We start from the raw sequence: 72,089 nt of genomic DNA, 5'->3' as shown, positions 1-72,089 counted from the left end.
AACTGTAAGAACAATATGACTGGAAGCTTGTTTGTAATGTGTAGGAAAAAAGAATAAAAATAAATGTAAAAAAAGTGACCAGTGGCAGCCTCCAATAATCAGTAAACACATCCACAGGATAGAAAGTCCCCAAGATGCTACTTGGCTAAATCCTTCTCCTGCTGTATCTCATGAGAAGCCAGCATGTCTGGATTGAGACACTTCTGAATTTTTTTCTACTGGGTCTTTTCCTTTCCTTGCCTGCCCCCTTTGGAGACATGGTAGGGTCCCGGGTATCATCTACAACACAAAGAAACTTGGGGAGGCTCCGTTTGATGTGGGCATGGTCAGGGACGGAATCGCTTTAGGAAGACAGCCTGATGGATCTTGGGCCCCATTTCTATGGCAACAAAGCTGCAAGGCCTGAAAGTCTGATTTTGTTTTGGGATGTGGTGGCTGCTAATTATAGGCAGCTCCAAGTCCCTTTGCTCTTCCCTAGAATGGTCTCTATTTGTTGTCAAGGTTTATTTACTTTCTTTTTTGGACTTCAGTCATCCTACCCTTCTTGCACTTTACCCTTAAATATGTGAGTGAATATATATATGTGTGTGTGTGTGTGTGCATTCATTCATGTGTGTGCTGTATATATGTGTGTGACTATAGATGTGTGCACTCTCTATCTATATTTATATATATATTTATATATATATAGAGAGAGAGAGAGAGAGAAATCTTTGTTGTATTTAGTGCTGTGTGCTTTACCGGTTGTTATGGAAACCAAAAGCCAGATTTGAGCAGAAGGGCCCAAGGTGTCCCTTAGCCCAGCTGAAAAGCACAGGAAACAATTTTGGGCCCCAGGGATGATGAGCAGAGATGAAAGGAAGAGCATAAAGGAGTGGAAGGGGGTGAGGATGTGCGAAGAAGAAGAGTTAGACGGGGCCCACTAAGGCTCATTCATCAGAAGACGTACACGTACGTGAATTGGCCAGGGGCCTCTCTTAGCAACTGGCACATCTTCAATGAAGATTCTCTATGCTGCACTGTCTGCTTTCTTCTTTCCTAGAGCTTGATCTGCAAACTCGTCTGCTTGGAAGGCTGACTCCGCCTTTGGGGCCCTGGTGAGTCCTTAGGAGGAAAACGTGGCAGGCCTTCCACAGGCTCCCTCCTGGGACTGATGCACACACAGGCAGTGAGGGAGGCAGGAGCCTTCCTTCCTAGTCTCAGTCTAAGTCACTTCTGTCCAATATGGTAGCCACTAGCCACATATGGCTATTTAAGTAAACTAAAACACAATAAAATAAAAAATACTGTCTTTTCTCTGTACTTTCTGCTCAGTGTTTCTGTAAACCTAAAACTGCTCTAAAAAGTGAAGTCTATGAATTTTTAAAAAATTTAATTCCTCAGTTGTCCTACACACATTTCAAGTGCTCCTAACCACATAGCGACTGGTAGCTATTGTACTGGATGAATAACGCAGATGTAGAATATTTCCGTCATTCTAGAAAATTCTATGGAACAACTTTGATCTCAGTAATAGTGTGCCCTTCTGGACTAATCCTTACATATTCCAGAGCAAAGAGAAGCTATTCATTCATTCAGCAAATATTTACGCCTTGCCAGAATTGTTCTGGGTGCCTAGGATTTCGTTGGGACAGACATACTTCTGCCCTTGTGAAGTTTATGTGCTGGTACATCATAGGTGTTAAATAGATACAAATGGAACATGACTATGGGGAAAAAGAAAGCAGGTGAAGGAAGATAGAGAAGGCTGGGTGCTGGGGTAGTGGAGAGTGCTCTATTTGATAAACGGTATTCAGAGAAGGCTCACTGAGAAGGTGACAGATGGCAGAGCAGTGGCCTGAAGGAAGGGAATGAGGGAGTATGCCTTGCAGATTTCTGTAGCAGAGAATTCCAAGCAGACGGGGCTGTAGTGCAAATGTCATGAGGTTGGAGCATGCTGCTCATTTTGAATAGAGGAGTGACATGGTCTGATTTAGGATGTAACAGGATCCCTCTGGCTGTGAAATGGAGAGTACGGGATGCCACAGAGTGACCAGTAAGAAGGTTGGTGCCACATCCTGAGTGAGAGGTGACGGTGGCTTGGACCAGGGAGGTAGCCGTGGGAGAGGTGAGATGTGGTCAGATTTCGGGTGATACTCTGAAAGTAGAGCAGGCAGGACTTGCTGCTGGATTCATGTGGGGTGAGAGAAAGAGGAGTTGAGGATGATGAGAAGGATAGAGTTTACAATTATGGAAATGGGGTAGATGGCGGAAGGAGTGGTTATGCAGGGATGATAATCAGTATAGTTGTGGAAATAGCAAGTTTGAGATGCCTACTAAATATCTGAGTGTTGATCTCTTTATATGAGTGTATTCATTCAACAGGTATTTGCTGGGCTCCAATACATATCCAGGACTCAGTCATTTGCATATAAGAGATGAGCATAACTCCTTATTTTCAACTTTCTCTAATTGATCCATTAAAAAATAAACATCTTTTTTTTCCCTTTGTTTTTGCAGCAGCTTGTACTTTAAACTCTATATTTAGCAGAGCACTGGGATGACTGACTTGGTCCCTTGATTCTACTTTTTTTTTTTTTTTTTGCAGTTCACCTAGTTCACAGCCAGACACTTTGCTGGGTTGCAGAGACACTAAGAACATAAAATGCCAGCTCAGCCCTTGATAAACTGACAGCCAGTGGGAGTTGCGAAGGCACAGGACAAAGCACATGGGCTTTGGGCCCATCAAACCTGATTCATAAAACAGGCTCTACCGCTCACCAGCTCCTTAGCCTGGGGCCACACACTTAACCTCTCCGAACTTGTTTGCTCGTCTGTATAATGGAGCACCTGACACCCAACTCACAGGACTGTCGGCAGGATCAGAGAAAATGCGTATACATTCACCTGCACAGTACCTGATATATGTAAGTGCTTATTTAATACATGGTGGTTAGCATTAACTTTACTGTTACCAAATGAAACAGACACATAATAGGAAAAATTATCATATATATTGTGTTAGGCACTTTTAAAAACAGATCTGAATAAAGTGTTAGGAGACAGGATAGCAGAGGGTAGGAATATGGGCTTTGGAGATAGATGTTGATTCCAAACCTAGCACCTCCATTCATGCAGTGAGTTGACACTGGGCAAGTGCCTTGGCATTTTGATTTGTAAAATGGGCACAATTACCTATTAGTACCAACTCACAGGTATGGTGCACATTTTTTTTTAAAGAGATAGGATCTGACTCTTCTCACCCAAGCTGGAGTGCAGTGATGTGAGCATAGCTCACTACAGACTTGACTTTCTGTACTCAAGTGATCTTCCTGCTTCAGCTTCCTGAGTAGCTGGGACTATGGGCCCATGACACCATGCCTGGCTGATTTTTGTACTTTTTGTAGAGATAACATCTTGATTTGTTGCCTAGAGTGGCCTCAAAACTCCTGGCCTCAAGTGATCCTCCCGCCTCGGCCTCCCAAAGGGCTGGAATTACAGGTGTGAGATACCTCACCTGGCCTGGAAGGTTGTGAATTTAAAGGGGATGACACATACAAAGGGATTCACACTTTTTTTTAGCTATAGGGCTTGCTCAATAAATGTGCATTGCTGCTATTTCCACAGGAACACAGGTGGCCAAAGAAACCTCTTAAGAGGGAAAAAACGAATCACAGGGAACATGCTCATATAAGAAATTAGGGAAAGAAAAGAAAGAAAACAAAACAAAGCCTTTTTTTTTTTTCTGGGCATAGGAAGGCATCCCAGGCTGCTTCATCATTGCCCTGTCCAGTTCTGACAAATATCTTTGACATCCCCAGAGAGAACACCGAGGCCCTTCAAGATTTTAAATTCTCCGAGAAGTCTTCAAAGGTCTACTTTGACTGTAGTAGAAGAGTGACTGGTATCTTTGGAATGGTTTTGAAGCTCAGTGGTAAACATGTCTTTTGGGTTGTATTCTTATCAAGGAACATGTAAATATACCAGCGTGCCCTCTCCCTGAGTCCCCAGGAGCCTTGATGTTTTCCTAGATGTCAACTCCAGCACTTCCATGAGTGGTAGAGGCAGTGGATGCTCATTCTAACCAAGGTGGTGCAACCAGTTTGTTGTAGGTGTAGTTTTCCTGAACTGGTAAATTGTCCAAAACTTTCACTGACTGTGCAATCAGTCACTCCTTGTGCTACTTGCAGACTTGGTTTGCGGCCTGACCTACTTCACGTTTACACAGGCCCGAAGCTTGCCTGCAAACATCATCAGGGAGCTAGAGATGACGGGCAAGGAGTGATTCATTTCTTTGGCTGTGAGGTGCTTAAAGTAACTCATTTGTGTGCTTGGGGTAACCCCCTCCAAAGTTAAGCAGGCAAGGTGAGCCTTGCTCCATCTGCCCTCAGTAAAGAGATGGCATCCTGCTGGTTATCTTGTTGACATAGCTGGTCCTGCTTAACCGGGTGAGGCAGAGTGTGAAGAGCTTCTTCTGATGATCAGGCAAACCTGGTTATGATCTCCGATTCTGCTACTTAGTACCTGTAACCAAATTACTCAAGTCTCTCTGTTTCTCTAGTTCCTCTCTTGCAAAATGATTTATGAGTGGATTAGATCTATAGATGGCAACATTGTCATGAAAGACTGTTGTATGGATTGAACACACAATAATGTATGCCCAATACCTGTTCAATAGATATTAATAAACTCATATTTGCTGACTGTGTGCCAGGCACTGCTCTAAGCACTTTACATTTATCAACTCATTTAATCTTCCTAACAAGCCCATGAGTTTGTGTTACTATTGTCCCCATTTTACAGATGTGGAAACTGAGGCAGAACAGTGAGGTCACTTTTCCAAGGTTACACAGTTAGTAAGTGGTCAAGCTGGTATTTACAGGATGGCAGACTCCAAATTTCATGTCCTTAATTACAGTTAATACTCCCTTTCAATAAATGATCCCTGCTAGAATTTTATCAAGCCAGTCTTTACTGGGTGTCCTTGTGAGTTTGAACACCACTAGGAATCCGGAAATAACCCCAAGCTTGTCTTTTTCCTACCGTGGAAATAAGTGACTGATCCCTGGCCATCAAGATCTGTATAATTCTATACACTTATTTATAGCAAGACATAACTAAATTCCTCCCACTCAGTCTCTCTCTCTCTCTCTCTTACCCCCAGAGGGCCTTTCAGTAGCTTATTTGGTGTGAACCCCATCCAGGGAAAAAAAATTTAGTTAAGAAAAACAGGAATTAAGACATCAAGACAGGTTGCCGACAGGACCTTTGATCTGACCAGAAATAAATAGAAGCTGCTGAGAAGTCTCTTGCCTGATTTCCATCTAAACCACTAGAAGTCAGACCCAATTCCTGAGGCTTCAGGCTGGCCCCAGGACTTGTGAGGACTGGGGTATGATCTCCACTTCACAAGGGGAAGCCAGTGGCTCTCTGAATCTTCCTAGAGTGCCCTGTGTCCTAAGGATGGGGTTGGGCGGGGGAAACATCCATTGAAATCAGGATGGAAGAAAAGTTCCTGAGGTGAGTCTGACTTGGTGGGGCAGCAGAAGATAAAGCTCATTGACAACGGGCTTTACCATTTGGGAAATGGTAGCAAGTGTAGCAGGCATTTGCTCATCCCTTACCATGTACCAGACACTGTGCTAAGTACTTAGATGCATCATCATACTTCACCATCACAGCTATGCTAGGAAGTATGGAGTATAATTATTTCCCTTTTATAGATCAGAAAACTGGGATTCAGAGTGTCTTATCAGGTTGCCCAGGGCCATAATAGCTAAGGCACAGCAGGGCAGAGATTTGAATCCAGGTTGTATGATTCCCATACCTGCTCATTTAACCAGTAATCTGTTCTGAAATAATGACTGGAGCCTAGAAAGTTGAGTTTCTCAAAGGAAATTTTCTAGTTTGCTAATTTGGTTCTAGAGCTGCAGGATTGTAGGGGCAGCAAAATGAATATTGCCATTTATTGAGTACCTGCTGTGTGTCCAGTATCATAGGAAAGATTTTTGAGGGTCAAAGAGGGGTATACAGGCCAGGACTTGGGGAAGGAGTGAGTGAAGGACAGGGAGGATCCAGAGATGGCTTGATTAATAGGTGATGTGGATGCTGCTTGCTGAAACATTCACCAGATTAGGACACTGAAAGAAAATACCTGGGGGTGAGCTGGTGAGGAGATACTGTGATTATCCTCCCAGCAGCCATTCCCTTTATTTCTTACAAACAGATTTTGCCCCTGCTTTGGACTGTTCTCTAAAAGTGAGCCTGTGACCCAATTCTAATCAATGAGACTTGGATGGAGGCTATGATGACTCTAGAAATGTTGCTTATTTATTGATCGAAGGAGAAGTGATTCTAGAAAAAGGCCTCACCTCTCTCCTAGACTTTCTACCTCTGACTGAGCTCATGATGCTTGGAGCTGTGGCTACCATTTTGAAGGCATGAGTTGATGAACAGGAAGGGAAGTGAATGCATTGAGCTTGGGGGAGTAGATGAATGGGCAGGGCTTACCTTGATGTCCAGTGGAGTGGCTGCCCCAAACCTGGAAAGCAACTGCCTGTCTATAGATGTCTGAAGATGTCCAAATTAAACATCTCCAAGGTTTAATGCAAGGTGAGCTGGCTTTTCTGTTAATTGCATCTGAAGGCATCCTAACTGATGCTGATGTAAGTTTAGTCTCTGGTCTCTTAAGCATTGGAAGTCCCTGTGAAAACTTCCTGATCATGATTAAAAAAAAAAAAAGAAAAGAAAAGAAAAAAGAGAGAAGTGGCAAAAGGGGAAGGTGGAGGCAAACTATTCACTGTGCTGGGAGAACAGAGTGAGGAGGTTTGAATGTGGTTGCTGGAACTGAATGATAAAAGGCTTTCGAACAATCCAAATCTAGAGCCTCCCAAATAATAGCAATGTAGAAATTGGCCATCTGGGTCAATGTCTGGTTCTCACTCAGGCCAGAGCAGGACGAAACACTTTTCCTACTGCCTTGAGAAAGCATGGGCATCTCTCCCTTGGTATCTTTTCTCAGCATGCAAGTTTCAGATGCCAGGACTGTCACAATGAGGGGAGAGGGTTCATGAAATCATGCCCAGCCAGGGGCAGTGAAGCTAAGACTAGGAACCTGGGTAGAGGGAGCTTCTCTGATTTTAGGGCCCCTCCCTACCAGCCAGCTGGAGTTGGAGATACTCTCAGCAAGGGGACTTTGCCAGCATGAGTAAAACCAGTTTCCTCTGTGCCATGCTCCCAGGCAGCCAGATGCAATTTACTCTCCACCTCTACCCTTCCTTGCATCCCATCTGCAAGCATTTGAGTGTCCTCTAGTTATGGGGATTGGAGACCTGACCTCTTCCTCCCTCTCTCTTCCTCTTCCCTCCCTCTTTCACTTCCTCCTGCGACATCTGAGAGGGGCTAGCATCCTGGTTTGTCACAGTTACAACCTTTGAAATTCTTCCCCGCCCGATCTCCTTCTCCACTTCACTCCCCCATCCCTGGTTCGAATACTTTCCTGTGTACCCTCCTATTTGGCACCAGATGTTAGAGGTTACAAACCGGCCGCCCTAGCTTTTACATCCTCCTTTATTTCACTTGCTGCCCGTCTTTCTGCGACTCTGCCCACAATCCCCCACCCCCACCCTGGAGTGTGTGTGCTGACCTCCACGTGCTCCCAAATCAACTGATTGCACCGGAATCCACTTAAAGGTGAAAGGATAAAGCAATTTTCTTCAAGATGTGGCCTAAACTGTTTAGTCTTGGAGGTCTCCAAAGGGCAGAAATGAAAGGTCCCCCCACCCCCACCTCTGTCCCAGAGAGCCCAATCTGGGCTTGCCTCCGTCTGGGTAATTTGGAATAGCTTAATCTTCTGTCTCTGGGCAGGTTTGTCAGACCTCTGCAGAATTAGGCCCACAATGCACGGGCAGTGTCGGTGACTGCCTGGTTCACTGACTTGAAAATTAAAAGAAAAAAAAAAAACCTAAAAACTAATAATCAGTCGTTTCCACATCGGAAAGTCTGGAGGCATCAATCCGAAAGGAGAAAGATGTAATGCATTCATCTGACATGAGGACAGTGGGCTGTGACTTTATATATTTAATTGTTAAGTGAGGTGATTGTAAACTGGGGTTGGAACCAAAAGACAGACGTCTGCTCTCAGTGTACTCCACTGCCAAAGCACACACAGATGGATGGATTTGGCCCTCGAATATTTTTGATTGAGGAATGTTGGACTGTGACTGTCTAAAGGGCAGGAAGTTGGGAGCTGCATGCTCAGAGGTTCCAGGCTCCAGAATTATTACACAGACCCAGACCCAAATCCTGGCTCTTCTCCCTATTAACTGTGGCCCTTGGACAAGTCACTTCTCCTCTCTGAGCCTCAGTTTCCTAAAAAACCTGCTGCGAGAATTGATGGGGTGAAGCAGTTAGCATGCACTTGGTACCTGCTACGTGATGTTAATGTTAATTAGCTTTAAGATTTGCCTTCCTGGCCAGGGTGTTGAGGTGTGATACACATGGAAGGACAAGAGAGCCAGAGAGGTTTTATCTTCCTCATAGGAGTGGTGTTAGGTTCCCTTTGTCTCCAGTCATGTTTCTAAGCAGTCCGCAGGGCACACTGGTCTGGCTGAGCACAGCGCCAAGCAGAGCTCCATTGTGATCACCTGGTGGTGGCTTATCTGTTTCCACCAGGAGACAGTGAGCTTCCTGGGGGAAAAAGCCATGTTGAGCTTGCTCAATAGTGTAATCTCCAAGCAATTAATTCACGTAGTGAATAAGTGTGACTTTCAGCAGGTGACTTTATTTGAGCCTCAGTTTTTCCAGCTGGAAAATGGGACTCAATGTAGTACTTTCCCATAGGAGTACGGTAAGAATTGAATTAGACAATCCCTGAGCAGTGCTTGACACATAGTGAGTACTCAATGCATGTTGGCTGTGTTACTATCATGATTATTCTAGTTGTCCTCAAAGAGCTGTCCCTTGTGTCTCAGACATCCCACTTCCAACTCTCCTTACCATCTGCTGGTAGTACTTTCTTCCCTTATGGAATCTCTGTTTAGCATCAGCATCCCGTGGGGTCGAGGTGCTGGCAAACTGTACTAAGTGAAAGCTAAGAGAGCTTCCTCTTCTGTTCTCCCCAATTCTAGGCAACCGTCGAGTCTTTGAAAACCCAAGTGAATTTCAATCTTTTTGCCAAATGCCTTCACATAAGTTTCAAGCTATACCCAGAATTCACAGTGGTACGGGCAATCTATTTGACCTCATAAAAGCCACTTAAAGGCAAATGTGTACACCCAGCAATTCCACCTTTCCATTTCTCCCCAAGAGAAATAGTTGCAATGCTCATAAAGAAGCACATAAAAGGATGTTCACTGCCACCCTGCTTGCAGCAGCAGAAAACTGGAGACAGCCTGAATACCCACCAGTAGGAGACTAGTTAAATAAATCATGGCACGTCCTTGCAATGGAAGCATGCTCAGCAGTCTTAAGCAATGAGGATGATCTACAGAAGGGTCTGCAGGACATATTGATAAGTGAAAAAAATTGCAGAACAATTGCATTTATGTAAAAACAAAATTAAGCGTCACATTGAACGTTATATGTATCAGTGCACAGATGCACAGAGAAATGTCTGGAAGGATGCCCAGAAAACTAGTAACAGTGAAACTGAATTAATTGGGTTGGGAGGGAGACGAAAAGAAATCAGAGAGAGATTCACTGCCTGTTTTTTTCCCTGAATGTTAGATTTTCTTTTTTTTTGCAATAAGAATTTACTATGCATTCTTACCATAAATGGGAAAATGAAACACACTCACACATAGGAAAGGTTAAAATTACAACTCTAAAGAACATAAGCTCAACACAATTCCGTAAAAATGAACACATCCCCAATGACTTGCAACACTAGAATGAAGATAAGTTGTGACATATTCTCACAATAGAAAACTATATGCTAATAAGAATAAACACACAATTAGACACGACGACACAGATAAGTCTCTCCAATGTAACAGTAAGTTAAAGGAGTTACATACAAAGAACCGTGCTATATAATTCCATTTATAGAAAGAAGAAAACCAGGCAAAACTGGAAGGGGCTGTAAGGAAGCTTCCAGATGCACAGGAATGCTCTTTCAAGATCTGGGCACAGGTTACACCAGTTTGTTCAGTTTGTGAAAATTCATTACGCCGAACATTTATGATTTGTGCACTTTTCTGTATGCATGTTAAACATCAGTAAACATTTCCCCAAAAGTCAATACATTAAAAAAATGCTTTTTTTATATGACAGGGGATAAAAGCCCTTTATCTTCCTAGAAATACCGCCATAAACCAGTCTTAACCATTTTCGAAGCCTTTAACACAGTAAACAATCATTTATTTAATGAAGGGAGGAGTCCATAGCTTTCATCAGATTTTCAAAGGGAACCTTCACCCCCGAAAGATTAAGAACAAATGCTCATGCTGTTTTGCAGAGGTTGGAAAGGTGGGGTGGGTGATTACCCCCCCTAAAAAAAAAACCTTGAGTTAAATTTATTTCTCGCACTAAAGGTAACAGCCACACAGTATCCAGCGAAAGGATGTTGGAAGTGGGGAAGGTCAGGGTGAATTCCTCCAACAGCCGCCCCCTCCAAGGTCTTGGTCAACCTTGCTTGCTTTCTTGCTGGCGGATGTTCACCTTGCCATTCCCCACACATCTGCAGTTTATGGCGGTGTGTGATGCTTACAGGGTGATTTATAGCAAGGCTCAGGCTTGGGGAAAAGGTTTCTAGAGGAAGGTCCCCCCACACTCGTTTGTAATTTAGGGGCATTTCTTGAATTCCCCAGCCCATTGGTTCCTGGCAGAAAATGAATGTGGGTCGTTTCTGGGATAGATGCTCCCCAACATATGTGTCCCTGTGAAGAGAGATGGATGGTCACGGGAAGTGGTCGTTCCCCATAAATCACAGCATTTAGAATACATTGTCTCTTCTTATGAGATATGAGAGAGGGAAGAGAGAGGGTGGACTCACGTGCAGGACACTGCACAGGAAGCGGTGGGTTAGGGGGCAGAGAACAGGGGCTGCCTGGGATATGGCAGCTTAAAGAGGCTTCATCCCGGCAATGGTGTAACATCATCAGGCCACATGGTGGATCTCTCCCTGCATTTTTGGAGTCTTTTCTGACTACCTGGCATTGGGATGCTTTGTCTCTTTCCTGGGCTCACTCCCTTCCCATCTTTTGTTTCCCTCTCTGATCTGTATAGGGGAAAGGCATGTATAGACCTGGGTTTAAATCCCAGCTCTGTCTCTTACTAGCTGTGTGAACTTGGGCATATTATGTAAGGTCCCGGATCTAGAAAATGGAAGTACTAAGCCGACCTCATAGGGTTCTTGTAGGAGATTCAATGAGATGTTAAATGAAATTAAGTGCTTTTTACAGGACACTTAGTTGACTCTCAATTCATAGTAGTTACTACTTTTATTTTATTTTTAATTAATTATTATGTTTTTCAAATGGGGTCTTACTCTGTTGCCCAGGCTGGAGTGCAGTGGTGCCATCACGGCTCACAGCAGCTTTGAACTCCTGGGCTCCAGTGATCCTCCTACCTCAGCCTCTGGAGTAGCTGGGACTACAGGCACAAGCCACCATGCTTGGCTAATTTTTTAAAAATTATTTTTGTAGAGACAGGGTTTTGCTGTGTTGCCAGGCTGGTCTCAAACTCCTGGGCTCAAGCAATCTGCCCACCTCGGCCTCCCAAAGTGCTGGGATTACAGGGGTGAGCCATTGCACCTGTGCATATTAATGACTATTTTTTATACCTTCCTGTATACCCATGGTTGTCAACAGGGGTTGACTTTGTCCCCAGGAGATTGTTGAAAATGTCTGGAGACATTTCTGTTTGTCATGCCACATTTGGGGGAGGGTCTGCTACTGGCATCTAGTGCGGGGAGTGCAGGGATGCTGCCAAACATCCTACCACGTGCAGGACAGGCCCCTACGGCTGAAAACTGCCCAGCCAAAATGTCAGTAGTGCAGAAATTTAGAAATCCTGCTTTAGGCCGGACATTTGGTATTTTCTGTCTTTGGTATTCCCATACTGTTTCATCCATCCTTCCCTTTTGGCTTTATATCATCCTGGATGATGAAGTTATTAATAGTTGTCACATTTCCAACATTATTGTTAGACATCACACATTGGGCCTACATTCTGGCTTTGCCACTTACTGGCTGTGTATCCTTGGATGAGTTACTTAGGCTCACTGAGCCCCAGTGTCCTCACCTCTAATGTTGGAAGTCGACTATGAAGATGAAATATGATCATGCACAGGAATGACGGCCCAGAGCACTGCTCAAGAAAACATTGTGCATCATCAGTGTCCTCAACAACCTTGAGAAGCATGTGACCTGCTGGAATATCGAAGTGCATGGCTGGCTCATTCCTGTGTCCTAAAGTTCTTCCTCTCTTACCTCTTCCATGACTTTCTCCTAGTCCCCTCTTTTTCCTTTAGTTTCTTTTCTTCCTCCCTTTCATTTCTTCTCTTTTTTCTGGCTTACCCTCAGGCAGGAACAGAGGGGTCCCAAACCCTCTCTACTGTGGTTACACATGCACAATTTCAAAGCCTGCTTCTGAAGACAATGTGGCCTGTTTAAAGGCGAATGATTCACTTGTCTGGTTTCTCTTTCACTCCCCGCCTCTGGCTATTAAAGTTTGGTTCCTGTAGGAGGAAGGGGCGAACTTTGAACGTTCCTCAGGGCCTTCTTATCGTGTCACCCACACCCCCGGCTTTCCTCCCTTGGTGGTGAGAGTTGGGATCAGAAACTCTTGGGCAGGCTGCCTTCCTCTCTCCTCATCTGAGCCCCATTCGCCCTGTTCTCCCTGCTGACAAGCAGCTGACAGCCACGTGCAGCTGGGATTCCCTGTACATCTGAGCACCACCTGCCCGGCAACCCCCTGGACCCAAACAGAGAGGAAGGCCTCTGTCCTTGGCTACACCCCTGCCTCTTCTACCCAGGAAGAACCTCACCTCTCAGGGGCTTTGCTTAACCAAGATCCACTTAAAGTAAGAAGAGAGCCCCATTCAACACCGATGAAGTGTATTCAATACGCCAGGCACATTGCTAAGTGTTTTACATGCATTATCTCATTCAAGCCTCACACCAACCCAGGGGGGTGGCCATTTTGTCATCCATATGTTAAAGAGGATGAAACTGAAGCTCACAGAGATGTAGTCACTTGCCCAAAGGCACACATTTACCAAGCGGAGAGCTGGAATTTGGACCCGTGTTCCTCGGATGTCAGAGCTAAGTTGACTAACTTGTCCAAGTTTGCCTGGGACTTTCCCAGGTTTACCACTAAAAGTCTCAGGTCTTGGGAAACCCCTTAGGCTCCTAAAAACCAGGTTGTCCTATAATCAGAAGGAGAGAACGCAATGAGACCAACCCTGGTACTACGAATTCCGAGCATTTTTAAATAATAATATTCCCTCCATTCCTCTCCCTCCTTCCTTCCTCCCTCCCTTCCTCCCTCTTTTCCTTCCTTCTTCCCTCTCACTTCTCCCTTCCTCCCTCCCTTTTTTCCTTTTATTCTCCCTCCCTCCCTCCCTTCCTTCCTTCCTTCATTCCTTCCTTCCTTCCTTCTTTCCTTCCTTTCCTCCTTCCCTCCCTCCCTTCATCCTCTCCTTCCTTCCTTCCTTCATTCCTTCCTTCCTTCCTTCTCCCTCTCTCCTTCCTTCCTTCCTTCCTCCCTCCCTCCCTCCCTTCCTTCCTTCCTTCCCTCCTTCCTTCCCTCCCTCCTTCCTTCCTTCCCCATGTGCTCTACTGCCGGAGAAGAGATTGGGCCAGCAGTGACTTTTGTGTGAGAATCAAGAACTACTTAAAATTGACAATGCCTGGGTTTGGAGAAAGCCCCTTTCTGGTGCCAAGGTTATGCACAAAAGAAGTGTTGCTCCTCTGCGGGCTTAGGATCTTCCCAGGACGTTCCTCAGCCCTTCCCTGACATCCTTTCTACTTGTGGTCATGTTTTCCTGGGTCAGCTTCTGTTTTCTGAAACACCACTTGGCAGTGGGAGCTGTGTGCTTAGTTGATGGGATCCAGTCACACAATATGTAGAACAAAGCCTGGTACTCAAGGCTCTTTGGGATCTCTTCCAACCTTACCAATATGTGGGAGAGTCTGACTAGTGTGTCTCCAAAGCCATATTCTCTTCCTCCTGGCCATTCACCTAGACTGCACTTCCCAGTCTCCCTGCAGGGAGGTGAGGTCATGCGACTGAGTTCTGACTCTAGAATGAATATAGGGGGAAGTGGCATTTATCATATGGTTCGTGCATAAACATTGTCCATATGGAGTCCACCATGCTTTCATGCTTTTTTTTTTTCTTCTTCTGTGTGACCTTAGGCAATGTGAAATCCACAGGACAGAAGAAACCTGGTTCTGGAATCCCCTCTTGGAAGTGAGCTGCCTGCTGATTAATAATACTTGTTGCTTTGGATTTTATGTAAGCTCAAAATATACTTTATTGGTGTGACCCAATGAGATTTGAGGATTTGTTTATTACAGAAACTAGCATTGCCCTAACTAATATATATCCAGTCACATTTCTCTCCACTCTAATACACAAAAATCTCTATGCTGCTCAGAAGAGTTTCCATCTCCCCCACTACTGCTTATATGTCTTGTGCCTAGAATATGTTCAATTGCTTTCTTCCTATTTTAAACTATTCATCTTTAAGGCCCAAGCTAAGTGCCATCTCTTTGTTTGTATTTTTCTTTTATTATTATTATTATTATTTTTTGAGACAGAGTCTCGCTCTGTCGCCCAGGCTGGGGTGCAGTGATGCAATCTCAGCTCACTGCAACTTCTGCCTCCCAGGTTCAATGATTCTCTTGCCTCAGCCTCCCGAGTAGCTGGGACTACAGGCACATGCCACCACACCTGGCTAATTTGTTGTACTTTTAGTAGAGATGGGGTTTCACCATGTTAGCCAGGAAGGCCTTGATCTCCTGACCTCATGATCTGCCCACCTTGGCCTCCCAAAGTGCTGAGATTACAGGCCTGAGCCACTGCGCCCAGCCTATTTTTAATTTTTGAGTCTTGCTCTGTTGTCCAGGCTGGAGTGCAGTGGCACAATCACAATTCACTGCAGCCTTGACCTCCTGGGCCCAAGTGATCCCACCATGCCTGTGCTCCCAGCTACTTGGAGTGCTGAGATAGGCGATTTTTTTTTCTTTCATGTAGAGCTGATGTCTTGCTATGTTGCCCAGGCTGGTCTCAAACTACTGAGTTCAAGTGATCCTCCTGCCTTGACCTCCCAAAGTGCTGGGATTACAGGTGTAGGCCACTGTGTCTGGCCTACATCTCTTTGGTGAAGCCTTCCCATACCACCTATCTTTCAAGTCAACCACAGTATCTCTCTCTATCATCTGTTTTTTCATTTATTCATTCTCTTAACAGGGTTTATGAGCACCTTCATGAATGTCCACTGCTCTATGCTAAGCACTGAGTATTTAGAAGAAGACAAATCCCAGGCCACACTGTCTTAAAGTTTAGTGAAGACAGTAGATGAAACAAAAAATAGACATCACAATCCACTGTAATAACTGCTAAGTTTGGCAATGCACAGGGAGCTGTGGTTACATTGAGAAGGAATGATAGGCTCAGTTTGGGAAGAGCTATATTCAATAAATAATCACTATTATTATTTTACCAGGTCTCATATTTAGTCTGTTAGCAAAAGTCAGTGGGCAATCAATGGCCCTCTGGATGACCCATCATGCACTGTCTCTCTTTTTTGCCTCATTTTTCACCATATGCTACTCAATGGTTCCAGCTTGTCATCATCATATCAGTTACTAGAGAAAAAACTTGTTCAGAGAAGGGAAGACTTAAATGAATGGGCAACAGGCCTAATGAGAAAGGGGTGTTGGGTATGGAAAGCTGTGGAGGGAATCTGACATTTATTGAATGACTACTGTGTGCCATACGCTACCTACCACCTTTTATTTCACTTAACCAGCACAACAATCCTGTAAACTTAGTATTATTTTTGTGCATGTTTTATAGAAGAGGTAACTGAGGTTCAGGAATGTGACATTACTTGCCAAGTTCTTGTATCAAGGAAGGGATGGACCCCCTAGGTTTAAAGCCTTCCTGAAACCAAGCTGCCAACCACAATGCTGCTGTTGGTCAGGGTTCTGGTAGGAGAGAGGAGGCTCACTCCACAAGAGAAATGGAAGAAAATTTAATTAAGGGAACACTTGCAAAAATGTGGGCAGGGTGAAAGGAAGTCCATATGCCTAGTGAAACAACCTGGGATTGGCGATAGTCTGAAGTGTTACCTACTCTAGGCCAGAAGAGATTGGTATAGGGAGGCAGACATTACCAGAACCAGAGCAGTAGCCACAGGAAAGGGCCTCTAGGCAAGATATGTTGCCTTAGTCATTGCCCATCCCAGACCCAGCAGAGACAACCGAGGGAATAAACACTCTGATATCTCCCTTCTTCCTCCTTCCTATTCCCTGTGAATGGCTTCCATTGGTCAAACACAACTGGAATTCTGAAGACAAGGTATCCTGTTCCTGTTGACCTTGTAGGACAGCCTTCCAGGGTGGAAGTTGAGGTGCAGGCTTGAGCTGGAGTGGTAAGCTACAAATGGGTGGTTTTGTTTTGAGTTGTTTTTTCTGGTTTTGTTCTCCCTTTTCCTTTTCTGTGGAAGGCTCTGGGCTCTCTCTAAGGCTCTTGTCTTCACATTGTAATGGGCTGTCTGTTTAACTTCCTTCTCTGTTTTCTAAAGAAGCCATCTTTGGGAGGCCTCCTTTGTGTTCTTGTTTCATTAGGAAAAGTTTGCTTCTGTTTTATTCAATCAGTGGTCCTTCTGCTTGGCACAGTGACCTATTGCCTCTCATATACACCTAATTTAAATGATAACAGATTAAACCTGCACCTTCCAATGGTTGTTTTTTGTACTGTATTTATGCAACTGTATTTCAGTAGAAATAAGAGAGTGGGCAAACTTAACAATAGTTTGACCACAGACCATAAATTCCTGCAGTTTAAAGATTCTGGGAGCAGATCTCTCTGGAAAATATGACCTGGGGCCAATGTGGTCATGGCGGACCCACGAAACTTCCTTAGCCACAGGAGTTTTGTTAAATAGTCTTTGTAGTTTATGCTCTATCATTTCTTGGATGGATCTAAAAATTCACTCATCACTGCTGAGACAAATTGTACCAAGCACAAGGACCACTGATTGAATAAAACAGAAGCAAACTTTTCCTAATGAAACAAGAGCACAAAGGAGGCCTCCTAAAGATGGCTTCTTTAGAAAACAGAGAAGGAAGTAAAACAGACAGCCCACTAGGATGTGAAGACAAGAGCCTTAGAGAGAGCCCAGAGCCTTCCACAGAAAAGGAAAAGGGAGAACAAAACCAGAAAAAACAATTCAAAACAAAACCACCCATTTCTGATTTCCTGAGTTTTCAATATGGGGATCATTAACAGGAGCATTCTGGCTAATCTTAATTGCTAGGGCTGAGGAAGGGAATTGCCGGGGTAATCAGATCCCAAAGCATACAGGGCTTTATAGATTAAAGCAAAGTTATCTCCTAATCCCATCAAAACGTCATAATCTTGTGTCACAGCGGCATCTAAACACAGCTGATTGAGATGCCACGAGTGCTGAATCTGGGATCCATCACAGCCTTGCCGTCCGGAAAGCAAATAACCCCAAATGAGAAGATTGGATTTAGTGTGGTCTGGAGATATTTACTACAAAGGCCTAAGCCCTGGCTCCCTCTCTCCCTTGGGCTTTGCATGGGGAAAATTCTAGTATCCCCAGATGCATTCCTTCTAAAGAAAATTTTCCCCAAATGGAAATAGATTCATCATTTTTGCTGATTATAAAATTAATGTGTGCCTGCTGCAAAAAAAAAAAAAAAAAAAAAAAATGCAGTCAATACAGAGAAATAGGAGGAAGAGAATAAAAAGCACTCAATCTCACCAGCCAGAGCAACTATTGTTAGTCTGATGTGTTATCTTTTCAGAGCTTTCTTCTGTGCACATGCACACATACATGTACGATACGTATCCTCCCTCCCTCTCTCTCTCCCACACACACCCTCACACCCACACACTCTCTCTGATCCTCTTGTGACATCTGTATTCTTCTCTTACACTCCTAAGATCAGCGTCTGTGCTCTCCATGTAGACTAAGCATGGCCAATCCATAGCTTTCACCTCTCCATCTGCTTAGTTTCACCAACCAGCAGAGACTGACTAGTGTCTTTGAATTCCATTCCAAATCCCAACAAGAGAGGATCCAATGTGCCCTACTTCAATCAGTTATGACGTTGCCATAGGGTCACATATACATACACAACTGTCATACAACAAAGTACCCTTGCTGGAAATGGGGAGGAGAAAGTAGGGGACTGGTGGCAGCTCCCAGCATCACCCCAAACAACATCTAATACATTTTAAGTGGTCCTAGTTCATGCCCAGCTCCTACAGAGAAGAAATGGCCTGCGAAAGTCTCAGTTTGCAAGCTGAAACTAGTGAGTAGCTCACTGAAGTGTGAGATCCAGGACTTATTCTTCCAAACTCTGGGGTTGCTCTATTTTATCAGTTATGCCTCCACTATGGAAATGTCACAAAGTCATATAACAAATAAGAATTTGAGGCCGGGCACAGTGGCTCATGCCTCTCAGTTCTTTGAGAGGCCAAGTTAGGCAGATCACTAGATCTCAGGAGTTTGACACCAGCTTGGACAACATGGTGAAAACCCATCTCTACCAAAAAATACAAAAATTATCCAGGTGTGATGGCACATGCCTGTAGTCTCAGCCACTTGGAAGGTTGAGGTGGGAGGATCACTTGAGCCTGGGGGGGCAGAGGTTGCAGTGAGCTGAGATCACACTACTGCACACCAGCCTGGGCAACAGATTGAGACACTTTCTCAAAAATAATAAATAAATAAAGTAAAAAAGAAGAAGAATTTGAGAATACAAAGAAAGATAATTGAATACTCATACAACGTTTTATATATAATTTTGGGGGGTTCAAAGACCCCTTTAACTTAGAAGTTTAATTTATGGATCCAATATTAAGAACCCCGTTTTAGAGGAAAATAATACCCATGTATTTAAAATATTCTTCAATAACAAATTGAAATGTCTTCTACTTGTGTTCAACAGAAAAGCATATTCTACCCTCTCTTGTAAACTGATGATATTCAGGACCCACAAGCTGAAAGGGTTTTATCTTTTCTTGATACTGATGCAGAAGTCCCAATTCCTGGAATCCCCAGCTACGGAGACCTTCAGAAGACCTCCAGGATTCCAGCAGCATCAGGGTTGGTCACCATCTTTGAATCACTGGTGTCTTAGTTTTCTCTTCCCTCTCCCTCTCCTCTCCTTCTCTTTGTCTTGTCTATCTACATGCTGAAGTTTCTCTGCCTCTGCCTGTGTCCTTTCTTTTTCCTTCCTCTATGTTTCTTTTCTCCCTTTCTTATTTGAATGCTTTTAATATACATTTCACATTTTTTATGGATCAGTTTTGCTGACATCAGGAACGGCTAATAAAGTTAACATAGCCTAATTACAATAATAGATTGAGAAGTTATTCGAATTGCCTTTTGCTGGCAGCTCAAATCTTTGTGTCTCGGGTTCAAGCCCAGCCTCTGAGACTCCCTTGCTCTAACTTTTCAGATATTCCTCACCTCACTTAGACTACTTTCTCATCTGTAAAATGGGTGTGAAATATACCTCTACCTCACAAGGAGGTCAGGAAGCCTCTGAATGAGATAACATATGGTTTAGCTGCCATCAAATATTAGAAAGACATTATGTTAAAGAGGCACTTGATTTATGCTATATAGATCCAGAAGGAAGAATTAGCAATTGTTAAAGTTGAAGGAAAGTTGAGTTTGGCTCAGGGAAAAGGAAAAATTGCTCTGAGCTGTCCAAAAGTGGAATAGATTGTCTCAAGAGATACTAAGCTCTCTGCCACTGAGAGTATCCAAGACAAGGCACAAAAACCAATGTGCTTGGATATTAAAGGAAATTCTAGGCACTGTGTACCAGTGTTGACCTCTGACTTCCCTTTTAGTTCTAGTATTCTTGATGCTTAATACTCTTGCATTTTTATACCATACCCTTTATTTTCTGTTTTCTTTTCCAGAATCATAATTGTTGGTTAATTTCACAGAGCTTTGGGAGAGGTGGGCTGATCTAGAGGTGAAAGACACTAGAATGTCTGAATTTGAAAACTTATTATTCCCTAACAGCAAGATAATTGCCTCCTTTCTCTTGGCCTTTGTTTACTCAGCTTGGCAAGAGACAAGCATGCCCCACTCTGCCTCTCTACCCGCACTGATCCAAAAAAGGTACTGTATTAGTCCATTTTCACATTGCTGATGAAGACATACCTGAGACTGGGAAGAAAAAGAGGTTTAATCGGACTTATGGTTTCACATGGCTGGGGAGGCCTCAGAATCATGGCGGGAGGTGAACGACACTTCTTACATGGTGGTGGCAAGAGAAAAATGAGAAAGAAATAAACAGAAACCCCTGATAAACCCATCAGATCTCGTGAGACTTACTCACTATCATGAGAGTAGCATAGGAAAGACTGGCCCCCATGATTCAATTACCTTCCTCTGGGTCCCTCCCACAACACTTGGGAATTCTGGGAGGTACAATTCAAGTTGAGATGTCAATGGGGACACAGCCAAACCATATCATTCCACCCCTGACTTCTCCAAATCTCATGTCCTCACATTTCAAAACCAATCATGCCTTCCCAACAGCACTCCAAAGTCTTAACTCATTTCAGCATTAACCCAAAAGTCCACAGTCCAAAGTCTCACCTAAGACAAGGCAAATCCCTTCCACCTATGAGCCTGTAAAATCAAAAGCAAGTTAGTTACTTCCCAGATACAATAGGGTTACAGGCATTGGGTAAATACAGTCATTCCAAATGGGAAAAACTGGCCAAAATAAAGAAGTTACAGGGTCCATGTAAGTTTGAAATCCAATGGGGCAGTCAAATTTTAAAGCTCCCAAATAATCTCTTTTGATTCCAGGTCTCATACCCAGGTCACACTGATGTAAGAGGTAGGTTCCCACGGACTTGGAAAGCTCTGCCCCTGTGGCTTTGCAGGGTACAGGCTCCCTCCCAGCTGCTTTCACGGGGAGGCATTGAGTGTCTGCAGCTTTTCCAGGCACACAGTGCAGGCTGTCAGTGGATCTACCATTCTGGGGTCTAGAGGACAGTGGCCCTCTTCTCACAGCTCCACTAGGCAGTGCCCCAGTAGGGACTCTGTGGGGGGGCTCCAACTTCGCATCTTCCTTCCGCACTGACCTAGCAGAGGTTCTCCATGAGGGCCCCGCCCCTGCAGCAAACTTTTGCCTGGGCATCCAGCCATTTCCATACATCCTCTGAAATCTAGGCAGAGGTTCCAAACCTCAATTCTTGAGTTCTGTGCACTTGCAGGCTTAACACCATCTGGAAGCTGTCAAGGTTTGGGGCTTCCACCCTCTGAAGCCACAGCCTGAGCTGTACATTGGCCTCTTTAGGCCATGGCTGGAGTGGCTGGAACACACGGCACCAAATCCATAGGCTGCACACAGCATGGGGACCCTAGGCCCAGCCCACAAAACCACTTTTTCCTCTTGGGCCTCCAGGCCTGTGATGGGAGGGGCTGCTGGGAAGGTCTCTGACATGGCCTGGAGACATTTTCCCCATGGTCTTGGGGATTAGCATTAGGCTCCTTGCTATTTATGCAAATTTCTGCAGCTGGCTTGAATTTCTCCTCAAAAAATTGTTTTTCTTTTCTACTGCATTATCAGGCTGCAAATTTTCTAAACTTTTATGCTCTGTTTCCCTTTTGAAATGGAACGCTTTTAAGAGCACCTAAGTCCCTCTTGAATGCTTTCCTGCTTGGAAATTTCTTCTGCCAGATATCTTAAATCATCTCACTTAAGTTCAAAGTTCCACAAATCTCCAGGGCAGGAGCAAAATACCACCAGTCTGTTTGCTAAAACATAACAAGAGTTACCTTTGCTTCAGTTCCCAACAAGTTCCTCACATCCATCTGAGACCACCTCAGCCTGGACCTTATTGTTCATATCACTATCAGCATTTTTGTCAAAGCCATTCAACAAGTCTCTAGGAGGTTCCAAACTTTCCCATATTTTCCTGTCTTCTTCTGAGCCCTCCAAACTGTTCCAACCTCTGCCTGTTACCCAGTTCCAAAGTTGCTTCCACATTTTCGGGTATCTTTTCAGCAAAGCACCACTCTACTAGTACCAATTTACTATATTAGTCCATTTTTATACTGCTGATAAAGACATACCCAAGACTGGAAAGAAAAAGAGGTTTAATTGGACTTATAGTTCCACATGGCTGGGAAGGCCTCAGAATCATGGTGGGAGGTGAAAGGCTCTTCTTACATGGCAGCAGCAAGAAAATTGAGGAAGAAGCAAAAGCAGAAACCCCTGATAAACCCATCTGATCTCATGAGATGTATTCACTATCATGAGAATAGCATGGAGAAGACTGGCCCCGTGATTCAATTACCTCCCCCTGGGTCCCTTCCACAACACGTAGGAATTCTGGGAGAGACAGTTCAAGTTGAGATTTGAATGGGGACACAGCCAAACCATATCAGGCACAGTGGGGAATGTCTTAGTAGGAAGGGTTGATTAACCCTGTGATGGGAGTTGGTGCACATACTTGGAAGTGGAATTAGGCTAGGGGTGAAGTGTACCACATAACAAGAGGAGGCATTTGAGTTTCCATCAGAGGAACTGCAGGAGGAAGGGGAAAGAAGCCAGGTACTGCATTGGGCAAAGGATGGAGAACACTTTCCACTGATGGAAGCACAAGGAGGAGTCAGCTATAGAGAGGACTTGCCCAATGAGGAGCTTTCATTGTTTTTTGTTTTTTTGTTTGTTTGTTTTGTGTGTGTGTGTGTGTGTGTGTGTGTGTGTGTGTGTGTGTTTTGGTGAGTGTGTGATGTAAACATCCTCTCCCCTTTGCCCTGTGGAACCTTCAGCAAAATCTGCTTAGCTCACCACTGAATGCTTTTGATGCGAGCAGTTGTCTGCACGAGCACTGACATCAGTTAAAACAGAGAAACCACGTGGGGCTGGCTGACTTCAGGCTTATATCTGTAAAATGAGGACAGTAGATGGTCTCTCATCTACAGTGAAGGGTGAATGCAGACAGCATGGAACATGTAGCCGGCTACTCAGTACATGCTTCTTGAATGTATAAGCTCCCCATAGAATGTGAATGCAGTCTTTTTCTGGAACTGTTGCATTTTTCTCTCTGAGCAATGACCAAGCACTCAGATTTTTCTGAGCGTTGGATTTCACGTTTACCTTGGCCTGGAGAGTGAGGTAGGAGCAGCTTGTGCATGCTGGGGAGTGCTCCAATACTTCTCTTGATCTTTTTTCCCCAGCCCTATCACACTACAGCCTCAAGCTAGTTCTGGCAACCTGGACTTTTCACTGCCTGAAATCCAATCCAACAGAACATTTTCTCATGGGAGAAAAACATTAATAGAGCTATTCAATGGAAATGTCTAGCTCTGAGAGGCATTTTTTTTTTGGAAGGAAGGAAAACCATACTATATTACTCAGATAATTTTTCCCCTTCTTTCCAGAAATCCTATGATATCTCTGGATGTATTTCTCTCTCTCTCTCCCTCTTATTGTTTTTCTGAGGCAATAAATGCTAAATAGACTAATTGCACACCAAAACATTTTTATCTACTCTAATGTATTCTGCTCTGTGAATGACTTTAACAGAACAGGTGTAAGGTACAAGCTGGTGCTGTGCAGGTTTCCTTTCAATAGGAATTTTGTTTTTGGAAGGTTCCATAGATAAATCAATGCCAAAGGTTCATTCAGGCAACTACCTTTTACTGCCTCTGCCCAGGACAAAGTGACACTGTATTGATTCCTTGGGTTAAGAGAAAGTATAAGTTAACACGGGTGAGAAGCCATTGCCTTTCTTCTCTCAGCACTAGCAGTATGAAAAACACTGGCCTCAAATTAATTTGAAGTCAAATTCTGTCTTTAGCTGGGGTGAAGGGAGAGAGGGGAGAATGGAGGGAAAAAATAAGGGCTATGGGTACTTTACCCATGAGTTGATGTCTCGCTTCTCATTTCCAAAAGAACAAACTCACTACATGGCATCTCCAGTCTCAAATACTGTCATGTGATCTAAGGGTGTCTTCATTACAATATGTGGGCTAGTTCTTTGCTGAATACCATGGAAGACCAAAGCTGATAGTGGTTGAAAACCTCTTTATGTGACAATCTGAAGTCCAATTTTGTAGAACTGGGAAGCTGATTGGAGAGAGAGAAGCACCTCCAGGAAACTTTTGCTTATAGTGGCTGCCATCAGGAATCTGAAAGGGCATCTATAAGACAACAGGTAAATCAGCTCAGCAAGAAAATTAGTTTGTTAGGTTAAAAAATCAGTTAGATATTGTAATAATAAATACTGACTACTGATATTATAAAAAGCTATTAATAATAATTATAACCATTATCAGTTGAATATTTAACAAATACCTGGATTTGACTATAATAAAATTAATTGACAGCATACAATGAGTATTTACCATGTTCTAGAACTCTTCTAGGATCTTTGTTGTATATTAAATCACTTAATTTTCACAACAATCCTGATATGGGTTGGCTGTGTCCCCACCCAAATCTCTTCTTGAATTGTAGCTCCAATAATCTCCATGTGTTGTGGGAGGGACAAGTGGGAGGTAACTGAATCATGGGGGTGGGTTTTGCCTGTGCTGTTCTAGTGATAGTGAATAAGCCTCATGAGATGTGATGGCTTTATAAAGGTGAGTTCCCCTGCACACGCTGTCCTTGCCTGCCACCATGTAAGACATGCCTTTGCTTCTCCTTTGCCTTCTGCCATGATTGTGAGGCCTCCTCAGCCATGTAGAACTGTGAGTCCGTTAAACCTCTTCTTCTTTATAAATTACGCAGTCTCCAGTATGTCTTTATTACCAGTATGATATCTAATACTGACTAATATAAATCCCATGAGGTAGGTACAAGTAATGTATAGATGGGGAAACTGAAGCACAGTGAGTCTAAAAGGAGATACGGTTAGTATCTGAATTAATCCTCATTGTGATCTCTTGCGAGAGGTAGCATAACTCCCATTTTATGGGTGGGGAAATTGAGGCTGTGTAATTTGCCCAAAATTGCTCACACAGCCAGAAAGTAGCAGAGGTGAGGTTTGAACTTAGGTCTGCCAGTGTACTTCTAACACAGTACTATCTTGCCTCCTGGGCTGGCCTGGCATCTATAGACACACGGTGGGATGGCTGGACATGCTATTCATTCTTTACACTTCTTCCCATGACACCATACTGATCCCGAGGGGGAAAAAAATGTTGAGATGTTTGGAGGGATTTTTAACACCTGAGCATCTGCTGCCTCAAATGACCTGAAATGAGAACCACCAAAAGAAATGAGGTCAGAATTTCACCTTCATAGGATCTTGCTCTTCTTTTTCTCTTTATCTTTCTTCTTGTACCCCTGAAAAGCCCTAAAAAAGGCAATTTGGTGATGCAGATTCTGCAAAAGATACCATGGAGGTTAATGAAATATGATTAAGCTCAAAGGCAGCCTTTAGAGCAGATGAGGACCTATCAGAGATCCATTGCTCCAGCACCTGTTTCGAATAACCCTTCATTTCCCCTGATCCATGCTGCCACCTTTATCAAACACTAAATCATTGAATAAAGTCTATTTCTGTGTCCACTCTTCTATCTCTTCGAGCACATTCTCTCAACTCTTCCTCCAATGCATATGATCTGATTATTGTCACTAGTTAACATTATCATCTGGAAAGGCAAATACTTTCATCCTTGGAAAGAAATTCTTGGCTAAACTTGTACATTTACTCATCCAAAGGAACTTGAAAACTACTTTGCCACCCTCCCGCCCCTTAGTGGCAACTCACAAAAGTAATCACTGGTATTTTGTTTTAGAATTGCATTGCATCTGAAACAATTGGAAGGAAATGGCATCTTTAGAATGTTGAATCTTTTCGTTCAATCAAATATTTTCATATGCCTTTTAGGAATGTTTAGTAATTTTTTGCATATGGTATTATACATTTTGTATTGTTTTCTAGGCATTTAATAAAAATGGTTGCTATTGAAGCTGAGTCCCTTTTATTTTTTAGCCATTTGTTGCTGTTTAAGAAAACTATTGATTTCCGAATGTTTTATGTAGTATCTGGTAATGCAACTAAACTCTTTATTGGGTTTTGATGATTTTCAATTGTTTCCTTTGTGTTTTCAGGTAGAATATTATATCATCTGCAAAGGACATTTTTCTCCTTTTTTATGTCTATTAATCTATTTCTGTCTTATGAATTCTTATGTTGCCTATATCTCCCAGGAAAGATGTTAAATGCTAATGGTGATAGTGAACATCGTCTCAGTAGGTTGATATAAAAGTAATCGTGGTTTTTGCCATTACTTTTGCACCAACCTAACATTTCAATTCTAACAAAAATACTTATACGAGTCACTATTAAATAGCACTCTGCATGTGGTTTTAAGATAGGCAATCTTTAGAAAGTTTTATGAAAAATATCTATCCTTCTATTCCAAGTTTTCTGAAAGATGTTTTGGTAAAATGATTTTGATGTTTTTTTAATGCCTTTTATGAATCTATTGAAATTATTATACATTTTTACTTTGGTATACAGATGAGCTATTTTATATTGTATTCTAGCATAAGCCCTCACTGAACATAAAGACTCATGTTTTTAATGTAATATTTAAGTTAACTAATAAGGATTTTTGCATTTATGATTCTAGGTTAGTCTGTAGCTTTCTTCTCTTGTATCAATTTGGTCTTCCACTATGTTGCCAGTGTCACAGCTGCAAAGAATGCAGTGCGCAGTGATTCATCTTTCCCTATGGTCTAAAACAAATGTATATGTATGGCATGAAAATTACCAATGTATCCATGTTGAAAAACTGACTATTAAAATTGGCCTTTGAATCTTTTTGGGGGATAAAGTTTTTGAATACTGTCTTCTATGATGCTTGTTCAATGATGCTTGTCCTCTGTTTCTTTAATCTGGTAACTTCTACTTCCAGAATATTGATTATTTTGTTGTGATATAAATTATGTGTGTATTTAGATAGTGTGCTTTTTATTTTAAACATTATGGTCATACAAACCGTATATCTGATAAAAGGTTAACATGCAAAACATATAGGCCCGTTGTGGTGGCTCACGTCTGTAATCCCAGCACTTTGGGAGGCCGAGGTGGATGGATTACCTGAGGTGAGGAGTTGAAGACCAGCCTGGCCAAAATGGTGAAACCCGTCTCTAATAAAAATACAAAAATTAGCTGGGCATGGTGGTACATGCCTGTAATCCCAGCTACTCAGGAAGCTGAGGCAGGATAATCGCTTGAACCCGGGAGGCGGAGGTTGCAGTGAGCTGAGATCGGGCCATTGCACCCCAGCCCGGGCAACAAGAGTGAAAATCTGTCTCAAAACAAACAAACAAACAAACACGAGGAACTCCTACAACTCAATAGTAAAACAAACCCAAACCCCAAAACCCAAAACCAAATAACCTGATTAAAAAATTGGCAAAGGATCTGAGTAGACATTTCTCCAAAGAAAATATACAAATGGCCAACGGATATATGAAAAGGCACTCAACATCATTAATCATCAGCAAAATGCAAATCAAAACAACAATAAGACACCATCTCACACCTGTTATCTCTTATGTATCACTTATTATCTCACTCCAAAGATAATAAATGTAAGTGAGGATGCGGAAAAAAGGGAGCCTTTGTACACTGTTGGTGGGAATGTAAATTGGCACAGCCAGTATGGAAAACAGTATGGAGGTTCCTTCAAAAATTAAAAATAGAACTACCATAAACTCCAGCAATTTCACTTCTGAATATATATCCAAAAGAATTGAAATCAAGATCTCAAAGAGATATCTGCACTTCATTACAACGTAATGTTCATTGCAACATTATTCACAATAGCCAAGACATGAAAGCAATCTCAATTCCTATTGATGGATGAATGCATAAAGAAAATGTGGTATATACATATACTTTTATTGAGACTTTAAAAAGAAGGAAATCCTACCTTTGTGACAACATCAATGAACCTGGAGACCATTATGCTGAATGAAATAAGCCAGGCACAGCAGAACAAGTACCACATAATCTTATGTATACGACGAATCTAACATAGTCAAACTCATAGAAGCCTAGAGTACAATGGTGATTGCCAGGAGTTAGTGGGAAAGGAAATGGGGATCTGTTGGTCAAAGGGTACAAAGTTTAGTTATATGAGATGAATGACTCCTAGAGATCTACTGTATAGTATAGTGCCTATAGTTAATAATACTATATTACATACTTAAAAGTTTGTTAAGAGATTAGATCTTATGTTACCTGTTTTTATCACAAAAAAATAGTAATAACAAATAAAAAGGGTGGGAGAAGCCTTTTGAAGGTGATAGATGTGTTTATGACTGATTGTGGTGATGATCTCACGAGTGTATGCCTATTTCCACACTTCTCAAGTTGTATACATTAAATATGTGCAGGTTTTTGAACATCAGTCATACCTCATTAAAGTGGTTAAAACTAACCCTCATGTTTATGTTTTTCTTTCTGTTTTCTAATATTATTTGTAGTTTCTTTATTCTTTCAGCTAGTTGTGTGTGTGTATGGGTGTGTGTGTGTGTGTGTGTGTGTGTGCGTATGTGATTTTTTTGTGTAGACAGGGTCTAACTATGTTACCCAGGCTGGTCTTGAACTCCTGGACTCTGCTCAACAATCCTCCTGCCTTGGCCTCCCAAAGTGCTGGGATTACAGGCATGAGCCGTTATACACCCGGCCTCTCTCAAATACATTTACTTTACTAAATATCAACATTATTCAATACTTATGAACACTTGTAATAGCTACCAATATGTGAGGCACTGTTTTTAGCACTTGACATATATAAACTCATTTGCACCTCACCTAATTAAGTAGTTGGTAATTTCCTCCATTCTACAACGGAGTTATTGGACACACAGAGAGGCCTAATGACTTGCCAAAATCACCCAATTAACAGGTGATGAAGGTAAAATTGAAGCCCAGATTATCTGGCCACAGAGCCTGGGTACATGGTACCAAATGTGTAATAGCTTAAATAATATTTAAAAGGCAGAAGAACTGATCTTATTGAAAAAGAGAGAAGGGAAATAAAATGATATGCAGAGATGTTAAATATGTCAATGGTCTACCTTCCAGGAGGATTGATCCAAGAAATTTTTCCATTCATTTATTCATGCATTCATTTACTCATTAACTCACCATTTAATAGATGCTTTCCAAATATTTATTATACTCCTAACAACAATTCAGCCACTAATCCAGGTGCTTGAGAATCCTTGCCTTTGTGGATCTTACATTCTAGTTAGTGGGATGGAAGCAAGGGGAAAGTAGAGATGACAAACTTTTTGCCACAAAATATAACATGTAGATGGCATTTGGATACATGATTAGGTTACTATATTCTGCTGTGCATGTGTATTTCTAGTCAGCTGTGTTTATTCTATAGATGATCCTGTTCTACAAATAGTTACTAGCAAGTGCAGGGCTGTATTCATCCATTCTCTCATTGCTATACAGAACTATCTGAGACTGGGTAATTTACAAAAAGAAAAGAGGTTTAATTGGCTCACATTTCTGCAGGCTGTACAGGTTCTGGGGAGGCCTTGGGAAACTTACAATCATGATGGGAGGCAAAGGGGAAGCCGGCAACAACTTACATGCCCAGAGCAGGAGGAAGAGAGCTAAGGTGGAGGTGTTACACACTTATAAACAACCAGATCTTGTGAGGACTCCCTCACTATCATGAGAACAGCAAGTGGGAAATCCACCCCCATGATCCAATCACCTCTCACCAGACCCCTCCTCCAACATTGGGTATTATAATTCAATATGAGATTTGGGCAGGGACACAAATCCATATCAAGGGCCCTAGAGTAAATGTAGGAGCCAGATAAGCACTAGATGAGGAAACTGAGACTTGAAAAATTTAAATCTGTCCAACTTCTCTTAGGAGATAGTAGAGTTGGACTTATCTATGTGACTTTCACAGGGAACAAAGAATTGGAGTCTGACGCACCTCTACAAGGGCTCTGCACAAAAGAGAAATTAATCCAAATTTGTTGAATGAATGAATGATATAATTCTCAGACTTCCAGGGAGGTGAACATGATTTTAGAGAATTCCAATACTCAAAAGCTCGTTCTGAGAAAAGATGAAATCGACCTCAGTGCCCATAGGAAGCAGAGACATTTAGCTGGTACCAGGAGACCTTTAAATAATGACGTGCACACTCCAGGCGCTCTCAGATTGAAAGAGACAGGCATCTCAATGGCTTTCCCTGGGCCTCACCTCCCCCTTTGGTCATCAAGGCAGACTGGAGCTGCAGACGGGACCCGCTGCCTTCAACACAGGCCTTGCATTAGATGAGTGTCAACAGAGATTAGCTCAGCCTCACATGCCACCATTTGCCATTTGTTAGGCCACCTTCACCAACCCCGTAATCTAATCTTGGCTGGAGCAATGCCTCTTCCAGGTTAAATGTATTAAAGGAGCCGGGGGACGTGGGCTGTTCAGGGCGGCCGTGGCTTCTCCCTTTCTGACAAGCCTGACCCCACTCCAAACCCCTCATCCCCAAGAGACGCCAGGGGTCAGAACCTCCTTGGTGTAGAAGGGAGCAAAATGCTAACAGAGAGAGACGAGAGGATATTGGAAACATATTCTCTGGGCCTCCGTGCTTTAGAAATTCGAGAAGAACAGGAGGTGACAAGTTAAAGCTTTCACTGCTGGAAATATTTTTCTTTTCCATGTTTCAACAAGAATTTGATAAAGATATTTGTGAGGTTGGAGAGGAGAGGAGGAAGCAGAGAGAGTCCTAAAGCAGATGGTACCTGAAGGAAGGGAAGGATACTTTAGACACCTTTAGAGGAAATTTATGGGGGACAACTTTCCATGGCACACATTCATTCTTATTACATGTGTTTTTAAATCATGTGACATTTTTAAGCAAGTAAATGTTTCATCAGCAAATTATGCATTTATTTTTCCTTTGAGTTCCTTTGAATCCCTGACTTGGTGTAGGGGAATATCTGTGTAGTTTCCTGCTATTCTCACTCCACTTTATTAATAGAGTCAAAATGAATGATTTTCCTTTTTCTTCTGAACATACCTGGAACCCTCTAGCTCCTGTGGTTGTTCTCATGATGTTTTTCCTGCCCCCAAATCTCCCTCTACCCCCATTCATCATTCATCTCTGCAAATCCAAGTTTAGTAGGTTTTATCTCCTATTTATCATTTTTTAACTCCATTCTTGAAAAGTTTGAGAACCACTACCTTGGGCCAGCCACCATCATTTCTAAAATGGTACCAAAAGAGTTCATTTTAAAAATATTTAAATTCATGTACCATCAGAGAATGGCACAGGTCTCAAGTGTCCAGCTTAATAAATTGTCACAAACTAAACACATCGTGTAATCAGCACCCATGAGAAATAGAACCTCATCAAACCCCTTGTATCCCTCTTTGCCCGGGGGCAACTGGTATCTGGACTTGTAACACCATAAACTAGTTTGATTTCTTTTTATACTTTACCTAAGTGGAATTTTAAGGCATGCCCTCTCTTGTGTCTTATTTTTGTGAGAGTCATTTGTGTTATTGTGTGTAGTTGTAGATCATTCTTTTTAATCTCCTTATAGGACTCATTGTGTGAATATGCCACAGTTATTCAATTATTTCTTAATTCTACTGTTAACGGGCATTGGGCAGTTTTCAGTTAGGAATTCTTGATTTTTATTTTATTTATTTATTTATTTATTTTTGAGATGGAGTCTTGCTCTGTAGCCCAGGCTGGAGTGCAGTCGTGTGATCTCGGCTCACTGCAACTTCTGCCTCCCAGGTCCCGATTCAAGCAATTCTCCTGCCTCAGCCCCCTGAGTAGCTGGGATTACAGGCACATGCCACTATGCCCAGCTAATTTTTGTATTTTTAGTAGAAACGGGGTTTCACCCTGTTGGCCAGGCTGGTCTTGAACTCCTGACCTCGTGATCCGCCCATCTCGGCCTCCCAAAGTGCTGGGATTACAGGCATGAGCCACCGTGCCCTAGCCAGGAATTCTTATAAATACCACTACTATGAATAGTCCAGGTCCTGTCTTCTGGTGAGCATATTATACACCAGAGAGTTCTTTTTCAAATCACAAAAGTTCAATTGTTCCCCTCTTTCAAATGATTTAACAGATCCTTATTGCTTTAAAGATAAAGACAAAACAGCCTTCAAGGGTCTAGGGAATCTGGCCTCTGCTGACTTCTCTATCCCAACAACAGGTATCAGAAGCATAACTGTGTGCAGAGACCAGGCAGAGAATATAAATGAGAGAAGTGGAAGACAAGTGTGAGGCAGTAGAGATGGGTGGAGACTATGGCAAATTAGAGAGACAAGAAGTAGAAGATACATGTTCCTGGCTGACGGTTGACACATGCAAATCTGGGCCCCCTGTGGCCAGATTTTCCCCCATATAAAAAATAAGTTGAAAGTTTATATGTTTATGTGAAATCTACCAATTTTTAAATGATAACCATTTCAAAAATATTTTTCAACAGTACATGAATGCTCCAAAACACACGTTTTAAAGGGTAGCATCTGGCTCTTGAATCTGCAGTTTGGAACCACTGGTCCTTATTTATCCTTCCAGACTCTGAATTCCTATTACCCCCTGCATTGCCTACTGAACTGCTCTTACCTCCCCATGTTCTTAACTCTAAGCTTTGCATTTTCTATTTCTTCTGCCTGGAGCATTTTATCCCTTGCAGACTCTTTCACTCTTAATCACCATCTTCCATCAGGTAATCCCATCTGAATCCTCGAAGTGAGTAAAGGGATCCTCTGGTACATTCTTAAGGCATTCTGCCTTACTCTTGTCATAGCACCTAAAACAGCGCCCAGGACTTCAACAGACCAGGCACATAGAAGGTGCTCAACAAATAGTACATGATTAATGACACTTACAGAACTGGAATTGTTTTTACATGTCTATGTCCCCTATAAATAACAAAACAGATCCCTGTCACATCTCTGCTTAAAACCTGATGTAAACTTCTTAACAATTTCAACAACAAATATTAGAATCTCAAATGGCGACAGGGACATGGTGAGTAAGAAATGTGTAAAGCAGACTAAGGGGAATGATAGGGAGTCGCCGGGACTGTGGCAAACTGAAGAGTGCCTGAAAGATCCTTGAGTAAAGGGAGAACATCTTAATCTTCATTCCGCATCACAATACCTAGAACATGGCAGGTCCTCATTAAATATATTCTCACTCTAGGTTTTCAAGGGATCAGTGGAACAATTCATATACGGGGTACAGTATTTCCTATCTGCTCTCCAGAATGGCATACACCAAGGATAGGGTAATAAAAGGCACATTTGGCAATACAACTGAAGGCAGAGAGAGCAAGAGAGCAGACAGGCTTTTAGCATAATAGCACATCGATAGGTGAAGAGAAACTGAAAGTCATACTTGGAAGATGATGTGACACCATCCCCATTGTCCTTTCCAGAGATGAGCCTGACAGACTTGAATTACTGACAACCCACAGCAGAAGCTGAAGAGGTGAGCGGGCACCCTGGTGAGGTGAGAAAGAGATGGAGAGAACTGACCCACGGAGAGGGATGGAGGAGAGAGCCCCAAGATGTGGTCATGAGGCAGGAAGTACCTGGTTACGAGGAACTGGGGTGGTGTTTGAAAGAGAGGGTCCAGGAAGGGTGCCCCTGAGGATGTGCTTTTTGTACTTTGTTAAGTAAATAATGAGAAACAGCCATGTCCCAGGCAGAGAGAAGCTCAGGAACAAAGATCCTGGGACAAGAACCGGCTTGGCATTTTGGGGAAACAGAAACAAAAGCCAGGGGAACTGGGTGTGTTGAGGCTGGGGAGCTTGGGACAAGGTGGGCTCTGAGCAATGCTCCAGGGCCAGGTGGGAATGGACCCTCAGTGCCGTTCCACGGAGTGTGGATTTTACTTTCAGTTAGGCAGGAGCTTGCTCATTCTGAACTCTAGCTCTCTGCTTTGGAGGTGACTCAGCTGTCCCCTTGTTTTTTCTCTGATTCTTGGCTTCTGTTCCTAGTACCACTGCTCACGCTCTTTCCTCCATGCCTGGGCCCCACCCAACCCCACTGAATCATTGTTTCTGGAGGAGGAGCCCAGACTTGTGTAAGCTACTAAAGCTCTGCATGTGATCCTCATGTACATTTAATATAGGGAACCAGTGGATTTCTCTCGCTCTCTCTTTCTCTCCCTCTGTCTCTCTCTGACTCTGTTTTTGTCTCTGTCTCTCTCTCTCCCCCTTTCTGTCTCTGCCTGTGTGTGTGTATACATCTATGCATACACAGTATTTAGATACATAATTATATATATGATTATCTACCCATCCATTCACCCCACCTATTATCTGTGTATCTATCTATCTATCTATCTATATCTATCTATTTAATCTAATCTATCTACCTACCTATCTATCATCTACTATCATATAGCTATCCATGTTTGTTTTATCTATCTATCCATTTTTAATTAAGCAAAAAAGAAAACTTCAAAGAATAGTAAAATGACATCATCTTTATGTCTCTTAGTATAACATTGATATAAACAATAAAAAGGAAACACAAGGAAAGAAAGAATGGGTAGATCTCACTAAATAAAATAAAGACCTTATTTTGCTATGATTTGCAACACTACAATGATTAACCAGGTACCTGAGTATTTTGGCAGATTCATTTGGATGTCCTTTGGAAAAATTTCTGGAAGTGGAATTGCTTACTCAAGGAGTATTAAGTTTTAAAAACTTTCAATACATATTGTCAAATTGTTCCCTTAGCACTTAGACCAAATCAGGTCTCCTCAGTATCATTTATTTATTTATTTATTTTTAAAAAGATAACTAAAAGGCAAGAGACATACTGGAAATAATTTTAGCTACATATATATTCAACAAAGGGTTAAGTGCTCTTTTACATAAAGCAGTCATAGAATAAGCAAAATTCTAAAACCCCAAAGGAAAATAAAATGGAACTGGGACATAAACTAATAAGTGAAAGAGAATGAAAATTTCGCTAATGAATATTTAAAACTATATATATTCACACACATTAGTTACCAGAGAAACACAAGCCATAATTGCAATAACATATTTTACTCTCAAATTTGTGATTAAAACCTACTTACCATTCTTGTGAGAGTGTGATGAAATGGACATTCATAGAATGCTAATGGGAATCTGAGTTGGTATAAGCTCTATGGTAGCATTTTGACACTGCATAGCAAAACTCTTAAGAGCATTCATTTTTCTTAACTGCATGATTCTACTTTTAGTGTTTTTTTCTAAAGAAATAAATATGCAGAAATATTTTGTCATCAGCTAATTCATTGTTGCAAATAATAGCAGAGTTGGTATGACCTTTATGGAAAACAGTATGGAGGTTCCTCAAAAAATTAAAAATAGAGGCCGGCGTGGTGGCTCACGCCTGTAATCCCAGCACTTTGGGAGGCCGAGGTGGACAGATCACCTGAGGTCGGGAGTTCGAGACCAGCCTGACCAACATGGTGAATCCCCGTCTCTACTAAAAATACAAAATTAGCCGGGCATGGTAGCGCATGCCTGTAATCCCAGCTACTTGGGAGGCTGAGGCAGGAGAATCGCTTGAACCCAGGAGGTGGAGGTTGCAAGCTGAGATCGTGCCATTGCACTCCAGACTGGGCAACAAGAACAAAACTCCGTCTCAAAAAAAAATAGATCTACCATATGATCCAGAAATCTCACTACTGGTTATACATCCAAAGGAAGGGAAATTAGCATGTCCAAGAGATAGCTGCACTCCCATGTTCATGGCAGCATTAATCACAACAGCCAAGTTATGGAAGCAACCTATGTCCATTAACAGAACGACATATAGATGAAGAAAATATGGTAGATATACATTGTGGAATAATATTCAGCTTTATTTTAAAAATCCTGCCATTTGTGGCAATGTGCATGAAACTGGAGGACATTATGCTAAGTGAAATAAGCCAGCCACAGAAAGACAAATATTGCATGATCTCTCATTTATATGTGGAATCTAAAAACATTTAACCCATAGAAACAGAAAGTAGAATGCTGGTTTTCAGAGGCTGGTGGAGGGGGTGTGGTTGTTGGGGAGATGTTTGCCAAAGGACACAAAATTTCAATTAGATAACAGGAATAAATTCACATCAGCTCTACAACAGAATGACTAGAGTTAATGATGTACTGTGTTCTTAAAGAAGAAAAAAATAAAATGGCCAAAAAAATTAGAACCTGAATATTCAACAAAAAAGACTGGTTAAATACATCATAGAATATTACAGCCTGAGAAAATGATGTCATCTATAAAATCCAAGATATAGAAATGATAAGAAAAAAAGACAGTATGCAAAAATGTGCGTACAGAGTGATCTCCATTTAAAACACAGTCACTCCCAGCTTATGCAATTGTTTTTATTTTGGAAAGTCTTGTGCAATTCAAATTTTGCATAAGTCAAAAAGATCCTTTGTAGTCACTGCATATTTTAAAGTTGCAAAACTTTTGATGTGCCTTTTGTGTGCATGTAGTTCGAACTGTTATTCAAATATTTTCCTTTTTATTTTTGAAGTAGCCAGGGTTCACACGAAACGGAGCGAGGAGTTTTTTGAATATCCCCCATAGTGCCTCGCTTTGTGTTGGTTGTTTAATCAGTGCTTGGTAAACACTTGTTGGATTTATTTGTAGGAGGCTGTGATGGTTTTACAGATGCTTATGAAATATTTCTGGCTCTCCATCTTTCCCAAATGTAATAGACAATCTCAGATCTCCTTGCACTTAGGGTCATGTGATTAAATCTAGCCAATGAGTTGTGAACTTCTTGATGGGCATTTAATGCCAATGTGAGATCCACAAGAGATCTTTTTTCCTCTGCTCTTGTGAATGGCAGTATTCCAAATGATAGTTCCTCCATTATCCTTATTCTTAAAGTGAGGATGGCATGGAGCAGAGCCCTCAGCCAGCCTGTGATGAACATGTAGCATGCACAAGAAATGAGCCCTTGTTATTTCAATCCATCAAGATTTGGGGGATGTTTGTTACTGCCACAAATCCTAGCCCCTTGACACTCAAAGAGTGACCTGCAGACTGCCTGCATCAGCCTCATCTGGGGGTTTGTTAGAAATTCAGAATCTTAGACCCTTCTTTCAGACCTACTGAATCAGGGACTGCATTTTTTGTTTTGTTTTGTTTTTGTTTTGTTTTTTTGAGACAGAGTCTCACTCTGTCACCCAGGCTGGAGTGCAGTGGTGAGATCTCAGCTCGCTTCAGCCTCTGCCTCTTGGGTTCAAGCAATTCTCATGGCTCAGCCTCCTAAGTAGCTGGGACTACAGGGATGCACCACCATGCCCAGCCAATTTTTGCATTTTTTGGTAGAGACAGGGTTTCACCATCTCTGTCTGGTCTTGAACTCCTGACCTCAAGCGATCCACCCACCTCAGCCTCCCAAAGTGCTGGGATTACAGGCATGAGCCACTGCACCCAGATCTAGGAGCTGCATTTTAATAAGGGGTCTCAGGTGATCTGTGCACATAATAAGAATCCCAGAGTTCTGCTCTAGCCTATCTGGAATGATACTCAGGCGAAGGGAAGCAGAATCCGTGGAAGTTGAGAAGTGTACGCAGAAGCCTGCATTCCAGCAGGTAAGTCACTCAGCTTCTCTGAGTCTCAGTTTTCTCATAGAGATTTAAGTGAGAATCCAATAAAAATAACGTACACTTCATAATGTATATTTTAAAATAAAATATATTATGTATATTTATCTATTATATATATTTACCCATAATGCACATTCAATAATGTACATCATGGGTCCTAGTAAATGCTCAATAAATGATCATGGGCATTATCATTTCAGAAAGAGTATAGATTGCCACATGCCGGGACTGGAGTCTTGGCTTTCTAAAGATCTTTTCCATTACCTCTGCAGCAAGAACGACATCTTCTAAAGACTCAGGATGGCCTCTAATGTAAGGATTCAGTAAATATTGATCAATTAACCCACCCACGATGAGATTCCTGTCAACCACTTAATCACCTTCAAATGGCATGTTTATTTACTTAATTCTTCTTCTGCCCTGTTTCTGCAGCTTCACAGCCTAATTCCCTGATCCTCCAACCAGGAGGCCTCCCCAGGCCTGAAAGAAGTGTTTGTAAAGGTAAGAACAGCTGTTAGCTTTGCATGCTTTTGTAGGATCAATGTTCTATCCCTCTTATGCCTACAGAGGGCCACTTTCTCTGAGAACTATGGAGAAATTGTTCAGCAGCAGGTAATACACACACACAACACAAACACACATACAACACACGCACACACACACACGCACACACACACACACACTTTCTATTTCTATCCAAGGCAGAGAAAAGTGAATACCCCAGGGAAAGGACCTGGGTAAACACAATGATGATTAGACTGTTCACCACTTGCTTTTCCTGGAGAGAACCATCTATAGTATGTTTGTTCATTCCACCCTAAATCTTCCTGTGAGGAAGAAAATGCAGGGATTATTTATCTTTTTGTATTATGGAGAAACTGAAGTTAAGTGGCTCCCTAAGGCCATAGAAGACAGTGCCTACCAGGGCAGTGTTTGGAGTCAGGCAGGCCTGGGGATGAAGCAAGGGACCACCGAGGACAAACCTGCGGCATCCTGAGTGCAGTATTTAACTCTCTAAGCCTCAGTTTCTACGTGCAGCTCCTCCTGGCTGGGAAAGCCCCGCCCCATGCACTCTGTGATGTCGATTTTGAGTTGTTTTTAAAATCAAGGGGTTGGATGCAATTATCTTTACAGAACTTTCCCATGCATGGAGCGTTAACTCATCTAATCTTCCTAATGAGAGGAAGAAATTGAGACAGAATCAGAGAGAAGAAATATAGGGGAAGAGAGAGAAAGAGAGAGAGGGAGAGCTGCTTATAGGAAACAGCATTTCATCCTTTATTAATAACAACCACATAAACCCAAACTACACTCAAAAAACTGATGCCCACTATGAGAAGGAAATGATGCTGAATCTCTGACATGGGGACCAGCAGTCCCAGTTTGCCACGGACTAAGGAATTCCTAGGACATGGGACTTTCAGTGCTAAAACCAGAAGAGTCCCAGGAAACCCAAGGTGAGTTGGTCACCCTCATCTTTGATCAGGCCACACAGATTACAAACTGGCCCAGAAAAGGTGGCATTTCAGGGAATGCTGGGGCATATGTAAAAGAGAGTGTGGCTAGAAATTTCAAGAGAGGAATTGAAAATCTCCATGGGCACCCACCACCTTCCTTCCTCATGCATGGCCTTGTCTGAGCTGAGGTTTGCAAGGGTGGGGTTGCTGGGCCAGGAGTTGGATCAATTTTTGGTAGGAAAGGGAGGTGGAGAGAGAATGGGAGGAATTGAAGCACAGAAGCTCTTTAGAAGATAGACACCAACTAGTAAAACTTTAAGAATAAATTCAAAATCGGAAATCACGAATGTATCACAAGATATTTTTTAAAAAGATGGGGATCATGTAATTATAGAGGAGACGAAGGCTTGCTTTCCCCTGGCATTCCCTTCTGGCAGGGAAAGAAACCAACAGGGCAACTTCATCACGCTGATTCCTTCACGCTCTGGCAGGCAAGTGATAAAATTATCAGATGAGGGTCCACAGTTTCGTCTCCTACAGCCACTTTCGCCAAGTGTGCCGTGTCTAAAATAATGAAGGTGGCTTGATTAAATGTTCACTGGCTGCAACCGCTGTGCTAATTTGGAGACGGGCTTATTAGTTTAATGACCACTCCAAATCATCAGAATTCACTAGCATTAGTGCCGTGGCTTCATCCGACCTCAGCCCAAGGCTCCAGGCTGCCACTTCGCTGTCGCCTTGTCTCTATTTATATCACCCCTACTTCTCAGGGAGGACAGTGTGTGCGTGCATGTGTGAGAGAGAGAGCAGGCACACATACATGTGTATATGTGTGTGTAAACATGCAAGCATCACAACTGGGACTTTCTATGCACTTTATCTGCGTAATGATTTTAGCTTTTCTTCCCCCAAAGAAAAGTTGTTGTAGACTTTTTCTGTTTTTAATACCTCCATACATGTGCAAAGAGGGGCTCTTAAAGTGCTTTGGTGAAATATTCTTTTTCATTAGACTAAGGAGGGGAAAACCCAAATTGCTTACAATGACCCACAGGCTCTACGTGGCCACCTACCCTCCACCTGCTGGGGGGTATCTGATTTCATCTCCTGCACGGTTCTTTTCCTCACTCTCTTCCAGAGGCACAGACTTCCCATAATGCTCCTCAAACATACCAGGCATGATTGCCACCTCAGGACCTTTGCACTCACTGCCTCCTCTGCCTGAAACTCCTTCCCAAAATAGCATCATGGAATACTCCCTTACCCCTAATTGTTGTTCAAATGTCACCTCGGGGAGGCCTATTCTGACCATCTTATTTAAAATCATAACCTCCCTAATACCTCCCCCTCCACTTCACTCTGCCTTATTTATTCCTATCAAATACACTACATAATTTACATACATATCATATTTAATGCCTGACCCCCCTACACACACTGTGTCACTGTTGCCTGTTTTGTCTACTGTTATATTCCCAGTGCTTAGAACTACCAGAGAGTTGGTGCTCAATACATAGTTGTTGAATGAATAAATGAATGATCCCATAAATGCATGAGTGGTGTCAATATACAAGGAAATAAGGATCACCATGGACTCAGGGGAAGTCTTTTATTGGTTGCCTTTCAGCTGAGCTGTCACTGGTGGTGTTACTTGGCACAGATGAAGGTGAACAGGCCAATGTAATTCTCTCTCTTTCTGTAAGTTAGCTGGGAGGACACTGAGTGGAGGTGACAGGGAAGTTTGGGAGCTAAAAGGTTATACAGAGAGGTCGTGTGGGGCAAAGCTAAGGCCGGAGGAATCATGGTAACTTGAAGCTGTAAGGAAGGAGGTGCTATAAGGGACAAGGAAGATATACAGGTGAGGAAATGAAGAAGACACTCAAACATGAAAAGTGAATAGAACTGAGTTACATTAGGAGAGTAAAGGTCTCCAAATGACTGGCCCTGGGTATTTACTCCAGCGACATCATAGCTAGTATCACCTTCCAAGAGGTTTTTCTCTACCTTGCTTTTGTTTGGGGTGTTCCATGAGATTTTCCCTTTCATATCTCTCTTTCTATCCACCACCCTCTTGGGGTTATAAAGTAGGTTGTTAGACAACAAAAAGACCCTTGCTAAAATATAGGGGCTGAGAATTCTAACTTGTATTTGACTTGATTCTTCTTTTTCTCATCTGTAAAATGGGTCAGCTGTAGGTCAAATACTAGTGGTCTCCAGAAACATAGCTTAACCCTTCAAGGAACAGAGAGGTCTACGGATCTCTGCCCCTGTGGGTTCATACAGAGAAAAGGGGTATAATGAGAGATGGGGTATAATGCAGAAAGATGTTTTTGAGTGCAATTACTTTGTCTTTAAGATAAACTTTTAATTATAACAAAAGTGATAAGGATTCAATGTAGAAAACATGGGAAATGCAGAGATAATAAGGAATATTTTGTTCCTTGGAATATTTTGCCCGTTCCTTCCTTCCCCCTTCCCTCCCTTCCTTCCTTCCTTCCTTTCTTCCTTCTTCCTTCCCTCCCTCCCTCCTTCCTTTCCTCCCTCTCTCCCTCTCTCCATTCTTTCCTTCCTTCCTTTCCTCCCTTCCTCCCTCCTTCTTTCCTTCCTTTTCTTTTTCTTTCTTTCTTTCTTTCTTTCTTTCTTTCTTTCTTTCTTTCTTTCTTTCTTTCTTTCTTTCTTTCTTTCTTTTTCTTTCTTTCTCTCTCTCTTTCTTTCGTTCTTCCTTTCTTCTTGACAGAGTCTCACTCTGTCGCCGAGGTTAGAGTGAAATGATGCAATCTTGGCTCACTGCAACCTCCGCCTCCCGAGTTCAAGCAATTCTCCAGCCTCCTGAGTAGCTGGGATTTCAGGTGCCCGCCAACACGCCCAGCAAATTTATATATTATTAGTAAAGACATGGTTTCGCCATGTTGGCCAGGCTTGTCTCGAATGACCTCAAGTAATCCACCTACCTCAGCCTCCTAAAGTGCTGAGATTACAGGCCTGAGCCACCATGCCCGGACTTTGGTCCTTATTTCTGCAAAGATTATCTGCCATGAGTATTCCTTGATTCTAAGGTACATACATGCTCTCCTGATGTCTGAGATCAGGACACATCTTAAAATAAAGGATAGGTACATATATTTAATATTTCACACCATTCATCTCATACCCCTCTAAATAAAAGAGGACATCAAATCAATATTGAATCTTATAATGAAAATCATCTTAGATGAAAATATAACACTGTCTCTCTTTCTCTCTCTCTTAGAAAAATGGCATCGTGCTCTTTGCTGGTCTGCTTTTTTCTCATTTCATTTTAACCACACCAATATCTGGAGCTTTGGCCAAACAACTTGGCTTCTAGAAAATGTGGTAGGGAGTTTTCAAATGAGTGTGAGTTTCGCCCTTCCCTTTAACTCTCTAAATTGGTTTCTTAGGAATTAATTCCATAGTTCTTTTTCTAGATAATGTTTTAAAAAATATCTTCACATAAAAAACACAATCTTTTTTTTTTTTTTGAGATGGAGTCTTGCTCTGTCACTAGGCTGGAGTGCAGTTACTCAATCTCGGCTCACTACAACCTCTGCCTCCCAGGTTCAAGTGACTTTCCTGCCTCAGCCTTGCAAGTAGCTGGGACTATAGGCGCGCGCCACCACACCCGGCTAATTTTTGTATTTTTAGGAAGGATGGGGTTTCACCATGTTGACCAGGATGGTCTCGATCTCCTGACCTCATGATCTGCCTGCCTTGGCTTCCCAAAGTGCTGGGATTATAGGCGTGAGCCACAGGACCTGGCCGATCCAATCTTAAACTTACAACTTATGAGTTTTGTGACCTTACACAAGAGTCTTAATCTTTCTGGACTTCACTTTTTTGATCTGCATAATGGGAACAGTAATAGGACCCCTCTCTGTGGGGTATCTGAAAGGATTATATGAGGTAATGGATGTAAACAGCACTTACGAAAACACATAGCAAGTATTCCATAAGTGGTAGCAATATTAAAAGGTTAAAAATTTGAAAAAAAACATATAAACACAAAGAGAAAAATAACAATGATCTGCAATTTTGTTACTTAAAATGAAAACTACCTTTTAATTTATATTCATCCACATTTTCTGTACATTCTTAAGTATTATATACACCCAGACACACACAGGCATGCACTTATATGTTCATAAAAGTGAGATGAAACTGTATATATCTTTTAGTAAACAACTTTACCCATTCTACAATAAAGTATAAATATCTTTCCAGGTCAACTCCCTTAGATCTTTTAAATTCCAAGAACAAAAGATAAAAGAAGTTCTACCAAAATACAAACAACAGGCAACAACAACAACAATCTTCCTACCTTGATGTGTACATCTGTAATTGTGGTGTTAAAGTTGTGTAGGGAAAAAGGGAGAAAGCTTCATTTGTCTTCCTCCAGCTTGAGTTGATAGTTGGTGATTGGACTAATGGTCCCATGTACTGTTGTAACTTCAGGAACCGCTGTGAAACAAGGATTCATCAAAGAGGCGAAGTGAGAGGATTTTGTTTGCTTATTTAATAAAAAAAAAGAAAACCTAAAAAAATAGAGATTTCCTTTAGCTTGGAGGTATGGTTTAATTAGAATGGTTTTCTCCTGGGTTTTTGTGCCCTCATTCTCCACCTCTCCTCCATAAAGCCTGCCTGAGAAATGGCTTCTTAAATATGAACAAAATCATCCTAATTATTTAATCTACTCTTATGGAACACAGCATGTGGAAAAATGCGCCCTCAGTTTGACCTTCTGTGGTAGAGAAAAAGAGAGAAAGTCTAGATTTAAAAAAACAAACAAACAAATACAATGACAAAAAGCTCTTCTTTACTTTGACTGTTTTGCTCTTGTCTGCTTAATTTCTCTTAACTGTGGGCTCCTTAAGGGAAGATACCCTATCAGATTTATTTGTGCACCCTCAGAACCTCCCTAACACAAGGTACAGATCTTGGAATGAATAAGTGAATGGATGAATGAATGTAAGAGGGAGTGATTTGCAAAATCATTGCCAGCTTTGCTATTTTTCTTTTCTCTTAGACACGATCAGTAATAGAAGACTGCTACATTTTATTCGTCTAAGGAAGGGATGTTCTTAAACTTAGGTTTCCTCTACCTTCTTTCCTCAGAAAGAAAAAACAATAAAGATTCCTGTGAAGAAATTATAATAAAGAGGAGGCCATACACAGTGTTACATAACTCAAATTGCAAACTGTGATTGGTTTTGGTAGGGAGGTGGGATTTGGGGGATGAGGAAGAGACTTCCTGCCAACAAGCTCCTCACATTTCAGTGCCCTAGGTAATCATCCACCGGAAATCCTCTTAAAGCCCACGTTCACGCATTCCACATTTAAAATGCATAAAACTTTTGATGATTCAAAAAGGTTCTGTGAGGTTGATGTGGTGGTCAGGGCCATGTGAATCCTAGGCCATGTGAATCCTCATACCCCATAATATGGCTCGAGGGATTTCTCAAATCCCATGTTTACGAAAGTGAGCCTTACGCCCTTCTGTACACTTATACATGTTTAATGGATTGTCTTGAAGTGTGAAGAAACAAAGGTGTGGAAGTCAGAGCCCATTTCATTGTCTATGGAGCCAGGATCCCAGCAGAAAAAAAAAAAAATGCATTCAGCTGTTTAACTGAGAGACATTTCCATAAGGGCTATTTACAGAATTGTGAGCTGAGTTAGGAGAACCAGAAATGGATGATGAAGCACCATCAGGGACTTCTAACAGCAGGAAGTTGTCACCAACCCTGGAACACAAGGGGCAGTGGGAGGAAAAGGACTCTTGGGGTCCAATGAAAGCTGGAGCCATAGAGGTGAAGTCACCCAGTGAGTGGTGTAGACACGGGGAGCCACAAACCCTTTCAGATATATAATACAGAAGCAGAGAGGGAGTAGAGGCATTGATACCCAAGGTCTCTCTCTTGCCACCCTCAGTCTTCTGCTGGTGTTTATCACTGGTCAAACTCAACTGAAAGCCAGCAGTAAGGGAACATGAGTTTTATAGTCTGCGTGCATCACAGAGAGGACAGAGCAAGGTAGAGAGTTAACTTTTGAGATGGAATTGGAGTTAGAATAACCAGCATCCTTGATTCAAGGTGGTAAAAGGGAAGACAATGCCACCTGCCTATTTGTTGAGGAGACTGAGTTGACAGGAACAAAGTTTATTGGGTGATATTCTCGTGCAGAATCAACATAGAAGCTCCTCATTCTTTGGGAAGAAATGTTCCCTCCAATTGTATACATTTGACATTGGTCCGAGTGATGGATGGAGAGAAAAAATAAAGGATACTAGGTCCTCGGTGTGTTGTTTCACATGAAGACCACAAAGATTTTCTAGCTGAGAGATGTATTCTTATGGTAACCAGCTTCTAATAGTCCTATCCTTGTGTAGTTCCCTCCCACATTGTACCAGGGTTGGTCTGACCAATGGCATACAGCAGAAGTGATGGTGTTTCACCTCTGAGATTAGATAACAAAAGAAATTGCAGGTATATTATCTCTCCCCCATCCCCCCCTTTCCTGCTCTCCTTTTTCCTTCCTCCCTTCTCCCCGCTCTCTTCTCTCCTCTCTGTCTTTCAACTGATCACGGAGGGGGCAGGTGGGGGGAGCTATTTTGGGAGCAGCCCTGAAGAGAGACCCACATAGTGAGAATCTGAGACTTCCTGCCAACAGCCACATGAATAAGCATCGAAATGAATTTCCCTCAGTCAAGCCTTCAAATGAGATGACAGCCCATCTGACTACTTGACTGCAATGTCATGAGAGACTCTGAAGCAGAACCATGTAGTTAAGCTGCTTCCAGATTCTTGACCTTCAGAAACTGCGAGCTAATTCTGAGGTTAAATGCATTTGCTTCTTTTCAGTAATGATTTGTAACATGCATTGGAACCTTTTATTTTATGCTTATTGTAATCTTTCACAATGCCTGGGATTCACACTCTCTTAACTGTGTAACAAAGTCCTTGTCTAGCCTCTGAGACTCAGTTTCTTCAATTTTCAGTGAAGATCACAATAATCCTATCAAAAGGGTTGTCCTGAGGATCAAATTGTTGTCCAAAATACTTACAGTATTCTAATTCCCTAGGATAGTGCCTAAAACAGAGTAACTACTTAACAAACTTAGTTGTTATCATTAAAGAGGGAGAAAAATGGGTTTCAAATACTATTTATAATTAAGAGCATGGCGCCAATGAGACCTGAGATTACAGTTCGCCATTATTGCATGGTCTATTTCAGCTCTGTTATTTCTCTTGCCTCGAAGACAGTTCTGTTCTCTCACAATTGCTGCAATGCACAGTTTCCCAAAACAACATGCAGTTCTGCCAACCTCAGAGGTTGAAACATCCCCCTCCTGACCATGGAGAATTGACTGTCTCCACTCACGCCTCCTTGGCAGAAGGGGAATCCCTGATTTTCTGGACATGCTTTGTCACTCCCTGGGTGTGAGCCAGATCTTGCTCATGATTTCCATTCTCTAATGACTCAGGGATGAGTATGTGACTGAGTCATAGGGAGCCGGTGGGGTGTGGGTGGCTGTATGGTGTTTATACTGAAATCACTGGGGATTGGGGCTTCATAGAAAATAGCAACAATGAGTAGATGACCGGTTCAGATGTGAGTTCAGCAAACCACCAAGGCATGTGTATACCTATGTAACAAACCTGCGTGTTCTGCACATGTATCCCAGAACTTAAAGTATAATTTAAAAAAAGAGAAAAAAAAAGAAAATAGCAACAATGAATAGGGAGTCAGAGCAGCTCACCCAAGCTCTGTCATGTTTCACACTTAACCTGGGAAAATTCACCAACTTTCCTTGTGCTAAAAACGGCCAAGTTTTTCAATCAGTAAGCGCATCTTCTTTCTCTCTAAGAATGATGTCAAGAGCACTATTAACAGCTTTTGTCTTAAAGCTTGAGCTGGCCTTCATGACAATCTTCCCACTTTGGCAAGAGAGTACATCCATTTCAGTTTTCAACTCTCCCTTACTCCCCAGAAGCAGGTAAAAAGGAAAAGCAGCAATGAAAACAGTAGCTGTCATCCTGTGTCAATTACCCTCTTAGGCATAGAAAACTCTGACTGCAAAAGAATGGAAGAAAATTGCCAAGTGGACAGAAGGTTGAATCCCAGTATTTTCTCTCCAAAGCAATTCGCCTTTCAGACTACACATATTCAAAAAAGCATATGGGCCGGGTGTGGTGGCACATGCCTGTAATACCAGCACTTCGGGAGGCCGAAGTGGGGGTATCACATGGGGTCAGGGGTTTGAGACCAGCCTGGCCGACATGGTGAAACCCCATCTTTACTAAAAATACAAAAATTATCCAAAAATTATACAGATTACACCTGTAATCTCAGCTATTCTGGAGGCTGAGGCAGGAGAATCACTTGAACCCAGGAGGCAGAGGTTACAGTGAGCCAAGGTTGTACCACTGCACTCCAACCTGGATGATAGAGTGAGACCCTGTCTTAAAACAAACAAACAAACAAAAGCATATGTACAAGCACATATTTAGGGTCATGCTGTTTACAATAGTGAAAAATAGGAAGCTACAAAAATGACCATCTATTCGTGACTAATTCAACTAATTCATATACTTTCAAAAGTGGTATACTCTATAACCATTAGCAAGAATATGCTATATTTATTTGTATTATATACCGAAAGGATTATAAATCATTCTACTATAAAGACACACGCACACATATGTTTATTGAGCCACTGTTCACAATAGCAAAGACTTGGAATCAACCCAAATGCCTATTAATGATAGACTGGATAAAGAAAATGTTGCACATATACACCGTGGAATATTATGCAGCCATAACAAAGAATGGGTTCATGTCCTTTGCAGGGAAGCCATTGTTCTCAGCAAACTAATACAGGAACAAAAAAGCAAACACTGCATGTTCTCACTCATAAGTGGGAGTTAAACAATGAGAACACCTGGACACAGGGAAGGGAACATCACACACAGGGGCCTGTCAGGGGATGGGGGGCTGGGGGAGGGAGAGCATTAGGACAAATACCTAATGCATGCAGGACTTAAAAACCTAGATGATGGGTTGATAGGCGCAGCAAACCACAATGGCATGTGTATACCTAAGTAACAAACTTGCATGTTCTGCACATGTATCCCAGAACTTAAAGTAAAATTTTAAAAAGATAAATAAATAAAAAACAAACAAACAAAATCACACACAGGAATGTACAAAATATCTATTAAGTGAGCCACATCACAGTATAATAGGAATAGTGTAGTTCCATTTCTGTTTTGAATTATCCTCTGAGTGTATATGTGCATATATTTATTTGAATAAAAAATTTAGATGTCTGGAACATTACATACTAAACTATTAACAGTAATTGGGGGTGGTCTGGTTTTGGGAAGGATGAGAAGAAAAACAGCTTTTACTCTCTAAAAATCTCTAAAATTCTATACTGTTTGAAATGCTAACCACAAACATATTTGTGGATGACTTTTAATTACTTTTTATTAACCAGCTTAAAAACGGAGAGGTATAAGACATGGTACACTGGGTTTCTTCTAGTTTCTCTGCAACAAACAAGTTATGAACAACTAGCTAGTTTTGGAGAGAGGCCCAAAGTATAGGAGAAGGGGAAAAAAATGAAAGGATGTGGGAGAAAGAAAAGAAGGAAACTGGACAGTGGGAAGAGAAAATAACTACACGAGTATAGTCCAACAGGAGCTATGGAAGAATTCTAAAGCTCTAGACTCACCTGGAAGTTTGCTAAAAGACAAACTTGGGGCTCTAGCCCTGGAGATCTTGAGTCAGTCAGTCTAGAGAGGACAGGGGAAACTGCATTTTAATGCTTCTCCCAGGTGTCTCTCATTAGAAACCATAAACAATGGGGTTAAGGCCCATCTCCACAATCACTGCCTCTGCAACCTTGGACAGGCCGCTTGACCTCTCTGTGCCTTTGTTCCCTCATCTATAAAAAGAATTCCTTACACTCTCATTCTCAAATGTGAGTTTGTATCACAATAGCCTGAAGGGCTTGTTAAAATGCAGATTTCTGAATCTCTCTTTCTGCAAATTTCTGAGTCATTGGGTCTAGCAGTGAGCCCGATAAGTTTGCATTTTGAACAAGTTCAAGCGCTGTGGATGCTGCTGGTCTAGAAATCACTTTTGAGAACCAGGACTTTACCATTGAACAAGCCACAGGTTGCTGTAAGTAAGGTGCAAACGAAATCATACATGAGTGAGTGTTTTGAAACTAAAAAGGCTCATGTCACGGTGGTTAAATGTATCATTAACATCCTGCCTCCTCTACTTATAACTTTACAATTTGAGGAAAAACATCGTATAGTCTTCCGGAGCCTTGATTTCCACATCTCTAAAATGGGTGTAACATTTGATAGATGTGAAATTTCTGTGAAATATGCATTAATTCTCACATGATTACCACAGGAATGCTGGGAAGATTAAATCATTTTCAATGGAGAAAGTGTCTACCTGTGACAATTTTTGCTTTTATTACTGTCAGTGCTAAAATACTGTAAATGAGGAAAAAAAAGATTTGGGCACAAGGGGAATTCAGCTATAATTTATCAAGCCTCGTCTGCATGCTCAGGGGTGGCCATTCAGTGAAAATTGAAGTAGCAGGAATCTCTTTGCCAAACCACAGCAAGAACTCAGGCACTGGGCTCTGGATCCTGATACAGGTGCACTGTAGAGTGGGTCATGTGACCTTGGATAGAGTGGGTCATGTGACCTTGATTCTAAGATCCATTATTCCCTTGCTTGGAATTGGAAATCTGAGAACTTCCCCTTGGGACTCTTGAGAAATCAGACAGTCAATATGATCAAGAGCTGGCTGGAAAGCCAGGCTCTTTTCCTCCAGACCTATTTGGATCTTGTGGCCTTGAACATCCATGGGTCCCTTCTGCACTCTGAGCCCAGTTCACCCTCTGTGTCCCAGTTTTTCCATCCCCCAAACTCCCAGATCTTCATGCGGGTTCTGCGAAGAAGTGGCAAGAACACAAACCCTAACATCAGCATCCTGCCCATTGGTAGCCAAGCTCTGCTCCTCCCTGCTGCATTCTGATAGGGAGGGGACAGATAAGAGTTGTTGAAAGAATTGAGTTAACCCAGGGGAACCACCTGGCACATAGTAGATGCTTTCCCAATGAGATCTGTTGTTCTCAACACTCCACCATGCCTATCTGGTCACTGTCCCTTCCAGGGACACCATAAAGTGGCTGAAGGACTGTCTTGCCAGGGACATGACTTGGCTCCTCCCTGCTCATGAGTTTCCTGCCAGCCTTCCCCATGACGTCTTTCATTGCTTTTCAGTCCATGATTCATCTAAGCAAACGCTTAATGTTTTTTGTAAGCATGCTCACCCCAGTTCTCCATCATCAGGGCCACACAGGAATAATGCTCTTTTAAATAACAGATTCTTCTTTCTTCTTCTTCTTCTTTTTTTTTTTTGCCAATTCTTGGGCTCTAATTTTAAATAGCAGATTCTTATTCTTCTTCTTCCCCCTTTTTTTTTTTTTTTTTTTTTGCCAATTCTTGGGCTCTAACTCAGATTATCTGCATCAGGTTCTTTGGAGATGAGGCCACTTCCGCATTGTTAACAAGTTCCATGGATTCTCATGCATGGTAAAGTTGAAGAATCACTGTTCTCCACAATTTTGTGTCTGTACAGGAGAAGTTGGCCCAGAGATGTATGTATGTTATTATCATATATTGTTAAAGCTATTTTGATAGATAACATCAATAACAATGACTGTAACCATTGAGTATTTACTAGGTGTGAGACCTTATAGCAAGGTGCAGACAGCAAACTACAGCCCGCTCGCCAAATTCAGCTCACCTCCTGTTTTTGCAAATGAAATTTTGTTGGGTTCTGTACTGTCTATGGCTACTTGCACGTGCCACAGCAGCAGAGCTGAGTACTTGCAACAGGACCCCAGGGTCAGCACAACGGAGAATATGTACTCTCTTCCCTTTTAAGAAAAAGAGTTTGCAGAACTCTGCCACAGAGATGAGCACAGACCCTGTGTGCTCAGATACTGTGTCCACTCTACCGTGAAATCATGGTCAGCCCTTAAAAGTGATGCCATAGAAAAATAATTTCTGCTACTGAAAAATGCTCATATTGGAGAGTGAAATAAAAAACAGAGAGGCTAGATTTCAATCTTGAGCAATTATTGCTCTGTGCCTCACTCTCCTTATTGGAAAAATGGCAGCAACAAAAATAGTTCCTCCTGGCATTTGTGAGGATTGAGAAGACTAAAGTAAAGGGCTTGGCCCCATGTCTGACACATCATAAATGCTTTAAAGAAACCCACAGTCATTCCTTAATCTGCATGGTAAGTAAGATTTTCATTCTCTCCAAGTTGCTTTTCCACTTATACTAAATGTTTGACAAAATTTTACAAAAAGTTATGCATGCCATATGAAAGAACAAAGTCATGCCCTTTGCAGCAACATGGATGGAGCTGGAAACCATTACTCTAAGTAAACCAACACAAGAACTGAAAACCAAATGCCTCATGTTCTCACTTATAAATGGGAGCTAAACATTGAATGCACATAGACATAAAGATCAGAACAACAGTCACTGGAGACCACTAAATGGGGGAGGGAAGGAAAATGGCTGAAAACCCACCTATTGGGTACTATGCTCACTACATGGGTGATGGGATCATTTGCATTCCAAACCCCAGCATCGTGCATGATACCCATGTCACAAATCTGCAGATATACCCCCTGAATCTAAAATAAAAGTTGAAAAATTTTAAAAAGTTATGCATGTGCTTGCATAGCTGTATGATAGGCAAAGGCACCTGTTTGCTGTTTGCTTGTTTATTGTCAGGATGGGTCCTGCCTCCTGGAACTTTGCTCTATCCCCACTTACTGTTCTGCAGGACCTCATGATTCTCAAAGCAAATCACCTGTAAATTGCTCCCTGGCACAGTTTCCAGTTGCTACCTGTGATTTTATTTGCCTGTGGATTTTGTTGATAACAAATGCCTCTGTGCCTTTATACAAATTCCTCTTTTCTTCATCTGGTCTTGGTTTCTCTGTCTTTAAAAGGGGAACATTAGGAGGAGATGGTCTGTGAGCCCCTTTCCAGCTCTCACATTCCGCTGCCCTGGGATGGCGAAGCAGCTTACGCACTTGAAGTTCCCACCACATCCAGTCTCCTCACTGTGCTCTGGGGAGAGGAAAGCCTGTGAAACAGAGCTTCCCTCCTTCTGGGCTGCTGGGTGTGGTGATCCTTTCAGCAACTCTGGAATCTGGATTAGGAGCTTGAGCAATGACCCTAAGCCCTGCACTCTATTTAATTTCCTTGATTTATAGCCAGGATTTCTCGCACCTCCAGGGGAGAGAGGTACTGCCATCTCAGTCTGATTCCCAGGCTGAGCCCACAATTCCTCGGCCTGTTTATCCACCTCTTGCTACAACAGAGTCCATCTCCAGGGGCCATTGTGCACCTCTTTTGAATGAGGTGGCATAGCCAAACCCTGGCTCCTCTCCACCCAGTAGGATTTCCTCTCGTGGAGGTGGCTTTGGGTTCTGATGATGCACACATCCTAGCCCTGAAGGCTGCCCAAGGGACAACGTGTGAATTTTATCAGCAACCCCCAGTGGGGCTTCCTTGGACCTCTAAGATCCCATTTGTTTGTCTGACATTGGAGGTGGAGACCAGCACAGCCCCAAAGGTAGAGCTTGGTGAGTCTTGGGGCAGCTGGAGGACGTGTGCAGGCCAGCAGTTGGGAGCAGAAGCCCTGGGGAGGGAGAGTTGGCTCCAGCTTCAGTTGGCAGTCCTTCTGGGTTAGAGGGGAAGTTGAGAAGGGAATCCAGGATCTGACAAGACCCAGGAGGGGAGGAGGTCAGGATGGGGAAATAAGGACATGAGAACTCTGTCCTCCTTTCTCATGGCTTTCTCCTTTAACTGGAGCCAGATTTGCTTCCAAAGCAGCTGGTGTAGCCAAGCTGAGGCCAGGGAACTGGAAACCTGGACATGTCTACAAGCAATATGGATGCGGAAGTTGTTGCTGTGTATACAGTAGGTGTCCCCACAGATGCAGGAAGCTTACCTCCCACTGGTCCTTTGCCCAGATGCCAGTGTTGACACCTGGCACAAGTCTTCAAGCAGCTCAGTCTCCTTCTTTCTTTTTCTCCCTCTTTCTTCTCTTTTACTCATTATTCTTCTATTATGGTCCTCTTTTCCTAGCTTTCCTCTCTCTTCCTAGCTTTTTCTCTCCCCTTTCCCATGTTCTCCTGTCATTCTCACTATCTCCCCATCTTCTCTCCCACTCCTCTTTTATATTTTCTTTCTTCTTTTTATTCGGTTTCCTCTTTGTCTATCGCTTGTATCCCCTTCCTTTCTTCTGTTGCACTTCTTTACCTCCTAAAGCAGTCATCCTCAGTGTGGTCCCCAGACCAACAGATCAGCATCACCTGGGAACTTGTTAGAAATGCGAATTCTCTGACCGCACTCCAGACCTGCTGCCTCAGCCACTCCTGGAGTGGAACCTGACAATCTGTGTTTTCGTAAGCCTCCAGGGGAGCCGATGCAAGCTAAAGTTTGAGAATCATGATATAAGAGGAAAATGGCAATTTTCAAAAAAAATGGAGTATCTTTGAGTGCTGATCCAAAAAGCCCTCATTTCTAAACATGTAAAGCCCTCTTGTACCCATTAGCTAATTTGGACGTTGGACCACCAGCCTGGCTGAGATGCTTTCAGAAACAACACAAGCAATTACACTCAAGTTCTCTGATTACTATCAGGCTGCTAAATCCCCTCGGCCAAACTATGTCTTTCCTGTTCCTGGACTCTGCCTTGCTTCCTCTCCTTCTCCAGTTGCTTTAAGGAGTAAGACATCAGGGGACACTGGACCTTATATCCAGCAGCTCATAGTCAGGATCAACATTTGGCAAAGTGTGTTCCTCAGATACTGATAGGGATATTAATAGAAAAGGGTACCGTAGTCAAATGCAGGTGGGGAATGCTCAGTGAACAGATTGCTTGACTGCAGAATTTTTTAGAGTCCAAGTGCGTGGTGGCTCTTGGTTGTTCTTTTTTTTTTTTTTTCCCAAGGCAGAGTCTCACTGTGTCACCCAGGCTGCAGTGCAGTGGCACGATCATGGCTCACTGCTGTCTGAACCTCCTAGGCTCAAGAATCCTCCAGCCTCAGCCACCAGAGTAGCTGGAACCACAGACGTGCACCAGCATACTGGCTCTTAAAAGAGAGTCGGTGCTAGTAGCATATCCTGAACTTAACGACAGAGCTCTATTTTCCTCTGGGCATTGCACAGGATAAGTACATTTGGAAGATGCTAATTTAGGAATTGATAACCTTTCTCCTCAGGAGTGTCACCTGTCTTAGGCAGTGTCTGGTATGGAGGAAAGGAACCAAGATGGTGCTCAGTAGAGTATTTTGACCTTGAAAGGGCCTGTGCATGAAGAGAAAGGTCATGTTCAGAAGCTCCTGGGCCTCCTGACATGCCCACCTGTTGGTGTCTAAGTGGGTGATGAACAGCCTTTTGTGCTCAGATGGTGAAGCCAGCTTCCCTCCATGATACTGACTATACTCTGATTTCAGGAGGAAGAATAAGAAAACTATCCTTAAGTTGCTCTTTCTTAAAGATGCCCAGAACATACCCCTGGAGATTCTCTTTCAGTAGATCTGGCATGAGGTCTGGGAATCTAGATTTTTTTAAAGTTCCCAGGGGCTTTGGATACAAAATGAGGGCTAAAAGCCATTGGTTTACATGAATCCGTGCATGGTGTTTAAATAATGATATGCTCAGGGAAATAGAGAAACCAGAGCTATGTCCATAACCTTTGAAACAGACATAAGGGAAGACAGCCAGATCGTTTTTCTAACATCATACATGGGGCCCTCAACAGGGAAAATGGACTGTGGTTTTGCTTGGGGGTGGTAACATTGAGGTGCGAGTAGAGAGAGAGCTTCTTATTTTCCTATAAACCTGAAAGATACAAAACCATGGTTTAGATCAGTGACAAATAACCCTTTTTTTTTTTTCATCAGAAAGAATTATTCAGGAAAAATAAAACAATTTTATAGCCTATTTTTTCCATTAAACTTGAAAATAGTTTTATTGAGTCCCACAAGGGGGAAATGTGTTTTTACCATTGAGATGATCAACCTACTTTTAGCAGCAGAAATCTTTTCTCAAGAGAAGCCTTATATTTAAACTCCAACATATACCATATTAAAAAAGGTTACACTGCTTGAAGAGTAGATGGGAGATCTGAGGTCCAAATAAGTGGGTCATTTTCTCACTGAGTTTTGGAGGTAATGTAGGCATTTTGGGGGTACAAGAGTGGGAAACCCATATCCTACTTTCTGGATTCCTCCCCCTGCCAAAGTCAATGAGAAAATCAGCACTTCTCTCCCTCCACAAAAACGTTATTTTCCAAGAATATTAAATTAGTCACAACATGACAGCAGCTTCCAAATTTTTAATATGGTACCAAATCTCAAACTACATTTATTTTGATGAATTGAGATTCTAGCAATTGCACTTAAAAATTCTCTTTAATTTTTAGAATTCACATCACTTAAACTTCTACAGAGACTTCATAGTTGTTGCTGTTTTTAATGTGGGATTTGATAGAGTTCATGACTTTTTCGTCTCATCTGAAAAGACTACAGCAACAATAACAAAATAAACTTAGTGTATACTATCCTTATTCTTGCAGGAAGAAGTAACTGGAACAGAATCATCTGGCAAAATCAACTGAGAAAAATGGAAAAAAAGTACCACCTGGCTTCCTTGATAGTCATATTTTTAGTGGCAATAATACCCAAATAATGTGGATCCCAATCAAGGTAATAAACAGATCCATCACCTTCCAAAGTTTTCTTGTGTCCATTTGTGTGTGTGTGTGTTTGTGTGTGTGTGTGTGTGTTAAGAACACTTAACATGAGATCCACCCTTTTAACAAATTTTTAAGTACACATTATTGTATTAACTACAGGCACTATGTTATACAGAAGATCTTGAGAACTTATCCATATTGCATAACAGAAACTTTATACCCAATGAGGAAACAACTCTTCATGTCCCTCTTTCCCCAGCCTTGGCAACCACCATGCTGTTCTCTGCTTTTATGAGTTTGGCTATTTTAGATTTCTCATAGAAATGGGATAATGCAGTATTTATCCTTCTGTGACTGGTTTGTATCACTTAGCATAACGTCCACCAGTTTGATTCATATTGTATGTAAATGGGAAGATTTCCTTGTTTTTTTAAGCCTGGATGATATTTTGTTGAGGTTGCTTCCACGACTTGGCTACCTGCGAGTGCTACTTGGAAGTGTAGATTATCTCTTCAAAATCCTCATTTCAATTTCTTTAGCTATAAACTCTGGAGTGGAATTGCTGGATCATATGGTAGCTCTATTTTTAATTATTGGAGGAACTTCTATTTTGTTTTCTAAAATGGCCGTACCAATTTACATTCCCACCAATAGCATACAAGAGTTCTTTTTTTCCTACATCCTTGCCAACACATCTATTTTCCCTTTGAAAACAGCCATTCTAATAGGTATGACGTGATATTTCATTGTGGTTTTGATTTGTGTTTCCCTGATGATTAGTGATATTGAGCACCTTCTCATATATGAGAGGACTTCAAAAGTTCATGAAGAAAAACTTTATCTTTTATATTAAAAGATAAAAATAAAAAATGCAAACTTTATTTTTCTCAACATAAGAATCATCAACTTCAAGACACTTCTGCAAGCAGTAATACCAGCCATTTAGTCCATCACTAAAGAACCAAGGGTCTTGGGGATTTAACCACGTTAAGACAATATTTTTTATGTTATTAACTGAAGAAAAATGGGTACCATTTAAATATTTTTTAAGATTAGGAAACCAAAAGAAGTCAGAAGAAACCAAATATGGACTGGAAGGTGGATGCCTAATAATTTTCTATTCAAACTCTTGCAAAAGTGCACTTGTTTGATGAGAGGAATGAGCAGGAGTGTTGTTGAAGTGGAGAAGGACTTTCTGGTGACGGTTTCCCAGGTGTTTATCTGCTAACACTTTAACTAACACTCTCATAATAAGCAGATATTATAATTCTTAGGCCCTCCAGAAAGTTAACAAGCAAAATGCCTTGAGCATCCCAGAAAACTGTTGCCATGACCTTGCTCTTGACTGCTCTGCTTTTGCTTTGACTGGACCTCTTCCACCTCTCAGTAGCCATTGCTTTGATTGTGCTTTGTCTTCAGGATTATAATAGTAAAGCCATGTTTCATCTCCTGTTACAATTCTTCAAAGAAATGTTTCAGAACCTTAATTCTACTTGTCCAAAATTTTCGTTGAAAGCTCTGCTCTTGTCTGCAGCAGGTCTGGATGCAGCTGATGGTGTTGGTGCCATTGAGTAGAAAGTTTGCTCAACTTTAATTTTTCAGTTGAAATTGCATAAACTGAGCCAACTGAGATGTCTGTGGTGTTGGCTGTTGTCTCTGCTGTTAATCATTGATCCTTTCCAATTAGGTCACACACAAGATTAATTTTTTCCTTACAAATCATTGTGGATGATCTGCCGCTGTGGGCTTCGTCGTCAACACTGTCTCATCCTTTCTTATAGTGAGTTATCCATTTGCAAACAGCTGATGTCTTTGGGGCATCATCCCCATAAATTTTTCATAAAACATCGATGATTTTACCATTCTTCTACCCAAGCTTTACCATACATTTGATGTTTGTCTTTCCTTCAATTTTAGCAGAATTCATGTTGCTTTGATAAGGACTATTCTCAAACTGATGTCTTATCCTTCCTAGTGCCTCCAACTAGATCCTGTTGAGACATGTTGTAACAAGTTAATATAAGTTTATTTCCATGTAAAAAATTTTGAAATCCATGCCTAGCTTTTTTTATAATACACATCTTCCATGAACATTTTGAATTCCTTTTGTACTTGGCCATTTGTAAATCATTGGAGAAATATTCATTCAAATACTTTTCCCATTTTAAAATTATGTTATTTGTATTTTTGCCATCGAGTTGTAAGAGGTTCTTGTATATTTTGTGTATTAACCCCCATCAGATAAACAGTTTGCAAATATTTTCTCCCATCCCATAGGTTGCCTTTTCACTCTGTTGATTATTTCCCTTGCGCTGCAGAAGCTTTCAATTTGATGTAGTCCCACTAGTAACTTTTTGCTTTTGTTGCGTATGCTTTTGGTGTCATATCCAAGAAATCATTGCCTAGATTGAAACTTCTCAACCAAGAAAAGCCTAGCACCAGATGGCTTCACTGGTGAATTCTAGCAAACATTTAAAGAAGAATTGATGCCAATATATTTCAAGCTCTTCCAAAAAATTGAAGAGGAAGAAATCCTTCCAAACATATTTTATTAGGCCAGAATTACCCTGTTACTAATGCCAGACAAAGATACTATAAGAAAAAAAACTACAGGCTAATATCCTTGATGAACATAGATGCAAAAATTCATAACAAAATACTAGCAAATCAAATTCAACAGCACATTAAAAGTATCATACACCATGAAAAGTGAGATTTATCCCTGGGATGCGAGGATGGTTCAACATACACAGATCAATGAATATAATATCCCATATTAAGAGAATGAAGGTTAATAAGCATATAATCATCTTAGTAGACGCAGCAAAAGCATTTGACAGAACTCAACACCCTTTTATGACAAAAACTTTCAGCAAATTAAGTGTAGAAGAAACTTACCTCAAAACGGTGAAGGCTATATATGAAAAGCCCACAGCTAACATCATACTCAGTGGTGAAAAACTGAAAGTGTTTCCTTTAAGATCAGGAACAAGATAATGATGCCCACTCTAGCTACTTCTATTAAGGATGGTACTAGAAGCCAGAGCAATTAGGGAAAAAATGAGATATTTAAAAAGACATTCAGATCAGAAAAAAAGTAAAATTGTCTCTATTTGCAGATGGCATAATCTAAAGACTCCATCAAAAAAGTGTTAGAACTAATAAATGAATTTAGTAAAGTCACAGGATACAAAATCATCATTTAAAAATGAGTTGCACCAGGCATGGTGGCTCACCCAACATTTTTGGAGGCTGAGGTAGGAATATAGCTTGAGTTCAGGAGTTTGAGACCAGCCTGAGAAACATAGTGAGACTCTATCACTACAAAAATAAAAAAAAAAAAAACAAATTAGTCAGGCATGGTGGCAAACAACTGTAGTCTCAGCTACTCAGGAAGCTGAGGTGGGAGGATTGCTTGATCCTAGGAGGTCGAGGCTATAGTAAGCCATGATTGGTCCACCGCACTCTAGCCTGGGTGACAAAGTGAGACCCTCTCTCTCAAAAAAAAAAAAAAAAAAAAATCAGCTGCATTTCCATACACTAAAAATAAACTATTGGCAAAAAAATTAAGAAAGTGACCTTATTTACAATAGCATCAAAAAGATAAACATGCAAAAACAATTATGTTTCTACAAACTACCAATAAACACATGGACACAAAGATTAGAAAGTACAATACCATTTACAACAGTATAGCTGCAAATCTGATAAAGCATATACAGGACTAAATGATATACATATACTAAAAAGTGCAATATGCCAATGAAAGAAATCAAAGAAGGTCTAAATAAAAGGAGAGACATACTGTATTTAAAAAAAATACTTAGAAACAAATTTAACTGTAGAACACTGGTACAGTGAAAAGTACAAAACATTGATGAAAGCAATTAAAAATGACACAAATAAATGGAAAGAAGTCCATGTCATGGATTTGAAGAGTTAATATTGTTAAAACATCTACACTACCCAAAGTAAATCTGTAGATACAATGCTATCCCCAACAAAATCCCAATGACTTTTTTTTATAGAAATAGAAAATGTTCTCTTTTCTTTGTTTCTACCAGGGTTGAAGAGAGACCTTTTGTGAGGAGTTTGAAGGGGGAATGTCCTTGAGTATGTCGAAGAAAATTGAGGATGGTAAAATGTTCACTGGAAGTGACATGGGGTGAGCCATGAAATGCATCCTCAATGACATCCTTTGATAGACTCAGATAAAGAATGAAATTCCTTTTCATTTCATTGATTGGCTGTTTGATATGGTTTTGCTGTGTCCCTGCCCAAATCTCATCTTGAATTGTAGTTCCCATAATCCTCATGTGTCGTGGGAGGGACCTGGAGGGAGGTAATTGAAACATGGGGGCAGTTACCTCTGTGCTGTTCTCCTGATAGTGAGTGAGTTCTCACAAGATCTGATGGTTTTATAAGGGGCTTCCCCCCAACCCCTATTTTGCTCATTCTTCTCCTTGCCGCTTCCATGTGAAGAAGGATGTGTTTTCTTCCCCTTCTGCCATGATTGTAAGTTTCCTGAGGCCTCCCCAGCCATGCAGAACTGTGAGACAATTAAACCTCTTTCCTTTATAAATTACCCAGTCTCAGGTATGTCTTTATTAGCAGCATGAGAACAGACTAATACACTGTTGAAGGACACTTTTTGAACACTTCATCACTCAGAGGTGAAAAATCAAAGGGCAATTATGCTGCATTTATAAACAAGTGTTTTTGCTACATTTCTTTAAAACTACTCATTATTTAACATTTTAAAAAATCAGAATGGCTATGCCATGACTAGTGAATAGGGAGATGTGAATAATACACATCTTCCATGAACGTTTTGAAGTCATTGAAGCCTTTAGTAATGGACTAGATGGCTGGTATTATTGTTTGCATAATCCGCATATTTGGAAGGTCTCAGTTCCTGGGCTACCTTACCCTTGCTCCTAGTCAGTCTGAATCCTGTGCACCCCAGGGGGCTTAGGACAGTGGTTCTCCAATTGGGGTACCTGGACTAACAGCAGCAGCATAACCTGGGAGCTTGTCAGAAATTTACATCTTTGGTGCCCATCCTGAACCTGCTGCATCAGAAGCCATGGGGGTAGGGCCTGGCAACCTGTGTTATTCTAAGCCCCCCAGGACATTCTGGTAGTCACTCAAGTTTAAGCACCCCTGGCCTTTTCCAAGGTTTTGGTGGCTAAGCCTCTGTTACAAAGCTGCCCCTTTTTCCTGAATTCCCCTCTCTAACCCTGGCCTCACCCTTAATTACATGGCAAAGGTGTGCATGGGGGTTAAGAGTTCAGACTCGGAAGTCAGGGTTCTGGGTTCTAGATTCAGCTGTACCCCAACCAGCTGGGTGACCATGGCCAAGACAGGTAATTTATATGTATTTTGATTTCTTTACCTGTAAAGGGGAGATGATAATAATAATAGTGTTTGTCTACAATAGTGATTGCAATGATTAAAAGAGTTACGACATTAGGGAACCCAAGCAGTGCCTGGCACATAGTAGGTGCTCAAGATATGTTACTGGTCGGGAGCAGTGGCTCACACCTGTCATTCCAACATTTTGGGAGGACAATGGGGACAGATCACTTGAAGTCAGGAGTTTGAGACCAACCTGGACATCATGGTGAAACCACGACTTTACTAAAAATACAAAGAAAAATTAGCTGAGCTTAGTGACACACACCAGTAGTCCCAGCTACTCGGGTGGCTGAGCCGGGAGAATCGTTTGAACCCGGGAGGGAAAGGTTGCAGTGAGCCAAGATCGTGCCACTGCACTCCAGCCTGGGTGACAGGTGAGACTCCATCTCAAAAAAAAAAAAAAATACATTACTAATTGCAGTTATCAGTCTCCCACCTAGCAAGTAAGTGCCTTAGGTAGAGAATACGTGCTCTGATGGATTTTTGTCTATGCAGTGCCAAGCTGCAGGCTAGATACCAAGTAGGCACCCCACTGCATCCCCCTTGGTCATGGTTTGCCATCCCTGGCTAAAGTTTAGATGTTGTCCATTGTACTTGTTAAAAAGACAAGGCACTCATTTTTTCTTTTCTTTAATTGAACACTTCGTGCATACCAGGCACTAGGCCAGGCCCTGTGCAAACATTACCTCACATAATCCTCATTGCCAGTCTAGCAAGAAAGGAATGTCCTTACGTAACAGAGTAGAGGATAGACTCAGAGACACTCCGTGGTTTCCCTGGTGTCAACAGCTGGGTAAATGGCAGAGCCAGGATTATAAAGCAGGTGTGTCTGAACTCAACATAGAGGTTTCCTCTAGAGAAGAAGAAGTGAACTCTCTAAGATAGAGACTGCCTTTTCCTTTACTAGAAATACTCTTATAACCTTTTCTAATTATAATGTGACCTATATTTGTTTAAAACTTCAAACAGCATAGAAATATGACATATATGGCAAGTGGACATATTCTAGTAACTCTACCTACCAAGAATAAACACTTTGGTAATCCAGTAGGCATAAGTCTGATTTTTTGAGTACACGTAAAAACACAGACATTCACTGTTTTTCTTAATAAAAAGCAAAATCATACTTTACATCTTTTTATACATTGGTATTTTTAACTTAATCTACTGGGAAATCTTTGCATGTCAATACATCCATTTGCTAATGTCACATGGATTGAAAATTAGATCTCCTGGCTCCTCCCAGCTCTGTCCCATTCCAGGACCATTTTCTTTATGCCAATTGCCAATATTTCTCAGCCAAAAGCTGAGATTCTTGGCAGAGTTTTTCACTTGACCCAGTGTACCTTCATGTGTAAATAGGCTGTTCTCTAATTATAATTCATGATGTTTGCATGTAATAGAAGTCCTGCCCGAGAAGTGTTAACTTCATTGGATATCAACCACAGAATTTTTTTCTTCCAAATCACCACCCCCCTCCCAAAAATAGAAAAAAGGAAAAGAAATGGCCAGGGCTATAGACAGGCCTTTATTTCTAATACATTGCCTGAGCCCTTGTATTAGATCATGTTTTCTCTGGCGAGAACTGCCCTTGTATTTTTTTTTCCTGTCCGTTTAGTCTATAAATGAAATGGAGTTACTGCCCCTATTAAAATGGAACATTGTGCCCTTAGTTTGCTCTTAACGGGTGGGAAAACCCCATTAAGTGTTTGTGAAATATGTCTTAAATACAGGAATTTTAATCTAGTGGTCTAATAAATCCCTCTCCTCTACTTAAATGAAAGTCTTAGGTTTTCCGGCATCTGTTCAGTTATTTGTTCACCAAAACTTCTTTACAAAAATCTGACCCTGAGAACTACGAATTAAGGACGTTTCTTCCATTGGGATTTTTTTTTAAAAAGATATATTTCAAAGTAAGAAGGAACTTTGACAGGTGTATTTCATGGTAAGACACTATTTTTGAAACGTGCCTGGAATTCTTGCTCTTCTAGGGTAAAAGCCATGAAATCTCTATGACTGCCCCAGGATGTGACAACTCATAATATTCTAAGACCCTAAGACTTCGTAAAATTGTAAGTCCATTCCTTTGCCTCAATGTTTGATGGCTTCTAAAAAGTACACTCTCCTTTGGGACCATATTTCACGGGAGTTGGAAAGTTTCTCGTTAGCACATCAAGCTGGATATAAGTAGATTAAATTCATCTCTTCTGCATATTTCTGTCTACTTTTTTTTTTTTTAGGGAAAAGGTGTTTATTAGGAAACTCTGAGTATATTTTCTGGTGTAAGTTCTATCTTTATATTGGAAGCAATAGGAGAAGATGTACACTTACATTTGATGTCAAGGTTCATGTTTTTTAGCCCCAACAATTTAATATTTATTTCCTAAAATCAAGGGCATTTCCCTTTATAATAAAAATTTAACTATTAAATTCGGAACACTAGTATTGACACATTGTTACCCTATAGTTCTCAGATTTAATTCAAGTTTCGCCTATTGTCTCTATGATGTGTTTGTAGGCTGGCATGGCGGCTCACACCTGTAATTCCAACACTATGGGAGGCTGAGGTGGGAGGGTTGCTTGAGCCTAGGAGTTCAAGACTAGCCTGGGCAACGTAGCAAGACCCATCTCCACACACAGTAAAAAGATTAGCCAGGTGTGGTGGTGTGCACCTGTAGTCCTAGCTACATGGGAGGTTGAGGAAGGAGGATCACTTGAGCCCAGGAGGTCGAGGTTGCAGCAGTGAGCTGTGATCACATCACTAGAAGATCCCATCTCAGAAAGAAAAAAAAAATGATGTGTTTGTAGCCAAAGAATCACACGTTACATTTGGTTTTCTTGTTTCTTTTAGCTTCCTTCCAATCCAGAGCAATTCCTCAGTCTTTCCTTGACTTTCCTGTGTGGCCAGTGTATTTCAGCAGAATGAGGTAGAATATACTTTAAAATAAACAATATCCATGGGGATCCTACCTACACTGTGACTTTCAAAATGGGATGGAAATAGGAAGGGAGCATGTTCCAGCAAACATCTGGGATTGATACTTCTCAAAAAGTTCACTTGAAATCCGTGGTTGTGATGTGATTCATTTCCTCTTGCATAAGGAGTAGGTCTCACTGCTCAGGTATTCATTCACTCACCAACTTCCTTCCTTGCTTTATCCCTTCCTTCCTCCCTTCTTCCTTTCTTCATTCCTTCCTTACTCTTTCCTTCTTTCCCTCCCATTTTCTTTCTCTATCTTTTCTTTTCTTTCTTTCTTTCTTTTTCTTTCTTTCTTTCTTTCTCTTTCTTTCTTCTTTCTTTTTCTCCCTTTCTTCATTCCTTCTTTCCTTCCTTCCTTCCTCCCTCCCTCACCCCTCTCCTTCCCTCCCTCTCTTTCTTTCTTCTTTTTCTTCCTTCATTCCTTCCTTTCTTCTTTCTTTCTTTCTTCCTTTCTTTCTTCTTTTTCTTCCTTCCTTCCTTTCTTCTTTCCTTTCTTTCCTCCTTTCTCTTTCTTTTTTCTTTCTTTTTTCTTCCTTCCTTCCTCCCTCCCTCCTTCCCTCCCTACCTCCCCCTTTCTTTTCCTTCCTTCCTCCCTTCCCTCCTTCCTCCCTCCCTCCTTCCCTCTCTCTCTTTCTTTCCTACTTTCTCTTTCTTTCTCCTTCCTTCCTTCTTTCCTTCCTCCCTCCCTCCCTTTCTTCCTTCCTTTCTTTCTTTCCTTCTTTCTTTCTCTCTTTTTCCTTTTCTTTCTTCTTTCTTTCTTTATTTCTCTTTCTTTCTTTCTGCCTCTTTCTTTCTTTCCTTTTCTCTTCCTTCCTTCCTTCTTTCCTTCCCTCCCTCCTTTCTTTCTTTCTCTTTCTTTCTTTCTTTCTTTCTTTCTTTCTTTCTTTCTTTCTTTCTTTCTTTCTTTCTTTCTTTCTTCTTTCTTTCTTTCTCTCTCTCTCTTTTCTGTCTTTTCTCTTTCCATTTATCCAGGCAACAAATATTTGAGTGTCTATTAAAGATAAGGGGGAAAAAAACATAAATGCACTTTCCCAGTGAGTATGGACCTCAGAATCCTTCTCAACACAGCATCTCCAACCCATTTCTTCCTATAGGCATGCTAGAGGAAAACATAAGAAAGCACATCTTAGGTGGCCAGGGAATCCCACACACCTTGTGAAACAGGGACTTACATGCAGAAAATACTTATGGAATTAATTTAACCTGGTGTTAAATAATCTTTCCTTTCAGGGTAGGAGAGGAGATGAGTCAAAGAGCAAAAATAAAACAGAGAAGAAAAGCACATAATATAATATTGAGTCAAGTGTGTGCTTGTTCCTTTTGTTGCCTATCCTGAGGAGGACAGATGCCTGGAAAATTCGAGTTGCTAAGAGCTGGGGATTGTCCCAGATACTATTATGAAGATAAAAGAGGAAGTGGAACTGAGTTCATTAACAGTGACTAAGAAAACCCTTAATGCTTGTTTTAGTTTGTGATTTTAGAGATCATGCCCGACCAATCGGTTCTGCCCTGAAATAGTTTCCTGTCAGAGTCTTGACACTTGAAGATTTGATCATTATTCAGAGTATTTGTAGAAGTTCTTTTCTGAGTGGAGAAGGGGAAGAGGAGTGTAATACAAAAAATCTTGCTTATTTTTTTGGAATAATTTTTTTTACTGGTGACAAGATCTATAAACTTTGAGGGTAGATTTAACTTGGGGAAAGAATAAAATATCACAGAGAAATAATCATTAAAAATAAATAGATGGTTTACTTGGTTATACTAATCTAGAGTCCAACAGCTAAAATGCAATCATGATATTTTGTTAAAAAAAAAAAAGGTAAATGGGCTGGGCATGGTGGCTCAGGCCTGAAATCCTAGCACTTTGGGAGGCTAGGGTGGGTAGATCGCCTGAGCTTGGGAGTTCGAAACCAGCCTGGGCAACATGGGGAAACCCTGTCTCTACTAAAAATACAAAAAATTAGCCAGGTGTGGTGACACATGCCTACAGTCCCAGCTACTCAGGAGGCTCAGGCACAAGAATCACTTGAACCTGGGAGGCAGAGGTTGCAGTAAGCCAAGGTCACGCCACTGCACTCCAGCCTGGGCAATGGAGTGAGACTCTGTCTCCAGAAAAAAAAAAAAGAAAAAAAAAGAAAAAAGTCTCAATGAATGATAATGTTTTTTTGTGCCTCACTTGTAAATGCCCATTTAGACATTTCCAAAGGCCATGTTCAAAAAGGAATTCCAAGAACATTTGGTGGGAAGGGAATGGCATCGTATTTGTTCTGAAGAAATACTTGTGAAAAGTGGTCATGTGACAAACTCACTCAGGTAAGGTGACTAAAAACCTACGTTGTCACTTTATCATTGCCTCCTACTTCTCTTTTGACTGGTGCCTAGAAAACAGAGATCCAAAAGAGGGAGAGAATAATCCACAATTAAGATAAAGATTATTTTAGGGGAAAGGGAAAGGAAGGAATGAGAGCAAAAAGTGGGCCCTGGGGGTATTTTGAGACACTGCTTTTGGCCATGCTTTGCTGCCACTTGGCATGGCGACCCTGGCCTTGTGTGCTTAGAGTCATCTGATAGACGATGGCCGGAAGCCGACTATGACAGAGGCTTGAGATATTGCAGATCGGGTTGGGGAAGGTCAAAATAATTAGTCATTGGAGATGATATGAGGAAGAGAAGGAGGGGGAGGTTGGAGGAGTGGGTGCAACAGAAACAGTTCTAGTGTTGGAGCCGAGGAAGCCAACTCTGAAACATTTGGACCTTTGTTGTCTGACATTGCTTTTGCCACTCCTTCTTCCTTCCTCCCACCTTTGCCTTCCCCAACACCTCCTCCAAACTCCCCTGCCCTCTATCTCTGGCCCCACTGATGACCCCTCCATGTGAGTCGTAGGCTTTTACTACCCATGATTTCTTTTCTCCAAGCAAAAGAGAGAAGAGTTTATTTCATTCTCAGCAGCATCCCAGGCCAGCCTCGTCAAAGGTGAGATGCTCCCAGGGTGACCTTCCTTTAGGACTGCCACTGGGCGGGTCAGGGTGGAAGACATTCCAAGAAGCAAGGGGGCACTTTCTGAAAGCGCTTTTATTACCCACGCTGCTGCCCTAGCCCTCCCCCATCATTCAGCCTACTTTGAAATTAATTAATGCACAGCTCAGAGAATGCAGGCTTTATCTAATAAAACCTCTCCCTTACTCTGCCCTCGCTCTGAACCCATGCCTCAAGCATTTTAGTGAATTTGAGGCTGTTGACGTGGGTGGATTGACAGCCCTTGATTTGGGAGGCCTCTCTCTTTGACTGAAGACAGGTAGAGACAGTGGTGGTAGCAGCACCCAAAACAATCTGGCTGTTTCTCTCTCTCTCTCTCTCCTGGAAACACCCAGCCTTGGGGGCCAGGGCTGAGCTTAGATGCTGCCTTCTCTGGAAAGCCTTTTTAAAGTCATGGACACTTATGATTCTCGAACTTTGCTGCATGTTATAATCATCTGGGGGAATTTTAGAAAATCCTGATGTTCAGGTCACATCCCAGACTAACCACGCTAGTTTCTGTCCGTGTGATTCTAACGAGCAGCTAAGTTTGAAAACCAATGGCCAAGATCAGTGCTTCTTAAGCTTTAAGTTGCAAATGAACCCTGAGTGAAGATGTTAAAATGAAGATTCTGATTCAGTAAGTACGAGGTGAGATCTGATATTCTGCATTTCTTGTTTGCTCCCAGGTGACAATGATACCACTGATACACAGACCACACTTTGAGAAGCAAGGTTCTATAGCAATGGTTCTCAATTCTTACTGCTCATCAGAATCACCCAGAAGGCTTGCTGAAACACACACTCCTGGGCCCCATCCTTGGAGATTCTGCTTCAGTAGGTCTGGGTGGAGGGCCTGAGAATTTGCATTTCTAATAATTTCCCCGGGTGACTGATCCAGGAACGACAGTTTGAGAACCACTGGCCAAGACTGCTTTGCTCATGCCCCTCCCAGGTCTTTCAGAGTGCCTAAGCTGACTTTGTCGCGGCAGTCATTTATTCAATCAGCTGGTGTTTACTCGGACACTTCCCATGCTCCAGGGGTTGTACCGGGCACATAGGAGGCAGTGCCTTGTAGCTGTTGTCAGCAAGAACTTTAAATGTGGAAGATGCGTTGTAAATTCCAGCCTAGGCTTTTTAGCTTCCTAACTAGGACAGATCGTTTTATCTATACAATCTGTCATAGAAGCTATTATATGTTGGAAACTCTGGAAGATCTATAATTACCCTTAACACTCAGCTCTACTTTGTAAGTTACATTTATTTATTCTTAGTTTCTAAATAGGATTACCATGGCCAGTGCCTTTCTAACAATTTTAGAGTCATTTTACTTGTGAGATTAATGGTTTGAAACTTGGGTTTTGTCAGCGATCTCTAGACTGACCTCTAGAGACAGGCGTGTTAAGAATTAACAGCCTTTAAATTCTGGGATACATGTGCAGAACATGCAGGTTAGTTACATAGATATACATGTGCCATGGTCGTTTGCTGCACCTATCAACCCATAATCTACATTAGGTATTTCTCCTAATGCTATCCCTCCCCTAGCCCCCCACCCCTCAACAGGCCCCGGTGTGTGATGTTCCCCTGCCTGTGTCCATGTGTTCTCATTGTTCAACTCCCACTTATGAGTGAGAACATGCAGTGTTTGGTTTTCTGCTCCTGTGTTAGTTTGCGGAGAATGATGGTTTCTAGCTTCATCCATGACCCTGCAAAGGACATGAACTCATCCTTCTTTATGGCTGTATAGTATTCCATGGTGTATATGTGCCACATTTTCTTTATCCAGTCTATCATTGATGGGCATTTGGGTTGGTTCCAAGTCTTTGCTATTGTGAACAGTGCAGTAATAAACATTCGTGTGCATGTGTCTTTATAGTAGAATGATTTATAATCCTTTGGGTATACCCAGTAATGGGATTGCTGTGTCAAATTTTATTTCTGGTTCTAGATCCTTGAGGAATTGCCACACTGTCTTCCACAATGATTGAACTAATTTACACTCCCAATAACAGTGTAAAAGCGTTCAGTGTTTCTTTAACAGTAAAGACATTTTCATTATCAAATAATGATGTTCATGTTTTTCTAGAAAAGCTATCATTACTCCATTTGTTTAAACTTTGATCTTGAATAAAAATAAAACAAGCAAAAAAAAAAATTAACAGTCTTCGGCTAGGCGCAGTGGCTTGTGCCTGTAATCCCAGCACTTTGGGAAGCTGAGGCAGGTGGATCGCTTGAGGTCAGGAGTTCAAGACCAGCCTAGTCAACATGGTGAAATCTGTCTCTACAGAAAATACAAAATTAGCTGGGTGTGGTGGCACGCACCTGTAGTCCCAGCTATTCAGAGGCTGAGCTAGGAGAATCACTTGAACACAGGAGGCAGAGGTTACAGTGAGCCGAGATCACACCACTGCACTCCAGCCTGGGTGACAGAGCAAGACTCTGTTTCAAAAAAAAAAAAAGAAGGAAAGAAAGAAAGAACTAACAGCCTTCTTTCTAGAAGCAGGGATCTGCCCAATTAGCAAGGAGATTGGGTGGACCAATGCTGGGAATAGAATCCTGAGATTAAAGATATTGTTATTAAAAACATCTCTAATGTCCTTTGAAGTGAGGAGGCTCATTGCCTTTTCCCATTTCAAGAACCTCAGCAATTCTGAGGCACCAGAATTTTCCCTTTAAATCTAACTTCTGTCTTTCTTACTTTATTATCAGTCCATTTTTAAGCCATATTACTGAGATATGATTCACATTGAAAAGCTGTGCATATTTAATGCATACAACTTGATGAGTTTGGAAATAAGTGTACACCTGTGAAGCTATCACCACAATCAACACCATAATCATTTCAATCACCTCCAAAAGTTTCCTTCTGCCCTCTTTGTTTAATATGGTTATTATTATTGTGATAAGAAGACAATGTAAGATCTATCCTTCTAGCATATTTTTAGTATACAATAGAATATTGTTAACTATAGCCACTATGTTGTCCTCTGGATATCTAGGACTTATTTATCTGGCATAATCAAAACTTTGTATCATTTGACCAATATCTCTCCATTTCACCCTCCCTGTAGGCTTGGCAACCACCACTCTGCTCTCTGCTTCTGTGAGTTTGACTATTTTAGATTCTTCATAGAAGTGGGTTCATGTAGTACTTGTCCTTCTGTGCCTGGCTCATTTCACTTACCATAATATCCCCCAAGTTCATCCACATTGTATCAAATGGCAGGATTTTCTTGCTTTTTAAGGCTGAATAACCTTAAAAATATGTATATACCAATTTTTTTTATCTGTTTATCTGTCAGTGGACATTTAGGTTGCTCTCATGTCTTGGCTATTGTGAATAATGCAATTCTGATTTCGATTCCTTTGGATATACACCCAGAAGTGGGATTTCTGGATTATATAACGATCTATTTTTATTTATTTATTTTGAAACAGTCTCGCTCTTTCACCCAGGCTGGAGTGCAGTGGCACCATCTCAGCTCACTGTAACCTCTACCTCCTGGATTCAAGTGATTCTCCTGCCTCAGCCTCCCAAATAGCTGGGATTACAGGCATGTGCCACCACACCCAGCTAATTTTTTTATTTTTATAGGGATGGAGTCTCATCATGTTGTCTGGGTTGGACTCAAACTCCTGGCCTCAAGAGATCCACCTGCCTTGACCTCCCAAACTGCTGGAATTACAGGTGTGAGCCACTATGCCCAGCCATGATGACCTATTTTTAACTTTTTGAACAACCTCTGTACTGTTTTACATAGTGGTTGCACCAATTTACATTCTTACCAAAATTATACAAGAGTTTTCTTTCTTCCACATCCCCACCAAAACTTGTTATGTTTTTAAGACAATAGCCATCCTGACAGGTGTGAGGTGAGAGCTCATTGTGGTTTTGATGTGCATTTCTCTGATGATGTTGAGCATCTTTTCATAACTATTGGTCATTGGTTTATTTTCTTTGGGAAAATGTCTATTCAAATCTTTTACTGCTTGAAAAATCTGGTTCTTCTTCACTTCCTTCTTTCCTTTCTTCTTTTCTTCCTCCCTTCTTCCCTTCCTTTCTTTATTTCTTTGCTTCCTCTCTTCTTTTTTCCTTTCCTTTTCTTTCTTTCTTTCTTTCTTTCTTTCTTTCTTTCTTTCATTCTTTCTTTCTTTCTTCTTTCTTTCCCTCCCTCCCTCCCTTCCTCCCTCCCTCCCTTCCTTCCTTCCTTCCTCCCTCCCTCCCTTCCTTCCTTCCTCTCCTCTCCTTTCTCCCTTTCTCTCCCTCTCTCCTATTAAATTGTAGGAGTTTCTTTTATCGTTTGGATATCAACCCTTAATGGTATATACAGTTATGGTTTGCAAACATTTTCTCCCATTCTGTTAGTTGTATTATCATTTTGAAGTTTTTTTGTTCTATGAAGAAGGTTTTTAGTTAGATATAGTCCAATTTGTCTGTTTTTGCTTTTGTTGCTTGTGCTTTTGGCGCCATATCTAAGGAATCATTGCCAATGTCAATATCAAGGATAGTTTTTCCCATTTTTTCCTAGGAGCTTTATAGCCTCAGATCTT

At 41.6% G+C, this 72,089-nt stretch overlaps 1 long non-coding RNA gene across 1 annotated transcript; it reads left to right on the top strand.

Moving 5' to 3' along the window:
* The first annotated feature begins 33,559 nt into the window (after positions 1 to 33,559).
* Positions 33,560 to 60,498, top strand: LOC129009880 (uncharacterized). Its single transcript, XR_008492861.2, has 5 exons — positions 33,560 to 33,688; positions 38,027 to 38,138; positions 38,259 to 38,327; positions 56,002 to 56,131; positions 60,186 to 60,498. It is a non-coding gene; the product is annotated as an uncharacterized LOC129009880 (long non-coding RNA).
* The last annotated feature ends 11,591 nt before the right edge of the window (positions 60,499 to 72,089 follow it).

Source organism: Pongo pygmaeus, chromosome 10, assembly GCF_028885625.2.
Source record: "Pongo pygmaeus isolate AG05252 chromosome 10, NHGRI_mPonPyg2-v2.0_pri, whole genome shotgun sequence".
Taxonomy (NCBI): domain Eukaryota; kingdom Metazoa; phylum Chordata; class Mammalia; order Primates; family Hominidae; genus Pongo; species Pongo pygmaeus.
This window is presented reverse-complemented; position numbering and strand designations above follow the sequence as displayed.